The 60,948-nt window shown below is 39.7% G+C and overlaps 4 protein-coding genes across 4 annotated transcripts; 2 read left to right on the top strand and 2 right to left on the bottom strand.

The window, feature by feature from the left end:
• Positions 1 to 2,488: 2,488 nt before the first annotated feature.
• LOC107824327 (DEAD-box ATP-dependent RNA helicase 35) lies at positions 2,489 to 5,357 on the top strand. Its single transcript, XM_075251482.1, is given in 3 exon segments — positions 2,489 to 2,503; positions 2,834 to 3,728; positions 4,348 to 5,357. Coding segments are annotated over 3 exon segments (1,779 nt in total). The 5' UTR covers positions 2,489 to 2,500; the 3' UTR covers positions 5,229 to 5,357.
• A 685-nt stretch (positions 5,358 to 6,042) lies between these two features.
• On the top strand, positions 6,043 to 6,903 carry LOC107824333 (major strawberry allergen Fra a 1-2). Its single transcript, XM_016651084.2, has 2 exons — positions 6,043 to 6,349; positions 6,465 to 6,903. The coding sequence occupies exons 1-2, from the start codon at positions 6,169 to 6,171 to the stop codon at positions 6,761 to 6,763; spliced, it is 480 nt and encodes a 159-aa protein (XP_016506570.1). The 5' UTR covers positions 6,043 to 6,168; the 3' UTR covers positions 6,764 to 6,903.
• Positions 6,904 to 21,452: 14,549 nt separating this feature from the next.
• Positions 21,453 to 23,874, bottom strand: LOC107831762 (uncharacterized). The gene is made up of 2 exons (XM_016659557.2): positions 23,402 to 23,874; positions 21,453 to 23,271 (listed from the first exon to the last, which is right to left on the bottom strand). The coding sequence occupies exons 1-2, from the start codon at positions 23,726 to 23,728 to the stop codon at positions 23,140 to 23,142; spliced, it is 459 nt and encodes a 152-aa protein (XP_016515043.1). The 5' UTR covers positions 23,729 to 23,874; the 3' UTR covers positions 21,453 to 23,139.
• Positions 23,875 to 25,338: 1,464 nt separating this feature from the next.
• Positions 25,339 to 29,106, bottom strand: LOC107831761 (uncharacterized). Its single transcript, XM_075251481.1, has 7 exons — positions 28,942 to 29,106; positions 28,749 to 28,839; positions 28,540 to 28,664; positions 28,319 to 28,415; positions 27,541 to 27,650; positions 25,874 to 25,943; positions 25,339 to 25,541 (listed from the first exon to the last, which is right to left on the bottom strand). Exons 2-7 carry the CDS (start codon positions 28,816 to 28,818, stop codon positions 25,486 to 25,488), a joined length of 528 nt encoding a protein of 175 aa, XP_075107582.1. The 5' UTR covers positions 28,819 to 28,839; positions 28,942 to 29,106; the 3' UTR covers positions 25,339 to 25,485.
• Between the last annotated feature and the right edge of the window lie 31,842 nt (positions 29,107 to 60,948).

Below are 60,948 nucleotides of genomic sequence, written 5' to 3'. Positions count from 1 at the left end.
TGAGATTGCATTTTGTGTATTTTTCATACCCGATATGGGTGCGTGTTTCCCCCCTTAGGCCGCGTGAGAGGCGTTAGGTGTGTAAGTGGGGAGGCACGTGCCCAAAGTGTGCTCTAAAATCGGCACATGCTATGAATTGTGTAGTCAGTTTGGGTTGTGCGCTAGAGGTCCAGACAATTGAATCATGGGCCCATGTGGCCTAAGATGTTTGCCTCGTTGGGGGCTATCTATACGAGGCCCGTGTAGATTGATTTGGGCCTGCTTCATTTGGCCTATATTTTCCGTAGCCCTAGTGCCGCCATGTTCTGCAGCCCTGCCGCCGCCCTTAAAATCATCAATGCTACTAAAGACGGAAAACTTACCTGAATCTGGTGGCTGCTTTCCGCTCCCTGATTTGTTCTTTGTTACCTCCAGTAGTACCTGGGCTTTGAAACCTTCCGTTCTCCCTTGCCGTTTTTCTTTCCGTGGGAATTCCACCACTTTTCAGTCATCATCTTCGTTGGTTCTGTGTCCTGCCGACGATGTTTCTATTGTGTCCTTCGCTCCTATCTGCCGTTGATTTGGGCATTTCTTGAGTAGGTGACCCAGTCGCCCATACCCATCGCACAGGATGCCATCCCCTTCATACTCAATTGGTTTTTTTATGTTCCCCAATAAGTACCATCGTTTGAAGTGGTACCTCGATGGGTACCTGGATGCAGATTCGTGCATACCTGCCTCTTAAGGTAGCATAGGAGCACATATCGATTTTCAGTAGTCTACCAACCCTTTTTCTCACCCTTTCCAGGATCTCTCTATCATAAAACTCCGTGGGTAATTGGGGCAGTCAGATCCAGATGGCGGTGGCGTGTATTTTTTATTCCGCCGGAATAAAGTTCGGTTCTCAATTTCTGACGGAGAGGAAGAGTCCCATGACGAACCATGGGCCTCCGTGCAATGCAATCATCATGTTCTCTTCCTTTTTAAATTTCATCACAAAGAAATCTCAGCCCAAATCTATTAGTGTTTGCTTTTCACTAGGATTCCATATGTGCTTTAATTTATTTTTAATAGGTGATGGGGAATTTTTTTCCCAAAGATCTTGATGATTAATGAGAAACGCCATGGATGGTAGAGTCTGTTTTTTTTGTTTTTGGTTGAGAATGATGGGCCCAGTTGTGTCGTATGGGGTGAATTTTAGAGTTGCCTCTAGTTGGTGGTACTGATAATTGTATGTGCTTGACTTTGTCAAGTTCTTATCCGCTAGTATCTCCTTAAAGGAGGTAACCTTTTCTTTTGGAGTTGATTCAACTTCCATCGGAGTTAAATTGGTATCCGATGGGACGGAGTTTTTAGTACCAGTGATGATAGTTGGTCCTTGCGAGGGGTGGGGATAAGGCCATTTGGGGAAGGGGGGGGGGGTTGGTGAGGGATTTTTATTTGTTTGGTGTGGTGGGAAAAGAAATATAATGTCTTCACTATTCAGTTCTAATGATAGGATGAAATACGAGAAATTAAATACATAGTTAGTCGGTTTGCCTTGTTGCGCCCCCATCCATTAAATTACTGGCCAGATAAACTAAACAAGAAAAAATGTGGATAAATCTTTTTATTTTAGGGAGGGTCAATTTTGTAGGTGGTCATTTAACTTTGTAGTATGATCGCGGTAAAATTATCAAAAAAAAAATTCTAGCCACAAAATCACTTAATTTTTATTTTATTTTATAGAATATCATTCAAATTAAAAATCTTATGCATAAATGTTAGACCATCTAAACTTTTGTAAGTTATTGCAAATGTTAAACCATAGTATAATATTTTATGAGAAAATTGAAAACTATATGATCCATTTTTAGAACGAGTCTAAAGTTTTTCGATAAAGGCTATATTTGCACAACTTCTTAAAATAAGGACAAAATTAAAAGAGTAGCCTAAAAAAGGACATTTGCGTAAATCAGCCATAAATACCGTAAAAATATCACGGGCTAGCCAATTTTCGGACTGATAATTGAAAAATAACCAGGTTTGCAAAGTCACTGAAAAATAGCCACTATTTTGCTGAAACACGGAAAGTTTCAGCATTATATGCTGGATTATGGAGCTCATGCATATAAACTTCCAGCATATTATTTTGAAACTCTAGCACACGAAAGTTCTAGCATAATATGCAGGATATTCCAGCACATTATGTTGGAATCTCATATGTAAAAAAATCGAATTATGCTGGAATTTTTTCGGATTTTAAGGATATTTTTATTCAAATTTTATCTTTACATGAAAAAATGACTAAATTTTGATTATTTTTGAAACTGTGGCTATTTTTAAATTACCAGTTGTAAATCTCACTATTTTTTTATTTTTTCCAACAAATACCATATCCAAAATCCGACCCATGAGATTTAAAAACCCAACCGAATAGGAGTCGCGGGGAATTAGCTCTCTGGACTCTTCTAGGAGTATTACAAAAAATCAGTTTCTCTGCATCTTCATAGGGTACAGCTCATTGGCAGACCACGTAAATATGGCATGCACATTCCTCATTTCTCTTTCGGTTCAAATTTTCCCTTTCACCATTCTGTGATAATTTAAAATTGGAAATTTTATTGCAATTGATTCGATTCTCCGAAGCGTTTTATTGGGTTTTAGCAGATTGTACTATTGATTCAACATTTACTTTTGGTTATGACTTATGATTCGCTGTAGTTGGTTTTGCTTTGCTGTTAATGATAGCTTTATAAACTGTGCTTGGGTCCTTCATTTTTTCACAATGTCACTGATGATTACCGTGTTAGAGTGTTAAATAAGATTCAAGTGCTACTTCAGATGTGTTAACACATCCTTGTTGTTGTTGCAGGAGATGGAGGATGAGGATGATTATGTTGAATATGTACCTATTGTAAAGCGTCGAGCAATTGAGGCGCAAAAGATCCTTCAGCGCAAGAGAAAATCTTCAGTTTTGGAAGAGGAAGCGGAAAAATTGAAGCTTGTTGAGGCTAAGCCGAGTTTGCTTGTGAAGGCCACTCAGCTGAAGAAAGAGCAACCTGAGATTAGTCCAACTGAATAAGTAGTCCTGCAAGAGAAGGAGATGATTGAGCATTTATCTGATCGAAAGACTTTGATGTCCGTTCATGCACTAGCTAAGGGGATTACTTATACGGAGCCTTTGTTCACTGGTTGGAAGCTGCCATTCGCCATCAGAAGAATGTCAAAGAAAGCATGTGATGTAATCCGAAAGCAGTGGCATATTATTGTGGATGGCGAAGATGTTCCTCCACCAATAAAGAATTTCAAGGACATGAGGTTCCCTGAGCCCATTTTGAAGAAACTTAAAGCGAGAGGGATTGTTCAGCCCACACCAATTCAAGTGCAGGGCCTTCCTATTATTTTATCAGGTCGCGATATGATAGGTATAGCTTTTACAGGCTCTGGTAAAACATTGGTTTTTGTCTTGCCACTTATTATGGTGGCTTTGCAGGAAGAAGTTATGATGCCTATTGCTCCCGGGGAAGGACCATTTGGCTGGATTATCTGTCCGTCTAGAGAGCTGGCTAGACAGACATATGAAGTTATCGAACAATTTTTAGAACCACTGAGGGAGTATGGTTACCCTGAATTGAGGCCTTTGCTGTGTATTGGTGGAGTTGATATGAAGTCCCAAATTGATGTTGTAAAGAAGGGAGTTCACATTGTGGTTGCTACACCTGGAAGACTCAAAGATATGTTAGCAAAGAAGAAAATGAATCAGGTATGTACCTAATCTTGCAGATCGGTTATTGAGGTAGTATTTTTTTATATCTTTCTAGTAGTCGTCCTTGTTTTTCTATGCGTTGGAGTCTAATGTGTTCATCTGGCTGGGATCTCGTTGATCTCAAATATATAAATACTAGATGAACAGATGAAGAGTAATCAAAACCTTTTTCCCTAGCTTGTATAGTATAGAGAGTTTGTGTTACACTGAGCATCTCATTTTCTTATACTTAACCTCTGATCAATCAATTATTTGGCGTTGCCTGCTCTCACCATCAGTTGTCATCTGTTGCTTCTTTCCTGGTTGTTTGCTATTCCGCATAATATTTGGTGCTGTCCCATATCTACACCGTGCCTTTGAGAGTTCAGACACTTATATAGATGGAAAACTGTTTGTGGGAGCATTTTGCTCACAGCATAGGTATCTTCTTTTTCAGCCAAAGTCAATTTTAAACAGTGGGAATTACTGACTGACTACTAAATGCTAATTTGAGTCCATGCGCTCAGAGATTGTATATGTCAGTATATAACTTGATTAATCTCTCCATTGATTGTTGATTTGCTTCTTTTTCTTTACTTTCTTATAATGTATGTCTGCGAAGTTTGCGGTGCCTACCGTAGTGTTGGTTTTTTGCAGATACTTGACACTAGATGAAGCAGACAGATTGGTCGATCTTGGTTTTGAAGATGATATTAGGGAGGTGTTTGATCATTTCAAAGCTCAAAGACAAACCCTTTTATTTTCTGCTACAATGCCCACGAAGATCCAGAATTTTGCAAGAAGTGCATTAGTTAAACCAATAACTGTGAATGTGGGGAGGGCTGGAGCAGCCAACCTTGATGTGATTCAGGAAGTGGAATATGTAAAGCAGGAAGCCAAGATTGTTTACCTTCTTGAGTGCTTACAAAAAACTCCACCTCCAGTTCTGGTTTTCTGTGAGAATAAGGCTGATGTGGATGATATCCATGAATATCTTCTCTTAAAAAGAGTTGAAGCTGTGGCTATTCATGGAGGCAAGGATCAAGAAGAGAGAAAATATGCAATTGCATCATTTAAATCTGGCAAGAAAGATGTTCTGGTTGCAACTGATGTTGCTTCTAAGGGGTTAGATTTTCCTGATATTCAGCATGTAATAAACTACGATATGCCTGCTGAAATTGAAAACTACGTGCATAGGATTGGACGAACGGGAAGATGTGGAAAAACAGGAATTGCCACAACCTTTATCAACAAGAATCAGAGCGAGACGACACTTCTTGATCTAAAACACTTGTTACAAGAAGCAAAACAAAGGATCCCTCCTGTCCTTGCGGAGCTCAATGATCCCATGGACGACGTTGAGGCAATCACGAATGCGAGTGGAGTAAAGGGTTGTGCATATTGTGGTGGGCTTGGTCATCGTATCCGTGACTGCCCCAAGCTAGAGCACCAAAAGAGCGTGCAGATTGCCAATTCAAGGAGAGACTACTTCGGGTCTGGAGGTTACCGTGGAGAAATTTAGTTCCCGTTCTTATTTGCACTCTGCAAAATGTATCCGCTTTTCCTTCTAGCTTGATGTTGATGATAGTCACTAATTGGTTTCTCAATGTAAAATGTAAAATTCATGGTTAATCTAAAAGTCATTGTTTCTTGAACGATCTTGGATGTTTAACTTGAATCCAGATGTATTTTAACGCTATACAGATGTGAACGTCTATTTTAGATTCTCTAGTGTGTTTTTTTCTTTCATAAATTCGGCTTGGATCGATGGAAAAAAATACAACATTATCTTCGGTCTAGGTCATATAAACAGAGTTAAAGATTGAAAATATTTCTCGGTTGTCCTTGTCTCTTGACACACTCATATACACATACGAAATTGATGATTATTCTACTAGAAAGAAACAATTATGAATTGATTCCTTTATCCACTCAATGACCAAATCCTGATCTATCAAGCGACTCGGTAGTACAATAAAATACAAACTATTTTCTGTTTTCACTTGATAAAAGTGTAGTGGGGATTAGGTGTACCCTATGAAAAGAGAAAAAGAAAGAAAGAAAGAAAGAAAGAAAGAAAGAAAGAAAGAAAGAAGAGAAATCTTGAAGACAGGCCAAAAACAAAAATCCTTAAAAATTGGATGGACCATTTCCTAGTTCATGTATACAAAATTAAGAAATCAAATAAAGATCTAAATTCATTTTGAACAAGTAAATCCAACCAAGAGCATATAAACAGAGGACAAACAGATCCTTCAGCTATAGCAATTATACAAACTCTGGAAACCAATGTAGACAAGCAAAAGCATATATTTGGCCTGCCATGAAAATGACCACAAGATTATATAATTCCAGGACTCGAACCTATATAAACTCTGATATATTCCATTCTTTTTGCATCAAACAAGAAGATCTCCCCTACAAAAATTCCGACTCATTTATTTTCTTCTAAGAACCAAAAAATGGCAGTCACCACCTTCACTGAGGAACACACTTCCCCACTCCCCCCCAAAAGAATATTCAAAGCCTCCATTATTGATTCTCATAAGTTGATCCCTAAGTTGATGCCACAAGCTATTAAAAGCATTGAAGTTCAAGGCGATGGCGGTGCTGGAAGTATTAAGACCATCAATTTTCCTGAAGGTACAATCATCAAATTATTCTTTATTTTTGTGCAAAAGTCTGCTTAGTTGAATAACATTCCTGAAGAAAATGAGAACTATGATCTTATTTTTTCTTCTTCTTTTGGTTCGTATAGGGGGCAAGTTTAAATCCATAAAGTATCGTGTTGATGAGCTTAACGAGGAGACATACACGTATAAATACACATTGGTTGGAGGTGATGGATTGGTAGACAACCTTGAGAAAATAAGTTATGATGTGAAGTTTGAGCAGTCAGCAGATGGTGGTTCCATATCTAAGGTGACTAGCACATACTATACTGTGGGAGATTTCAAGCTCAATGAAGAGGAGATCAAGGCAGGCAAGGAGAAGGTCTCGGCTATGTTCAAAGTTGTAGAAGCTTATCTCCTTCAAAATCCTGAAGCCTATGCTTAAGAGTTGCTATGTTATGGGATGGTTTTTTCTCTATGGATTCTAAGTTTGTTCTTCATGGTTGTGACTGCAATAAGTATCTTCTGATCTTCAATAATGTTGTTGGCAGTTCTCATGGTTAAAGTACTGAGAATCTTAAATATTTTCCTACTCCATCTTCATTTGTCATTTGCTCAAAAAAGTTGAAAAAGATGAGTAATGGTTGCTGATTACTTGAAGCGAAAATCCTTACACTGGCAATGTAGCAAGTAGCAACAATAATAGCTCCTTCATTGAAACTTATTGCTATATTCTCTGTAACGTACAAGAGCATAGTCCTTAAACGCGTAAAAGAAAAAGGGGCCTGGGAAAGTGACTAGTGACAGTGACAATTTCTCTTCTAACATAATGCTTCTAGTCAAAGTACATATAATTTCAGATGATTGAAGAATTTGCTAAGACATAATATAAATAAGTAGATAAAAGCTTTCTCTCTATAATAGTTTAATGTGATGACTCGCCATGTCATCATGCCACATAAGTACCATTTGGCATATATTAATGCCATGTGGAAGCTTACATAGGAGGAATGCTTGCATTTGTGAGAAGATTCTAGAGAAGTATGGACATTTCCTTTGGAAGATCCTAGATGTTTATGGATTTGCTAGGAAAGTCCTTGGAATCTTCTAGGCTTGTAGAGAATTCTAGAGAAAGCCCTTATCTTGTTAATATTTGCACACTAGCCCCTAGGAGACTAGTATATAAAGGAGGCCATTCATTTGTAATTCATCAAGCAAACAATTCAATTTCTCTCTAATACAAAGCTTCCATTAACAATTCTCTTGTGATCTTTCTACCATTCTCTTAGCGATCTTGAGTGTAGTAAGGCTGACTTGGCATAACAAGAACGTGAGCAAATTGTCAAGTGCCGCACGTGTACTTAGTTAATTACTAAGGACGTGACATCGTGGTATCAGAGCAAAGGTTGCGACTAAGGGAATGGCGAACGACGGAGAAATTAACGCTGCCAACACTCGAGCCAACGTCATCCAGGATGCTGCTGGCAAGAGCGGCCGTAACAAAAAGAGAAATGCCACCAACAAGGGCAAGGAGGTGCCACCCGAGGTTGTGTCAAACGAAGGGTGTCACGCCCCGAACCTAGGAGCGAGACAAGCACCCGGTGCCTCACCTAACCTGGCGTACCAAATTGCGACTAAGGGACTCTGAACATATAATGTCATACTTTGGCCATGGGGCCACCTTGCAAGACAATTTGCGAAGCAAAATATAAAACTGAATGGAAACTAGCGCTAACTAAACATCAATATAAAGCTAGGCCGACAAGGCCGTCATAGCTACTACAGCTGACAAACCATCAAATATACATACCAGGCCTACAAACCCAACATACTGCACTAACCAACAGGATATGTCTACAAGCCTCTACTGATAGATATATTGTGATCGGAACAGGGCCCCGACCTACCCATATTATATATATAAATACATACATAAGATGCACACAAAAACCTAGACCCGATAACTCCGAAGGATGTGGAGCTTACCGATCAGGCTAAACTCTGGAAACACCTACTGAGGAGGTCTACTCGTCTGTCTATCTGAACCTGCATGCATGAAATGCAGCGTCCCCGGAAAAAGGGACGTCAGTACGAAATAATGTACCGAGTATGTAAGGCAATAACATAACTGAAAATCGAAACTGAACTGATAATATAATAACTGGAAGTAACTGGGAGTCAAAGATGATCTGGAGATATACTTACCTGCTGATAGTGACTAAACTCCTTCAATATAGTAAGTAAAATAAATGTCCGGCCCTATAAGGCTCGGTACGTGTAAATGCTCAGCCGTAGTAGGCTCGCTCATAGGCGCTCGGCCATACTGGGCTCTGTATCTCGGCCATCCTGGGCTCGCTCATAGGCGCTCGGTCACAGTAGGCTCGGTATATATAACTTACCATCTGATCAGAGGTTGCCCAATAGGGGCCTGCCCACCGATTATAGCTCGATGGTGGTGAAAATAGTGTAATACTGTATATATATATAGACCCTCTGCTCTCTTGACTGAATAAAGACAAAACTAAACTGAATATGAAGTCTCGATAAGGAATAATATTGTAACTTATGAGACTAGAATAATGTGAATAAATTCATGAATACGAACTTCTCTTTATGTCTCATTATTAACACATGTAGCTACGAGATCATGCCAAAATGAAGGAAGGGCTTAGCCTTAACATATCTTATCATAATCTTTCCAATCACCAAGTTGAACTCACCTCTTCGCACCTTAATCTACAAGAATGATAATAATACTATCGTTAAATTACGAAAGGTACAACTATCGCACAACGAACGACAAACTTATTTTGTATTAAAACGGGCAGCATCTCCCCTATAATCCTTACTTCCTCCAAATTCAAGATAACACCAACAATACAAGAACAGAACAATGACAACATATATACATTATTTTCCAGCCCTATATACACCATCAAATACTACAAAACAACCCAACACACCCCAATCTCTTCATACACAAAACGACCACCGTAGTAGTGTCAAACGACCTGAAAATGTTATGACGAACGACCAGCCAACCACCCTACATTTATATGGTGTTTCTACACCCCCTTCCTCCTCCAAAACTCCACAAAACAGTAGTAAAACACGCAGCCCAACAGCAACACAAAACAATCCACAAAACAATCCGCTACAAGTGAATAACTCGAACTCACAGCTTCCGATCACCGTCCCGTGAGTTCTCACAAGTATAGAACGACTTACCATGAATTTATAGAAGAAAAACTGGATGAAAGAGAGCAGTAAACTCACCTTATTTGTTGGATAACTCAGCTCCTATCTTGGTTCTTCAAACTCTATGTTTTAGCTCCAATTAGAACTTGAAAGGGAGAGAAAATCAATTAGGGTTTGTGGGAAATTTTTGGGAGGATTCTTTGCAGAGCTTATGTCTGGTTATTATGCTCTATTTTAAGTCTAATATATGAAGAAAATAGGCCTTTAAAAGGCCTCTTTGGACGACCCGAAATGGCCCATTTTTGGGCTTTCATTTAAGCAAGTAGGTGACACACCTACTTGTCACCTAGCAGCTTGCGCAGTATCGCAAAAATGCCCATATCTCACTACTCCGATGTCATATTGACAAACGGTTTAATGCATTGGAAAATAGACTCATATATCTTTAATTTGATGGGTGGAACACCCCATAACTCTAAGTATATTGGGAGAAAATTGCAGTTACATTTGACCCAAAGTTTTAGTAAAACTTATGAGTGTAACTTGTGATGACTTTCATCGACTTTTGTTCCACAACTCGCTTGACATTAAAACATAACACACGGATGTCATACGACTAATATAAATCATAACATAATCTCCTTATCATGTTAATCACCCTAGTCTCACCCCAAAGGTACATGTTATAACATTCCCAACTTGTCGACTTTCGACGAAACATTGTTTTATTCAATTGCTTTAGCTTCTGAACTGTCCAACCCTCTTTGTACTTGTTGTTCATGATCTTCAATATTTGTAACCTCATAGGTAACATGATTAACTTACTTTATATACTTTTAAATATTATCTCATTTTTGGTCCTACATTAGTTTGCTTACGACGCATTTTTACGTACAAAAATATAGGGTGTAACATCACTCCCCCTTGGGAATATTCGTCCTCGAATGTTTACTCTTAGAGACTTTGAAAAATTTTGCCAGAGTATCCTTCGTACACTAGGTTAAAACCAACCTGCACGCAGCCAGAAAACATACTATGCATGCCACACATGGCCAATCTTTATAAATAGCAGCAATTTGCCTCACCGACCGTAAATCATAAATATTGAAAGTGAAAAATAAAAGCTTACCTGATGACCTACTAGCCTGAATAGAGCTGTGTTGTAGCATCCCATCTCGAGCCATATCTTCAGTTTGAAATAGGTGGGGGTATTTAGACTTCATTTCTCCCTCCGATTCCCATGTCATCTCTTCTACATTCTTGCTCCTCCATAAAACCTTCACGGAAGCTACCTCCTTATTTCGTAGCTTGCGGATTTGTCGGTCTAGGATGGCAACTGGAATTTCCTCGTATGACAAGTCCTCTGTAATCTGTACATCATCCGTGGGCACCACTCGGGTAGGATCGCCAATGCACTTCCGTAGCATAGATACGTGAAAAATCGGATGGACAGACTCCAATTCTGAGGGCAACTCTAACTCATAAGCTACTTGGCCCACTCTCCGAATGATCCTATAAGGCCCAATATACCGTGGGCTAAGCTTGCTTTTCTTGCCAAACCTCATCACGCCCTTCATAGGTGATACCTTTAAGAATACCCAGTCGTTAATCCTGAACTCTAAGTCTCGTCGCCGCACGTCAGAATATGACTTCTGACGACTCTGAGCTGTCAACAGTCACTCCCGGATAAGCTTTACTTTCTCTATGGCCTGTTGAACCAGGTCTGGCCCATATAACCCAGATTCCCCAACATCAAACCACCCTATAGGAGATCTGCACTTACGCCCATACAAAGCCTCGTACGGAGCCATCTGAATACTGGAGTGGTAACTGTTATTATATGCAAACTCGATAAGAGGTAGATGTTCATCCCAACTTCTTTTAAAATCCAACACACATACTCGTAACATATCCTCGAGCGTCTGAATTGTGCGCTCGGCTTGTCCATCAGTCTATGGATGAAAAGCTGTGCTGAGATTCACCTGAGTCCCTAGACCTCTCTGAAATGACCTCCAAAAATGTGCTGTAAACTGAGCCCCACGGTCAGATATAATAGAAACTGGTACTCCGTGTAGCCGTACTATCTCCTTAATATATAACTTTGCATAATCTTCTGCTGTATATGTAGATCTGACCGGTAGGAAGTGAGCTGATTTCGTGAGCCTATCGACTATCACCCATATGGAATCGAACTTACGATTAGAACGAGGTAAACCCGTGATAAAGTCCATGTTTATCGCCTCCCATTTCCATGTCGGGATCTCTATAGTCTGCATTAGCCCTCCAGGCTTCTGGTGCTCTACCTTCACTTGCTGGCAACTAGTACATTGGGCGACAAACTCAGCAATGTTCTTTTTCATATCGTTCCACCAGTACACATCCTTAATGTCATGATACATCTTCGTCGACCCAGGATGGATGGAATACCATGAATAATGTGCCTCTGACATAATCCTGTCTCGTAGCCCTGCTACATCTGGAACACACAAACGACCCCTATATCTGAGAACCCCATCTCCCTTTAGCTCTAACAGTGGCTTCTTCTGCTGCGGAACTCGCTCTCTCAGCTCGACCAACTCTGGGTCCTCGTACTGCCTTTCCTTGACTTCCGCTATGAGGGATGATTTTGTAGTGTTTTGGAGTACAACTCCACCATCCTCAGAATCTACTAACCGAATCCCCAACGAAGACAATTGATGAATCTCTCTAGCTAATTGTCTTTTCTCAGGATCTACATGTGCTAAGCTACCCATAGATCGGCGACTTAATGCATTTGCTACAACATTAGCTTTCCCTGGATGGTAGAGAATGTTAACATCGTAATCTTTTAATAACTCAAGCCATCGCCTCTGTCGCAAATTCAACTCTTTCTGCTTGAAGATATATTGTAGGCTTTTATGATCGGTAAATACATCAACATGAACACCATATAAATAATGCCGCCATATCTTAAGTGCATGGACAACCACAGCTAACTCGAGGTCGTGGGTCGGATAATTCCTCTCGTGCTTCCTCAACTGCCTTGAAGCATACGCAATTACCTTCCCATGTTGCATCAGGACACATCCTAACCCGACACCTGATGCATCACAATACACGGCATAACCCTCTAGACCCTCTGGAAGTGTTAGAACTGGAGCCGAGGTCAACCTGTTCTTAAGCTCTTGGAAACTCCGCTCATAAGCCTCTGTCCATTGAAACTTAGTTTCTTTCTGTGTCAACTTCGTCAATGGTGCCGAAAGGGAAGAAAAACCCTCTACGAACCTCCGATAGTATCCTGCTAAGCCTAGAAAGCTACGAACCTCTGTCGGAGTGGTAGGTCTAGGCCAATATTTCACGGCCTCAATCTTCTGAGTGTCCACCTTTATCCCTTCATCTGATACAATATGCCCCAAGAATGCTACAGACTTCAACCAGAACTCACATTTAGAAAACTTAGCATACAACTTACGATCACGGAGGGTTTGGAGTACCGCTCGCAGGTGGTCCGCATGCTCATCCTATGAACGGGAATAAACCAGAATATCATCAATAAATACTATCACGAACAGATCTAAAAATGGCCGGAATAGGCTATTCATCAAGTCCATAAATACAGCGGGTGCATTAGTCAACCCGAAGGATATGACAAGGAACTCGAAGTGGCCATATCGGATCCTGAAGGCTGTCTTCGGAATATCTTTTTCCCGAACTCTGACCTGGTGGTACCCCGACCTCAAATCTATCTTTGAAAAGCATCTAGCCCCCTGCAACTGATCAAACAAGTCATCGATCCTTGGAAGTGGATACTTATTCTTAATAGTTACCTTGTTCAGCTGCCTATAATCGATACACATCCTCAGCGAGCCGTCTTTCTTCCGCACAAATAGTACTGGTGCACCCCAAGGTGAGGTACTGGGCCTGATGTAACCTTTCTCCAACAAATCTTTTAACTGCTCCTTCAACTCCTTCAATTCGCCAGGTGCCATTCTATACGGAGGGACGGATATTGGTTGAGTTCTTGGAAGCAAATCGATGCTAAAATCAATCTCTCGCTCTGGAGGAATACCTGGAAGCTCATCTGGAAACACATCCGCATACTCTTTGACTACGGGAATAGACTGAAGTGTAGGTATCTCAGCATCTGCATCTCTAACTCGCACAATATGATAAATTCACCCTTTTGCGATCATTTTCCTCGTCTTCAGATAGGAAATAAACCTACCTCTGGGTATTGGTGTATTACCTACCCATTCAAGGACTGGCTCACCCGGAAATTGAAATCTGGCTGCCTTTGCTCGGCAATCAACTGTGGCATAGCAAGCTGCCAACCAGTCCATGCCCATGATAGCATCAAAATCCATCATCTCTAGCTCAACTAGGTCAGCTGAGGTCTGACGACTACAAATTGTCACCGTACAACCTCGGTAAACCCGTCTAGCAATAATCGATTCTCCGACCGGTGTAGATACCGCAAAAGGATCACTTAGTATTTCAGGCACTATACCAAACTTCCTCGCGACAAATGGGGTAATATACGATAAAGTAGATCCTGGGTCTATCAAAGCATAAGCATCGTGAGAGCAAATGGTTAATATACCTGTCACAACGTCTGGTGAAGACTCCTGGTCCTGTCGACCCGCTAAAGCATAGATACGGTTCTGATTACCACTTGAACTGGAACCTCTACCTCTGCCCCGACCTCTACCAGCCGAAGACTGAGACTCGCGCCCTGAAGGATGCACGGACATAGATGATCCTGTTGCTGAACTCGCTGGTTGTGCCATTCCCCCCGAATCTCTATTTGGGCAATCTCGCATCATATGCCCCAGACGCCCACATATATAACAAGCATCAGAACCTGCTCGGCATTGGCCCAAGTGTCCTCTACCACAGATGTCACACCGTGGAGGAAATGACCATGTCTGCGCAGATCCTCGCTGTCGCTGCAAACCCGATGCCCGTGAGCTCTCACCTGGTCCTGACTGAGTATAGCAGTCATACCTGTAACCCTGTAACCGAGGTGGCGGAGGCCTAGGTGGCCGTCCGAAGTACTGGGTCCTATAACTACCCTGAGATTGCTCCTGAGACCTGGGAAATCTCATCCTCTTACGTTGCCCTTGCTCAGCCCTCTCTGTACCCTGCTGCCGACGCCTACCCCTTTCTATATTCTGGGCGAATGCCTGAATCCGGGAGATATCCATACTATCCTGCAATGCAGCGGTGGCACATGCCTCGGTTAACTCTGGGGCTAACCCTGCTATAAACCTGTGAATCCTGTCCTGCATAGTAGCAACTATGGATGGTGCATATCTGGCCAATGAGTCAAAACGGAGACTATACTCTCGAACACTCATATTACCCTGCTTGAGGGTTAGAAACTGATCGACTCGAGCCTGTCGGATCTCCCGTGGTAAGTACTGGTCAAGGAAGGCATCTAAAAAATTCTCCCAAATAGCTGGAGGTGCATCACGTCCCCTGGACCTCTCCCATCCCTCATACCAAAGGATGGCTATATCTCGGAGTCGAAAAGCTGCTAGCTCAACTGCCTCTTTCTCCGTGGCATGCATAACACGAAAGATCCTGTGAAGCTGATCTATGAAATCCTGCGGGTCCTCCCTCTGATCTGTCCCCGTGAACTCTGGGGGACTCAAAGCAATAAACTCTCGGACCCTTGAACTCCCAGACCCCTCAGAAGTTCCTGCAGTAGCTGATGCCCTAGCCTGTTGCTGGGTAGCTACCAACTGTGTCAACAAATGCACCGCACTCCTCAAGTCCTGATATGATGGAAGTGGAGGGGGAACTGGATGTGCGATTTCCCTAGGAATCTCCGTAGTTGGTGGAGGAGCCGGTAATGGCTGAGTAGGGGTCTCGCCTTGAGCCTCAGACTGGGCCCCATCTACTGGGGGTACCCTGCTGGTCCCCTCACCTGCTGCTGTATCTCTCCTCTGGCTAGCCGTAGTCTTCCTAGTCACCGTCATCTGTGCATGCAAACACCAACACATAAGTTTAATTCAAATTTCCTATAACTCAGTTCTATAGCACGATTTAGATTTCAAAGAAGGGTAACCAACTCCTAAATGCCCTGTAGTTCCCTGCTTATATAATGTGGTGCACAACACATCTATAAACAAGACCCTACTAGACACGGCTTGTAGACTTCCTAGGACAGAACTGCTCTGATACCAAGTTTGTCATGCCCCGAACCTAGGAGCGAGACAAGCACCCGGTGCCTCACCTAACCTGGCGTACCAAATTGCGACTAAGGGACTCTGAACATATAATGTCATACTTTGGCCATGGGGCCACCTTGCAAGACAATTTGCGAAGCAAAATATAAAACTGAATGGAAACTAGCGCTAACTAAACATCAATATAAAGCTAGGCCGACAAGGCCATCATAGCTACTACAGCTGACAAACCATCAAATATACATACCAGGCCTACAAACCCAACATACTGCACTAACCAACAGGATATGTCTACAAGCCTCTACTGATAGATATATTGTGATCGGAACAGGGCCCCGACCTACCCATATTATATATATATAAATACATACATAAGATGCACACAAAAACCTAGACCTGATAACTCCGAAGGATGTGGAGCTTACCGATCAGGCTAAACTCTGGAAACACCTACTGAGGAGGTCTACTCGTCTGTCTATCTGAACCTGCATACATGAAATGCAGCGTCTCCGAAAAAGGGACGTCAGTACGAAATAATGTACCGAGTATGTAAGGCAATAACATAACTGAAAATCGAAACTGAACTGATAATATAATAACTGGAAGTAACTGGGAGTCAAAGATGATCTGGAGATATACTTACCTGCTGATAGTGACTAAACTCCTTCAATATAGTAAGTAAAATAAATGTCCAGCCCTATAAGGCTCGGTACGTGTAAATGCTCGGCCGTAGTAGGCTCGCTCATAGGCGCTCGGCCACAGTAGGCTCGGTATATATAACTTACTATCTGATCAGAGGTTGCCCAATAGGGGCCTGCCCACCGATTATAGCTCGATGGTGGTGAAAACCCCTATAATCCTTACTTCCTCCAAATTCAAGATAACACCAACAATACAAGAACAGAACAATGACAACATATATACATCATTTTCCAGCCCTATATACACCATCAAATACTACAAAACAGCCCAACACACCCCAATCTCTTCATACACAAAACGACCACCGTAGTAGTGTCAAACGACCCGAAAATGTTATGACGAACGACCAGCCAACCACCCTACATTTATATGGTGTTTCTACACCCCCTTCCTCCTCCAAAACTCCACAAAACAGTAGTAAAACACGCAGCCCAACAGCAACACAAAACAGTCCACAGAACAGTCCGCTACAAGTGAATAACTCGAACTCACGGCTTCCGATCACCGTCCCGTGAGTTCTCACAAGTATAGAACGACTTACCATGAATTTATAGAAGAAAAACTGGATGTAAGAGAGCAGTAAACTGACCTTATTTGTTGGATAACTCAGCTCCTATCTTGGTTCTTCAAACTCTAGGTTTTACCTCCAATTAAAACTTGAAAGGGAGAGAAAATCAATTAGGGTTTGTGGGAAATTTTTGGGAGGATTATTTGCAGAGCTTATATCTGGTTATTATGCTCTATTTTAAGTCTAATATATGAAGAAAATAGGCCTTTAAAAGGCCTCTTTGGACGACCCGAAATGGCCCATTTTTGGGCTTTCATTTAAGCAAGTAGGTGACACACCTACTTGTCACCTAGCAGCTTGCGCAGTATCGCAAAAATGCCCATATCTCACTACTCCGATGTCGTATTGACAAACGGTTTAATTCATTGGAAAATAGACTCATAGATATTTAATTTGATGGGTGTAACACCCCATAACTCTAAGTATATTGGGAGAAAATTGCAGTTACATTTGACCCAAAGTTTCAGTAAAACTTATGAGTGTAACTTGTGATGACTTTCATCGACTTTTGTTCCACAACTCGCTTGACATTAAAACATAACACACGGATGTCATACGACTAATATAAATCATAACATAATCTCCTTATCAGGTTAATCACCCTAGTCTCACCCCAAAGGTACATGTTATAACATTCCCAACTTGTCGACTTTCGACGAAACATTGTTTTATTCAATTGCTTTAGCTTCTGAACTGTCCAATCCTCTTTGTACTTGTTGTTCATGATCTTCAATATTTGTAACCTCATAGGTAACATGATTAACTTACTTTATATACTTTTAAATATTATCTCATTTTTGGTCCTACATTAGTTTGCTTACGACACATTTTTACGTACGAAAATATAGGGTGTAACAAAGGGCTTACATCCCAAGAACCATCTGCCACTGAGGCGAGCGAGGATGAAGTGGAGGTCCTGCCTGAGGACGTCTCGCTCGGTAAAGAGTGGGTGATGAAGATGAACGCGGGGATGGACGCCGTGGAGATCTTTGGCCAACGCTTGGGGAAGGTGGAAGGCACCCTTAGTGTTCTTGAGGGGCACACTCTTGAAGAGATTGAGAGCATCCGAAATGACTTGGAGGGACGTACACAGACCGAGATGGAACTAAGGCAAACTATCACTGCCTTAGAGTGCAGACTCATGGAGGCTTTGAGTACTATCGATGCTATGAAGGCAAAGATAGAGTCACTCGAGGAGCATGTTAGTGCTGGCGTGACCGAGGCAGCTAGCAATGTTGTGGTGACGAGGGAGGCCAAGATCGAGGCTCCCAAACCCCCGGTGTTCAAAGGTGTTCGTGATGCGCAAGAAGTGGAAAACTTCCTTTGGCACTTGGAGAAATACTTCAAGCACGGCAAAGTGAAGGACGACGAGGCCATGATCAACACTGCGGTGTTGTACCTCTCAGAGACTGCCATGCTATGGTGGAGAAGGAAGATGGCCGACGTGGATAAAGGTATATGTACTATTAGCACGTGGGATCAGTTCAAAGCCGAGTTCAAGCGACAATTCTTTCCAAACAATGTCTTGTACGAGGCAAGGCGCAAACTTAGGGAGTTGAAGCAAACATGGAGCATACGTGTCTATGTCAAGGAATTCACTACCCTTATGCTTCAAATCCCCAACCTGACCAATGATGACTTGTTGTTCCACTTCATGGACGGGTTGCAAAATTGGGCTAAGCAGGAGTTACAACGCCGGCAAGTCGCAAATATAGACCAAGCCATAGTGGAGGCCGAATCATTGATGGATTTCAGGCATGACAAACACGACAAAGGGAAAGTCAAAGAATCAAAGTTTAACAATGTCAAAGGTGGGGGAGACCGTGGCAAAGGCAAGGAGATACAACAACAATACTACAAAACTCAAGATTCCAAAAAGCTGAGTGGCCGTCAGGGGTACGCCGAGAAGAAAGCGCAGGCCGAGAAGAAGGGATGTTACATATGAGGAGGGCCTCACAGCTTCAGGAATTGTCCCGACCTAAAGAGCCTTAGCGCCATGGTCCGTGAACGGAAGGAGCAGCCGCAAGGAGAGAGTTCGGGAACCGCACAGTTAGGTATGATCGGATTATGCGGTGCTGTCACAAAGCAATCTATCCAACCTACCGAGAATGGAAACCAGTACGTGGATCTCACCATCAACAACAAGCCTGCTCGTGCAATGGTGGATACTGGAGCAACTCATAATTTCGTGACTGAGGCTGCCGCAAAAAGACTAGAATTGAAGCTTGCTCCAACCAACTCCCGCGTCAAGACCGTGAATGCCGAGGTACAAAATGCTCGTGGGGTAGCTAATGGAGTTGGTGTCAAATTGGGAACTTGGAAAGGTATGACAAACTTTACCGTAACCGCTATGGATATCTTTGACATCATATTGGGACAAGAGTTCTTTAGACATTGTCATACTTTGATCGATCCCTACCTCCAACATCTCTTGGTTATGGAGCGAGAAGGAGCTTGCATGGTACCTACAGTGTCTATGCCACACGGACAGAGCCAAGCACAACTCTCAGCTATGCAGGTTATAAAGGGGATCAAGAAGGGGGAGCCGACGTTCGTGGCAACCATCGCAAGTCTGGAGGAAGACAAGAATTTTCAAGAGACACTACCACCTTGCATAGAGAAGTTGCTTGAGGAAAACAAAGATGTCATGCCCGAGGAGTTGCCTAAACACTTGCCGCCTAGGCGAGAGGTGGATCACAAGATTGAGTTGAAGCCAGGGGCTAAGCCACCCGCATTTGCCCCATATCGTATGGCACCGCCCGAGCTAGAGGAGCTTAGGAAACAATTGAAAGAGTTGCTAGATGCTGGTCACATTCGCCCATCAAAGGCACCTTTCGGCGCACCAGTATTGTTCCAGAAGAAGAAGGATGGATCACTACGCTTGTGCATAGACTACCGAGCACTTAATAAGGTCACGGTGAAGAATAAGTACCCAATCCCGCTCATTGCTGACTTATTCGATAGACTTGGGCAAGCCAAGTATTTTACCAAGGTGGATCTTCGCAAGGGCTACTACCAGGTTCGCATTGCAGAGGGGGATGAGACAAAGACAACATGTGTGACGAGATGTGGAGCCTTTGAATGGTTGGTGATGCCTTTCGGCTTAACCAATGCACCTGCCATATTTTGCACCCTTATGAATAAGATTTTCCATCCCTACCTTGATCAGTTCGTGGTAGTCTACCTAGACGACATAGTCATCTACAACAACACCTTGGAAGAGCACATGAAGCACTTAAGGAAGGTTTTCCAAGTCTTGCGGGAGAACGGGCTATACATCAAGAGGGAGAAATGCGAGTTTGCACAATCAAAGGTGCACTTCTTAGGCCATGTTATTAGCAATGGCGAGCTACGCATGGACGAGGCTAAGGTACGTGCTATCCAGGAGTGGGAGGCACCTATAAAGGTAACTGAGTTGAGATCCTTCCTTGGCCTTGTTAACTACTATCGTCGGTTCATCTGTGGCTACTCAGCAAAGGCCGCACCATTGACTGAGTTGCTAAAGAAGAACAAGCCATGGGTTTGGACGGAGCATTGTCAAAGGGCGTTTGAAGACCTCAAGGCAGCTGTAATAGAGGAGCCAATCTTGGCATTACCTGACTTTGCCAAGACATTTGAGGTGCATACAGATGCCTCAGATTTTGCCATTGGGGGTGTCTTGATGCAGGATAAGCATCCCATAGCATTTGAGAGTCGCAAGTTAAATGAGACGGAGTGGCGTTACACAGTGCAAGAGAAAGAGATGACTGCTATTATGCATTGCCTTCGTACATGGCGACATTATTTGCTTGGGTCGAGGTTCGTGGTCAAGACTGACAATGTAGCTACTAGCTACTTTCAGACGCAGAAGAAGCTCACCCCAAAACAGGCTCGGTGGCAGGATTTCTTGGCCGAATTTGATTATGTACTAGAATATAAGCCGGGCAAAGGTAACGTTGTAGCCAATGCCTTGAGCCGGAAAGCCGAGCTTGTTGCAATCACTTCAACAAGATGGGACATTCGTGAGGCTATAAAAGAAGGCATGCAACACGATCCAGCAGCCAAACAACTTATCGAGTTAGCCAACCAGGGCAATACGAGAAGTTTTTGGGTCGAAGACGGCCTACTACTTACCACAGGTCGGCGGGTCTACGTGCCTAAGTTTGGAGACATTAGACGGTGGATTATAAGGGAGAGTCATGACACAATGTGGACTGGTCATCCAGGACAACGTCGCACTAGGGCCTTGGTTGAGTCAGTCTACTATTGGCCACGCATGCGAGATGACATAGAGTGTTATGTGCAGACTTGTCTTGTCTGTCAACAGGACAAGGTTGAGCAACAAAAACCCGGAGGACTTTTGGAGCCACTACCAGTTGCAGAGCGTCCATGGGAGAGCGTGACTATGGACTTTATCACTTGCCTACCGAAGTCTGACGGTTATGGTACTATTATGGTGGTCGTGGATAGATTTTTCAAATATGCCACCTTCGTGCCCGCCACACGAGGTTGCACCGTCAAGGAAGCCGCCAAGCTATTCTTTAAGAATGTGGTGAAGTATTGGGGCTTACCAAGGCATATTATCAGTGATCGAGACCCCCGTTTTACTGGGAACTTTTGGAGAGAATTATTCGATATACTTGGCACGGAACTACACTTTTCCACTAGTTTCCACCCACAGACAGATGGACAAACGGAACGGGTCAATGCCTTACTAGAATGCTACTTGAGGCATTATGTAAGCGCGCATCAGAAAGATTGGTCAAGGCTCCTAGATATCGCCCAATTCTCTTATAACTTGCAGCGGAGTGAGTCCACGGGACAGACACCATTTGAGCTAGCCACAGGCCAACAGCCACAAACTCCACATTCATTACCAGCCGCGTTCGAGGGAAAGAGTTTGGGGGCTTATCATATGGCTAAAGGATGGGAGGAGCAGCTTGACACTGCTAAGTCCTACTTGGATAAGGCAGCTAAGAAGATGAAGAAGTTTGCAAATCGTAAGCGGCGTCCCACAGACTATAGAGTTGGGGACATGGTCATGGTGAAGTTTAATCCAAGACAGTTTAAGGCACTACGAGGCATGCATCAGAATCTGATTCGCAAGTATGAGGGGCCATTTAAGATAGTCGCCAAGGTAGGCAAGATCTCATACAAGCTTGACATGCCATCATATCTTAAGATCTACCCTGTCTTCCATGCCAGCATGTTTAAGCCCTATCATGAAGACAATGATGATCCAAGTAGGGGCCAATCAAGTCGAGCGCCTATTACTATCACCGCCTCGCACGACCGGGAGATTGAGGCTATTATTGATTACCAGGCCAGGCGAAAACAAGGGCAAAAAGCCACCGCAATGTTCCTCGTCCATTGGAAGGGGCAATCACCGGAGGAGGCCACATGGGAACGTTATGAAGATTTATGGCAATTCAAAGATAAGATCCGAGAGTTTATGCAGCAACATTGCGCCGCGGTCGTCGCAACATTAGGTGGGGGAGAGTGTGATGACTCGCCATGTCATCATGCCACATAAGTGCCATTTGGCATATATTAATGCCATGTGGAAGCTTACATAGGAGGAATGCTTGCATTTGTGAGAAGATTCTAGAGAAGTATGGACATTTCCTTTGGAAGATCCTAGATGTTTATGGATTTGCTAGGAAAGTCCTTGGAATCTTCTAGGCTTGTAGAGAATTCTAGAGAAAGCCCTTATCTTGTAAATATTAAGGACTTGTGTAACAATTAATATTTGCACACTAGCCCCTAGGAGACTAGTATATAAAGGAGGCCATTCATTTGTAATTCATCAAGCAAACAATTCAAGTTCTCTCTAATACAAAGCTTCCATTAACAATTCTCTTGTGTTCTTTCTACCATTCTCTTAGCGATCTTGAGTGTAGTAAGGCTGACTTGGCATAACAAGAACGTGAGCAAATTGTCAAGTGCCGCACGTGTACTTAGTTAATTACTAAGGACGTGACATTAAGCTGTAAAACTAGATGGTCACATGATTCAACATGATATCATAGCAGATAAGAAATCATAGGTTCAAATCTCACAGCCACCAAAGAAGCAAAGAAAAATATTTCCACGCGTTTGGTACCTGAAAAAGAATCAGTGCTACACGTAGGGGAAATTGCTGACCATAACAAAGTAAAAATCTACTTTAAATTATGATCGCCAAATCTTCAAAGAGAGGTAGAATCATCTGTCTGAGAAGTCCCATACACATACAGTAGCATCCTGGAAAACAGCCTCAGAAGCTCTCAGTTCTCTGAAGACAACTGCTGGATTTGAGTCTTCACCTAGAATTTGCGGGAGTCCATGTCGTTGACGCTGTATATTAAAGAAGAACATACCATAAGCCAATGATGTGTAATTCAATAGAAGCAATCAACTTTAATAGCAGCAATAAGATTATCATATTTTCCTTTCTTACATCAATCACTTCAGAATCGTTTAATACCTTTGTGTATCCGAAGGTATGTTCCTCAAGGCATCGAAAATGGTTTACAGCCTGAAATTCATTTTGAATTGCATGTACTAACTTTCTTCTTTCTTCCACACCCTCATAGAAAGCTACCTTGAGTAATTCTGTTTCATCTTCAAGAATTCTCAATCTCTTATCAAGTAGTTTAACTTGTTCGGCCTGCACAATCTCCTTATTCCTATAACCTTCTTCTGCAGAAGAATTCGTTGAAGAACTTTCAGCCAAGTGAAGTGAGTATGCGTTGTTGTATAACGCGAGAGATTTTCCCTTGTTGCCTGACATGCTAGCTGCTCCTAAAAGCATACTGATACATATATTCTTCCGGTCTGAAATTATTCAAATTATTAACAAAATCTTGAATGCAAAAATTTCTGGTGTATTATATGAGAAAACGTAGAGGTCTGACTCTTAATTGATAATAGCAGGGTGGAAAACCGGTAAACGAGAAGTATTTGTCTTGAAGCTGAAAGAGGCATATTTTGGATGCATATAAGCAGAAGGTATTAATGCCAGTGCTTTCCTAGGACGGCAGTAGTTCTAGTAATAATTGGTATAACGGAAAACGTTTCCGTATCCAAGAAATATTTTTCAAGAAAATATTTTCTTGAAAAATAAGTAGTAATCTTATTCATTTTTCGCTGTTTGGTACACAAATTAAGGAAAATAACTTCTTAAGAGTATTCATAAATAATTAGGTACAATAAACATGAAGTCATAAACTTTCGAACCCATAAATTTCATAAACTTTCGAACCGCTAAACTTTCGAAACCGTAAAATTTCGAACCCGTAAACTTTATAATTTCTAAACTCGTAAACTTCCAAACACATAAACCTTCGAACTCATAACTTTGAAACTTGTAAAATTTCGAACCTGTAAACCGAAAGATAAAAAAACTAAAACTGAAAATATATAAAAAAAATATTTTTTCCCGGGGAGGGGGCAGGGGCGGCGGGGGTGGGAGGAGGTGCAGAAAAACGAAAAAACAAAAAATTAAAATTACAAAAAAAAAAGTAAAAAAAAACTTTTTTTTGTGCGGGGTGGGGGGCAGTGGGGTGGGGATGGGTGGTGCAGGAAAAAAAAACAGAAAATTAAAATTTTTTAAAAAAAAGTAATTTTTTGTGCGGGGTGGGTGGAGGCGGTGAGGGGGTGAGGTGAGGGGTGGGGTGGGTGGTGCAGAAAAATGAAAAAACAGAAATTTGAAATTGCAAAAAAAAAATGGTAAAAAAAAATATTTTTTTTTTGTGGGAGAGGGTGGGGTGGAGGAGTAATAGTTGAAGAAAAAAAAGCCTTTTTGAAGAGAGGGGTGGGGTTAGGTGGGTGGGTGTGAGAGTGTGGGGTGGGTTGAGAAGGAGTTTTGAAAAATATTTTTCCTTCTCTTAACAAGGAAAACATTTTCCTCCAATTAAGGAAAATGAGTTCATAAAGAAAATATTTTCTAAAATATTTAATCCAACAAAACATGAAAAAATTAAAAAATATTTTCCTTCCTACCAAACACACCCATAGTAATAACTCATTCTATTTTTGGCACTTTTCAGAATGATTTGAAACCAAATATTTTAGACTGTCAACTAACCTTCAACTGGTTCAAATTAATCACCAATCCTTTCATTGGACCGTTTCGGCTAATGTACGAGATCAAGGGGGCGGAACCCCTTGCGACAGCCTCGCTAGCCAGTTAGCAAGCCGAGATTGAGCGTGTTCGAATACAGTATGCAATTCACTGAACGAGCCCAATATGCACCACGTTGGTTAAAGCACGCAAAACTCTGCTCGACTCGACTTGGAAAATACACAGTTTGTGAGAGATGAAAATTATAGCATATTCAAGATCTTCTGAATAAGCTGAAAGCTGTTTATCTTAATTACACAGTGGTTTCTCTGTTTCTGTCCCTGCCCCACAAACAGACAGAAAAGGGGGGCAAAAGAAGGAAAAAGAAAGGGATTTAACAAAAAACAGCAGGAGAATGCAGGTGCGCGAATTCAACAAAATAGAATAACACGGCTGCCTTGTACGCAGAGACAACAGAATTGTAGTAACTGAAATCGCAGTTGTAACTAGTCAATTGGTACTTCTACTTCCATCTTCAAACCAGGGTGGTCCAGGATCTGAAAACATCAGCAAAACACAAGTACAAAGCTATAAGGTATTGAGTACTGAAAAGAAAAAGATGAATTTAACAATACAATAAACCAATTAATAAATTGGAATCAAATGATAGCAGCTTCAAAACATGTGTGTTTTACTTTAATGAGAAGAAACAGCATGCAGAAGCATACTCGTTGAGAATATGGCCTTAGCGTGTACTAATTCAGAGAAATATATGATGCTATAATTTAGAGAGATAATAGTTTGATTTGTATGAAAGAGAGAGAGAGATTGGTTGATTTGTATGAAAGAGAGAATGACTTTAAAATCTTTTAAAATTGGGAAGAAAATCGTGATTGAAGTCGTTCAACAGCAACAGTGAATCCCTTGTATAACCAGCCTCATGCAAGACCTGGCTCAACACTTCCTGCAATCCAGATCAAACACACACGAGGAACTCGTCAAATTCATCATTCAAAAACTATCTGAAATGACAAGTGATAAACTCTGGACGCAGAAGCAAGAAAGCTACAAAATTCACATGAGATTTAGAAAGTAAGTATTTATTCAAGGATAACAGAGTGAGCAATGTTAAAGGATACAAAGATTGTACTCAAAACTTCTAGACTGTGCATGTGAATACAGCATTGTAACAGCAAAAAGGTCCAGCAAATCATAAGGAACTAAACCAACCATTGATGCAAAAAAAATCATGGTACCCAAACACATTCAAATTGTGAATCTTAAAATATGAACAATTTTTTTAGCAAATAATACTCAGAATGGCCCTTCTTAACAACCACCCTCCCAACTTGCTCATCTCAGGCATAACATTTTACTTGCAGACTTGAACTATAAAACCTTCTCTATCATATATTGCCCAGCCTTCTTCAATTTTCTCTTCACTTCAACCCTAGGTAAAGTAATAATATAAAGGAAAAGAGCAAGATCTCTATTCTCTACAACATAGACGCCACTAAAGAAGAAAGCAGGGTAACTTTTATAAAGGAGAATCTGTCCGCTGTCACAAGCTAGATCAGAAGCACTGGATAAAGTAGCAGTTCATGATTCTACAAACTACAATTTAGAGCCTTATGTTAGAAAACTGCACTTTAGACCCTTACATTAAAACATGTGTAGCATAGATCGCAAGCTAGTTAAGTGAGAAAAGGTTTCAAATTGGGAAGTTACAACAACAACAACAACCACAACCCAGTATAATCCCACTAGTGGGGTCTGGGGAGGGTAGTGTGTACGCAGACCTTACCCCTACCCTGGGGTAGAGAGGCTATTTCCGATAGACACTCGGCTCCCTCCCTCCAAGAACTCCCCACCTTACTCTTGGGGTGACTCAAACTCACAACCTCTTGGTTGGGAGTGGAGGGTGCTCACCACTAGAATTTAGGCAAATTGGGAGTAAAAATAGGGAAACAACTACTATTAGCTTTTAAGATAAGAGAGGGGCAAAAGAGATTTTATAGTTTTTTTGATAAGGAAAGAAATCTCAGATTGATATTTTCAGTTTACACTTTAGACATGTTTATATACTTCCAGCTTTACTCTTTTGACAGAGTAATTTAGTTATAGACTAAATAAAATCGAGCACAAGCAATGATCACAGTGAAGAACCAAGACATAAAAGCATAAAGCACTTACAATTTCAAGAAATAGAATGACTAAAATCTGTAAAAACTACTCAGGGCACTTCAAACACATGAATGAAGATTACCCCTACATGCCATAAATGAAGTTGATGAAGTCTAGCATATTATCCAATCTTCTCTTTTAGGAGCCAGCAATCTTTGCAGGAATACTCATCTTGATGAAGATGTATAATCTCTATCATTGTGGTGTGAGATAATCATTTTGACACTTTTATCTTTATAGAATCCTTCTATCTTGGATAGGAGACTAAGTCATACATCTTGTACAACTCGAGCACTTTCTCAATGTTATTTTTGTGAATAAATCTCTATACTAATATGAGAGAGTAGAAAGGAGAAAAGATGTCAACTGTCAAGTACCTCTCTTTGCTTGTCTGAAATGAATGATCCAGTTAAATCCCGAAGCACTTCCATTATGTCATCAAAGGTCACCTTCCCATTGCAATCAGAATCATATACCTTGAAGATAACTAAGCAAAAAAGTACGTTGAAGAGTCAGTAAGTGCTAAGAAGGGCAAAAGAAAGTATGAAAGTTATATTAGGTAAATAATAAATCTCTTGTTTCAATTTTCAAATACATTTCAGCAGTAAAAGATAGGATCTGCATAATTGTTGCTATAAAAGGACTTCTTCAGTGACTGGTACTACATATTAAAACCTTTACATCCCTCTAGTATAAATCCCCAATCCTAGACAGACTAAAAATAATCATGTAATGGCACAGATGGATCTTCTCTTTAAACCACAGTAGCAGATCGGTCGGCACAATTTATAAAGGGAAAGTAGGCGAAGGATCTTACAAAAATTTCAGATATGCATAATACTACAAAAATCTAGCAAGGATAGTAGCATGTCTAGCTACATATCTGCATCCAGCTAATTGACTTGCAATACCTAAGATGTCACTTAAGCTAAACAAAGTAGTTTAATAACAACTACACCTCATTCTCAATCAAGTTAGGGTCGGCTATGTGAATCCTCACTGACAGTTACTCCATTTAAACACATCTCACGCCAATATAATGAAAATACAAGGTCTAAACAAACAAACCCAAAAACATTTTAAACACGGTCCTTCTATCAAACACGTTTTTCCTTAAGTTGCATAAAAACAACACATGTAAGACTTATGACGTACGTTCAATTTTCTGTGCCATGCTCGCTTTAGCACTGAAAGTTGATAAAAATGCCACGAAGTCCTTGAAATTCAAGCCATCCACCATCTTAAGCAATCTCTGGAAGATGCATTTCACATTATCAAACACAGAGAACATACCAACAAGACAGACAAGAAGATACCAATATCCTATTACATACAAATATACTAGTTAAGACCAACATAAAAATTTAAAAGCAAACCTGAGAGAGTGGATTCATCGCGAATTCAGGCACAGACATAAACTCATCAGCTGATATAAAGCCCTTTGAATTCCGATCAAGTTGGCAGAACCTCTGATATAGTGACACTATTTCCTGCTGTGTAACTGCGGTTAATTTTTTCCAATTAGTAAGCTGCGCAAGAAAAGGAATAAAAAGAAGACTAAATAGATGAGTAAGAAAAAATTTACATAGATGGTTGCAATGGTCTTGGACATCCTCAATATCATACTGAGTCAACATTGAAGAAGCATTACCCATGCTCAAATCTCAGTGGCAAAACTACAAATCCAATCAAATTAACAGAAACCCATTAAACAAAATCAGATTTTTCATCAAAATTCAGAACCCCAAAGCAATTGTAAAGAATGAAATGGGTATTACCTCAACTTCCAAGATATTTTTTTTCCGAACGAAAAATGGAGAGAAGGGACAAAAATTTTATAGTGGCGAGGGTCAAAGCTAGCTCTAGAACAGTATGCGATAGGATTGAGCAAACTATGTCATCACTAATAGCGACCTAGATTGGTTTTGGTTTTACTAAGTGACGAGGAATTTGATGTCCCATTGTCTATCGAACTTATCACCCCCAAGTCCCCACGAGGAGAAAAAGATTCCTGATCCTGTGTTTCGCAGCAATTAATATTTGGATTTTTTTATTCCTATATACTATTTGAAATCTTATTAAAAATGTTAATATTTTGATATTTATCCAACCTAAATATATTTTAGTTACAAAATATATACAATCCGCCTTAAAAGGCTTTCAATCCATTATTTGTGTCTTCAATCAAGGGATTTAGTTACACCATTTTCCTTTTTTCTCTCCTCTCTCCCCTCTTATAACAAACAAGATCAGTGAGCACGACTGAGAAATTTAAACATGCGTAAATTTCACCGAAAGTAATAGTAAAAAACCAGAGGGGTCATTGAAAATATCTCAGTATTAATAGTCAGATCGTGAATTACCTCTTCGGGTCTTCCTTCAAGATTATTCACCAAATCTATCATAAACGGGTTTTGTCTAGCCTTTCGCAAGTCCATTGTCTCCTTCCTCGATTTATTTCTATCATGCCTCGACATTTTATCTTCTTCCATAGGAGCAAGTACAAGTTTGGGGGGTCGATATACATTGTTGCCATCCTGTAGCTCAAGACAAGAAACATTCAACCATCTCTTTTACTTTAGGAAATCATATGGGAGAATGAGTGAGTAAAATCATAATTTCAACTGCTAATGATCGAGTCAACTCTTTAAACACGAACACATTATTTCTACCCAGTTAAATACAACTACAATAAAATACAACTTAAATACAAAATTTATACAAAATGTATACAATATGTCTTTTGTATATTTTGTATCTGATTTATACATAGTAAAAACAAATTCCATACAACTAATTATATATTATACAACTTATCTATAATTTTCATACATTATTTCTACTCAATTATATACAACTTTTATATAAACTTTATACAATATGTCTTTTGTATATTTTGTATCTGATTTATACATAGTAAAAGCAAATTTTATACAACTAATTATATATTATACAACTTATCTATAATTTATCTACAACTTTCATACATTATTTCTACCCCAGTTATATACAATTAGAATATCATACAACTAAAATACAATTTTTATACAATATTGTTCAACTTTCATACAATATTTAAATAAAAAAATATATATAAACAACAGAATATAATTTTTCTATAATTTTACTACAACTTTACTACAATTTCGTAAGTATAATATATGTCATGTCTTCTTCTTCTTCTTCTTCGAGTTTCAATCTGAAATTCAGCCAAAATCAAGTTTAATCTTCACCAAAACACCCTTAAAATTGAGATATAAACTCCAAACAATATTCCCAATTATTTGCAGCAATACCCAATTCAAACAAATAATGGTCTTTGAAAATCCAAATTCGAATTCAAAGCTTCAAAGCATTTTAATGGCTGTCAATGATGGAATTGCTGCTCTCTTACTGGAATTAGGGCCGATCTTCGAAAGTGTTTTCCTCTTCATTGAAAGTTAAGCAAGCAACAAATGTTAATGGAGGTATGTGGTAGAGTATTTAGAGCTTGAATCTATAAAAACAGAGAGGAATTTTTGAAGAAGAGTGAAAAAATGTAACGACTCGGCCGTTTGTTTCGAGAGTTATAGCCCCGTTTTCTCCATTTCTGCCTCCTTTTGTGCTTTTCAGCTATATTATGATATATCGAGTTAGTTGGTTCGGGTCCGGAGTGGTTTCAGAGTGGATTGAGATACTTAGTCTCTTATTTAGAAGCTTAAGTTGGAAAAGTCAATTGGACATTGACTTATGTGTAAACGGTCTCAGATTTAAATTTTGATGATTCCGTTAGCTCCGTTAGGTGATTTTGGACTTACAAGCACATCCAGAATGCGATTTGGAGGTCCGTAGTGGAAGTAGGCTTGAATTGGTGAAAGTTGGAAATTTGGCGATTTCGGTCGGCAGTGAAAAATTTGATATCGGGGTCGGAATGGAATTATGGAAGTTGGAGTAGGTTCTTGGTGTCATTTGTGACGTGTGTGTAAAATTTGAAGTCATTCGGACATGGTTTAGCGGGTTTCGGCATCATTGGTGGAATTCGGAAGTTTAGAAGTCCTTACGCTTGAATCCGAGTGTAATTTGGTGTTTTGATGTCGTTTTGAGTGTTCCGAAGGTTCGACTAAATTCGTATTTGAGTGTTCCGAAGGTTCGACTTGTTAGTGTGATTTGTTGAGATCTCGAGGGGCTCGGGGTGATTTCGGGTGGTTAACGGATTATTTGAAGTTGGAAAATGCAGCTGAAGCTGCTGGTACTGGTATTTCCGCACATGCGGATGGGGAGCCGCAGGTGCGAGGTCACAAGTGCGCGCGGGAGTTCGCAGGTGCAGACAGAGTTAAAGTAGGCTGGGTCCACAGGTGTGTAGGGGAGGTCGCATCTGCGGGTCCACAGATGCGGATAGGTGCCCGTCGAAACGGAAGTGAGGAGGTCAGACAGTGTCCGCAAGTGCAAGGTCTTTCCCGCACCTGCGTGATCGCAAATGCGGATATGGGGCGTAAGTGCGAAGTTGGGGTTTTTAATGATTTTCTGCAGGTGCGGAGGTTCTTGCACAGATATGGCACTGCAGGTGCGCATTATTGTCACGACCCAAAATCCCACCACAAGCGTCGTGATGGAACCTAGTCTCTAAGACTAGGTAAGCCAATTTTCATTACATTTCGAAGCCATTTTTTTTATAAACGAAACCAACAACGAAAATAATTATAACAACCTCTCAAGACTGGTAGTACTGAGTCATGAACTCTAACATAATACATGAAATGATCTCAATGATCGAATACTCAATACTGTTTGATTAAAAATTAACAGTACAATGAAATGAACAGACTCCAAGGGACTGCGACGACCAAGCAGCTCTACCTTGAATCCTTGCGATCACACTCTAACTCTGTCCAGGTCTGATACCTCCAATACCTGGCTCTGCACAAAAATGTGCAGAAGTGTAGTATGAGTACACCACGGTCAGTACCCAGTAAGTATCAAGACTAACCTCAGTGGAGTAGAGACGAGGTACAGTCAAGATACTCACTAGTCAAATAACCTGTATAATATAGCAGTATACAATAGTACTGAAAAATAACTAGCAATGATAACAACAAACTCAACCAGTGATATAACAACAAGGCAATAAGAACATCACAATTATTACTCATGCGAATAAGGAACACAAGTACAATCAACAAGTCAAGTCCTTCAAATATAAATCCTTCACATATTATTCTTTAAGATTAATATCTTTCAAATATAATTCTTTCCAATAAATATATTTTCAAGTAAAAGTCACCATGTGGCATCTCATTTCACAATCATAAATATTTCGGGTCTCAGCCCACTTTCATATTTTTCACGGCATCTCGTGCCCATATTTCTATCACCATCACACCCACAACTCACGTGTCAATAATAAAATTATTATATTTTTTTCCGGCACCTCATGCCCATATTATTTTCATAATTGTACGGAAAACTCACGTACCAAAATATCAATGTATATAAGATCCGCATGATCAATTTATTTTTAATAAAGTAAGGTTAAAAAAAATCTTTAAATCAAGTAAGAAATTAACAAAATGATAAGTTTATTTTAGAAATCGTTTGAGTGAGGAAAAATGATATTTTCATTAAAATAAAGCATCAGCTAAACTACTGATTTGGATATAGAATTTATTAAATTAAACATATTAGAAATTTTTCTTTTATTTAAAACAACTCAAAATAACTCAATCATAAAAAATAAGTACAACCCAAAAATACAAATCCTCAAAGTCTCGTACGAAAAAGTCAAGGTCAACGCAATGCATCAAGAAATACAAAACACTTAATATTAAGTCAAATAATCCATCACGAAAAACACAAGAATTTACAAATTACGAAAAAATAAAATAACCAAAGGCAAGTGCATCCATAGAAAAATATCAACAAAAGGGCACTCTCAAAGTACCGCCTCGTAGTCCCAAAAGTAAATATGCAAGACAGGGGAAATCTTCCGAGGTACCGCCTTGTAGTCCCAAAAATAAATGTGCAAGACAGGGAAAATTTCCCGAGGTACCGCCTCGTAGTCCCAAAAGTAAATGTGCAAGACATGGGGAATCTCCCGAGGTACCGCCTCGTAGTCCCAAAAGTAAATGTGCAAGATATGGGAATCTCCCGAGGTACCGCCTCGTAATCCCAAAAGTAAATATGCAGGGCAGAAGGATCTCCCGGAATACCGTTCCGTAGTCCCAAAGTAAATATGATTTCAACAACTGCACATCAAGTACTCACATATCACAAATGGCTCAAAGTGCTCAAATATTACAACATGCCACAGAAATCAGCAATACATCATTTTCCACAATAAGGAGCCCATGGCTCGACCATAATGTGCACAAAATCTTAACAAAATATATTTCACATAAATTCAAGGTGGCAATCACACCAAATCATCATATAAAAATAATTTCAACAGACAAGGATCTAGGCATGACAAATAGAGGATTTAATAAGTGCCAAAAATTTTCAATTTAATACATAAGGGCATCTAAGAATTTTTAATCAATGAAATTCGCACATATAAACCAAGTACGTACTTGTCACCTCGCATACATGATTTTCAATTATACAATTTGCACATAAGACTCAATGCCTAAGGGGAAATTCCCCCACTCGAGGTTAAGCAAGACACTTACCTTTTTGAAGTTAGGCCGATATTCCAAAATCGCCTTCTTGCTTGAATTGACCTCCGGACGACTCCAATCTTTCTTGAGCCTTCCTTATATTACTACGAGGTTCCGAAAATTCTAGCAACTTCAATCTATTTAGAAGCATAACAAAAGTGAACCATAATTAGGAAGAGTTTTCATGGTTTCAGCTCATTTGAGTATTTTATCAAACATTAGGTGTGCAAATTTGGTTACAAGGTTCTTCTACAAGATTTCCTTCACTCCTTAACCTAATCTTTACTTATTTTAGCCCAATAATCTTCCCACAAATCTTATTGGTACATACATGTATAAATAATACTCTCATACCCAAGAATCATACTCCTAATCAATCATCTTCTACCCAAATTCGAAATTGAAAACTAGGGTATGGAACCTTACCTCTTAGATGAAGAACTTGTGAGATTTCCTTGTTGGATTTCAAAGTTTGGACAAGATCTTGATGAACAAAACACTTCATCTACTTCCTCTCTCTAGAACACTCTCACTTCTCTCTAAAAAATCTCAGATAATTACCCCAAAATAAACCCCAAAGCCTATTTATCAAAATGGGGTCGGGTTATGAAAATTAACTCTCCGAAAGCAGGTCTGCGGTCGCATAATGGACCGCAGAATGGGTATGCGGGTCGCAAAATGCACCGCAAAATCGATGCCCAGAAATGGCCTTCAGTGGACAGGTTTGCGACCATTTTGTGGTCGCATAACTACTTCTGTGATCGCATAATGGTTCTGCGATCGCAGAATTGGTCGCATAATCGCATTTTTTCAGCCTTTGATAATTTGGTCATAACTTCTTGTAGGAGTGTCCAAATGACGAACGGTTTGAAGAATTGGAAACTAGACACATAGACCTTTCTTTTTATAATAACACACCATATAAATCTTCATATCAAGATAGGTATACTCGTTTGAAGTTAGGTCTTGTGCGAACTCACTTGAAACTTTAGTCTATTATGAAATTTCCAACTTCAACATTCGATGCCGAAACCTATCGAATCAAGTCCGATTGACCTCAAATTTTGCACATAAGTCATAAGTGACATAACGGACCTATTCCAATTTCCAGAATTGGATTCCGACCTCGTTATCAAAAATTCAACCTTCGATCGAACTTTCCAAAAATCATCTATTTTCCAACTTCGCCAAAATGCGTCGAATTGTCCTACGGACTTCCAAATCCAAATTCGAACACGCGCCTATGTCCAAAATCACCATACAAAGCTATTGACATCATCAAAATTCTATTTCGAGGTCGTTTGCTCAAAAGTCAACTCTTTCCATTTAAGCTTCAAAGTGAGAATTTCTCTTTCAATTAAATTATAAATCTTCGAAAATCAAACTCGACCACACCCGCGAGTCATAATACATATTATGAAGTTGCCCGGGACCTTAAGTCGTTGGAGCGGGGAATTAATTCTTTAAATGACAAGTCGAGTCGTTACAATTATTTAGCCGCAGGTGCGAAAGACCTGCGCAGAAATTATAAATATAACACTTCGCGAATTTTGGTTCATTTCTACCATTTTCAAGTCGGATTTTGGAGATTTTGGAGTGATTTTGACGGGATATTCAAGGGTTTTCAGTGAGGTAAGTTGCTTGGACTCTAATACTCCTATCTATGGTATTTTCCCATTATATTATCATCTAATTAGTGGAATTTAGGGGTGAAAATAGGGGGTTAGGGCTTGGGATTTTGGAGAGTTTAATTTCAGGATTTGAGGGATCAAATGATGTCGGATTTTAATAAAATTCGTATGTATGGACTCGTGAGTGAATGGGCTTTCAAGTTTTATAATTTTTGTCGGATTTCGAGACATGGGCCTAGGGGCCGGGTTTGAGCCAATTTCGGATTTTTGGTCTAAATTGGTAGTTTTTCTTGTGGAATTCATTCCTTTAGCATAAATTGATAGTATTGTACTGATTATGAATAGATTTGGAGTATTTGGAGGCCGAATCGAGGGGAAAGAGCATCGCAGAGTAGGGATTTGATCGGTTCGAGGTAGGTAACGATTGTAAATCTGGTCCTGAGGGTATGAAATCCCGGAATTTTGTATCATTTTACTATTTGGAGGTGGCGCACATGCTAGGTGACGGGCGTGTGGGCGTGCACCGTTGGGGATTGTGAGTTGGTGTGTCCCGTATCAACTGTAAAGTTGAATATTTTGTTGAAACTATATGATTCTTATGTGTTTTAGAAAGAATATCTGTAAATCAGGCTGGATGCCATGTTTAGGCCTTATGCCAGTGTGTGGACCCTTAGAGGCCATTTCTTGCTATCCTCTCATTGTTTTTGATTGAAAATCTATACTCAGTCATGTTTATACATATTTACAGCATAACTCGGTCTCTATTACTCTATTTTGACGTATCATATAAATGTTGTTTGGGCTGAATACTTTATTTTCTGAGAGCCCGAGAGACTGAAGAGGTTTATGACTGAGTGAGGCCAAGGGCCTGATTTGTGAGGATATTTATGGGATCGGGCTGCACGTCGCATCATGTTTGATATAGGATGAGTGCCTCATTGATTTATGCCATGATTGGATTGATATAATGCTTGGGCTGAAGGAGCCCCTCCGAAATCTGCACACACCCCCAGTGAGCGCAAGTAGGGGTGTACAAACCAAACCGATAACCCGCACCAATCCAAAAAGGTTAAGTCAACTCGAAAAAAAAACCCGACTAGTGGTTTGGTTTGACTTGGTTTGGTATTGAAAAATAAAACCCGACCATAATAGGGTTGGTTTGGTATTAACTAAAAAAAGTCAAACCGAAACCAAACCAACCCGACATTACATGTATACATATTTTATATATTAGATAGATAAAAATATTTATTAGAATGTAAGTTATAAATATTTCTTAATTTTTTTTATAATTTCTGTATTTAGCATAATATTTTAAGTTGGTTTTATAGCCCATGTAAATATTTATTTTTGTCTGGCCCATAAAAGAATAATTGATCCCAAACCAAAACCTAGTCCTAAAGCAGAACTAGACTAGTCTTAATTCCTAAAGCTGTTCTAAAACACTTAAACAATTAAAATTATTTTGTCTCTTCTCCAATAGCAAGAAACCCTATCGTTTCCATTCCCCCCCCTCTCCCCCCCTCCCCCCAAAATTAGCTCAAACCAAATTTGCTCAAACTCTATCAACTCTCTTTTACTCTCATCGGTAAGGCTCTTCCCTTTCTCATTTTATATGTTTTCTTTTAGCTGCATACATACACCTTGCTTTTCCCCAATTAACTAAGATTTATTTTTTCCGATTAGCGAGTTTTGTTTTGCAAATTTGTTGTATTCCTCCCTATTGTCGAATTCATTTGTTTATTTTATTTCTCTTATATGATTAACATGAGTAATTTAATATTACTTAAAAAGATATTAAAACTTTTTTACTTATATTTTGAATCATTTGGTTAAATAATATGGACTATGTAAAATTAAGAGTGATGTATTTCTTACATTGTTATGCGATTTTGTCCCATTCCTCAACGTGTGAGCTGATGTAAATTCAAGGTCATTGTAGATAGTCCAAAGGACATTCAAGTCTACACGTCCTTTAAGAATGTAGATTCCTCCAGTGGTTGTTACATCAATAAATCTGAAAACTATCATCAACGAGAAGCAAAACATAAATGAAATTGTCTTTGCATCTGTCATTTGCTGTCAGAATGCGAAGGTAAAGTCCATGAGTTAAGTAGAAACTGAATAGGTTCTATTTGCAGGAACTCTTTCTAAGAATGGAAATTGTAACTTCTGGAGCATATGCAGATGTGATTGTCAATAATCCTTCGCTAGTGGCAGCTCAACAACAAAGTAAAGACACTCCTCATCGACGCACTCCTCCTAAGAAGCAAAAAAGAACAACTCCATCAGAAAATTCTCAATCTGGGAATAGTGGCAGAGAGACGTCCGAGATTTGGAATCAGTTCTCCAAATTTATTGCTAAAGGAGGTAAATTTAAGGAAAAATGCAATTATTATCCTAAAACATTTACTGCAGGTAGCAAGAATGGGACTACTTTGTTATGGTCACATTTAAATCCTACATGTCACAAATCTCCTTTTAGAGTCATTGATAAGAGACAATCAACATTAAAATCTATTAAAGAAGGGTGGCTAATAGGTGGTTCGGGTGCTATTGAAAGGGTAGTGTATAATGTGGATGACATTAGGAGGGCGATTGCCGAATTTGTAATTCTTGATAAGCAACCTTTTAGAGTTGTTGAGGGAGAAGGATTTAAGAAATTAATGGCTAAAGCCTTACCTAATTTTGAATTACCTTCTCGTGTAACTGTTGCTAGACATTGTTTGAGGATTTATCATGATGAGAAGGAAAAACTTAAAAATCTTATTAAGAACCAACGTGTATGTCTCACTAGTGATACATGGACATCACTCCAAAACTTAACTTATATGGTTGTCACTGTACATTGGATAGATGATCAATGGAATCTACAAAAGAAAATTTTGAACTTTGTTCCAACACCGGATCACAAAGGTGAGACTATTGCAAAGGGAATTGAAGCATGTTTATTTGGTTGGGGCATTAAGAACTTGTTTACAGTGACCTTGGATAATGCAAGGGCTAATGATGCTGCCATTAAGCATTTGAAGTTGCGTATTGATGATTGGAAATGGGTAATACTTGGAAATGAGTTTTTGCACGATAGATGCAATGCTCATATTTTGAACTTGATTGTAAAAGATGGGTTAGATGAATAAATTGAGCCTATTTCTCGTGTAAGAAATACAGTGAAATATGTTAGGTCTTCTCCTTCAAGGTTTGCATCTTTCAAGTCATTTGTTGAGAAAGCTAAGATAGATACTCATTGTCTTGTGAGTCTTGATGTTGAAACAAGATGGAACTCTACATATACAATGTTAGATAAAACTCTAAAATTTGAAAAAGCCTTTATAAAAATGTATGTGAATGACCATAAGTATCAAAAGTATTGTCGAGAAATAAGTGCTTTAAGAGGAAATCCATCCGCAGACGACTGGAAGAATGTGAAAGCTTTTATCAAGTTTCTTAACATTTTCTATCAGACAACTTTAAAATTTTCAGGCAGTTTATATTCTACTTCCAACTCTTTCTTCCATGAATTTTTCAATCTTCGAAATGCTATTATAATGTATACCAAAAGCGATGATCGTATTTTGAATGATATGGCAGGAAGAATGAAAAGTAAGCTTGAAAAATATTGGGGTAAGTTTGAGGATATGAATATGTTATTGCTTGTTGCTGTTGTGTTGGATCCTAGATACAAGATGAAGTATGTGAACTTCATTCTTACCGATGTATTTGGTTCTTTGTTGGGATGATTGAGGTTTGAAGATGTGGTAAGTATTTTAATTCGCTTGTATAATAACTACAATGATTCTTTTTCTGAGGTTTCTAATAGCAATATTGGAGGCGATACTAGTATGAGTGAAGTTGGTGATTTGTTGCAATCTAAGTGGGAGAAACTTTTGGAAGATGAGGGAAATATTAAAAAAAAGTCCGATCTTGAGATATATTTGATGGATGATGTGGTGAAGATCAAGGATTTTAATATCTTGGCATGGTGAAAAGTTTCATCTAGTAAATATCCAATTGTTTCAAAGATTGCAAGGGATGTACTTTCTATTCCTATTTCTACTGTTGCATCGGAGTTGGCTTTTAGTACAGGTTGTTGAATTCTGGATTCTTATCGAAGTTCTTTATCACCACAAACAGTAGAAGCACTTATTTGCACTCAACAATGGATACGATCACCTTCCAAGGAATATAAGTTTGAAGACATATTAGAGGAAGTCCAGAAAATTGAGCAAGTTGAAGAAGAAAATAATTTATATTCAATTGTTAATGAGTATAGTTATTTTTTTAATATTATTTAATATTAAGTATGTTAATTATTTCTTGCCACTTGTGGAGTTTGCTTATAATAATAGCTACGAGTCGAGCATTTAGATGGCTCCATATGAGGCATTATACGGAAGGCGATGCCGATCGCCAGTTGGTTGGTTTGAACCGGGAGAGGCTCGGTTGTTGGGTACCGATTTGGTACAGGATGCCTTGGATAAGGTCAAGATTATTCAGGATCGACTTCGCACAGCTCAGTCTAGGCAAAAGAGTTATGCCGACCGTAAATTTCGTGATACTGCATTCATGGTTGGAGAAAGAATATTGCTCCGGGTTTCACCTAGGAAAGGCGTAATGAGGTTCGAAAAGAAGGGCAAGTTGAGCCCTAGGTATATCGGACCCTTTAAAATTCTTGAAAGGGTCGGTGAAGTAGCCTATAGGCTTGCATTACCACCTACTTTATCAGCGGTTCATCCGGTGTTCTATGTGTCTATGCTCGAAATATCATGGTGATCCATCCCATGTGTTAGATTTCAGCTCTGTCCAGTTGGACAAGGATTTGACTTATGAGGAGGAGCCGGTGGCAATTCTAGCCTGGCAAGTTCGCCAGTTGAGATCAAAGAGTTACCCTTCAGTTCGAGTGCAGTGGAGAGGTCAGCCTATTGAGGCGGCTACTTGGGAGTCCGAGTCCGATATGCGGAGTAGATATCCCCACCTTTTCACCAGCCCAGGTACTCTTCTATGTCCGTTCGAGGACGAACGGTTATTTTAGAAGTGGAGAATGTGATGACCCAAAAGGTCATCTTATATTTTAGAACTCAAATCTGCGCTCTTAAGCCTTGAAAAAATCTTATTTTTACCCTCCTCGATTTCTGTGCACAGTCCGGTCAGGTTTCCGGAAAGCTTTTATGTTAAAAATTAATGAAAATAATAATTTTTGCTTTAAAAGTAAATTTTTGTTGACTTTGATCAACATTTTTGGTAAACGATCCCGGATCCGTGCTTTGACGGTCCCCATAGGTCCATATCGAATTATGCGACCTGGGCGTATACCCAAAATTGAATTCGGAGGTCCCTAGTTTGAGTTATGAATTTTTGATAAAAATTAAAAGTCTGGAAATTATTTGTTTTTAAGAATTGATTGATATTTGGCATTATTAGTATCGGGTTCGTATTTTGGTTCCGCAGTCTGGTACATGTTCATTATGATATTTAAGACTTGTCTGTGAAATATGGTGAGAAACGGAGTTGATTTGACGTGGTTCGGACGTCCGATTGAGAAGATATGAATTTTAAAGTGTTCTTGAAAATTCCATTTGATTTGGTGCTAAATTCATAGTTCTAGGTGTTATTTTGGCGATTTGATCGCCCGAGCAAGTTTGTATGATATTTTTAGACTTGTGTGCATGTTTGGTTTGGAGCCCCGAGGGCTCGGGTGTGTTTCGGGTAGGCTACAAAGTGATTTTGGAACTTAGAAATTTGCTGGTGTAACTGGCGTCTGTAGCAGGTCTCTGATCTCGCAATTGCGAGGTCAGACTTCGCAAATGCGAACCAAACAGGTATGGCAATTGCGAGGTTTTATCGCAATTGCGAAGAAAGCCTACGCCAGCAATTCTCGCAATTGCGAGTTTATCTTTGCAATTGTGAGGGGGTCTGGGGAAGGGCATGTTCGCAAATGCAAACTTCTACCCGCAATTGTCGCAAATGCGACATACTCTTCGCATTTGCGAAGCTCAGGTCGTAAATGCGACATCCACAGCTGATAACTTTAGACTTAGACGGGATTTTTCATTTCATTCTTCAATTTTTCGAACCCTAAACCTCAAGAGGCAATTTTTCAAAGACCAAATCTTCCCCAAATCATAGGTAAGTGATTCCTAACTCTTTTCTTTCAATCTTTTACATCTTATAACAAGATTTCAACCTAAAATCTAGAATTTTTATGGTGAAATTAGGATTTTTGGGTAGAACTTAGGAATTTTAAAATTTGAGGATTTAGACCTCAATTTGAGGTCGGATTCCAAAACTAATTACATATTCGGTATCAGGGGTGAATAGGTAAAAGAATTTTGGTCCGATCCTCGGGTTTTGACCAAGCGGGCCGGGGTCAGTTTTTTAACTTTTTGGAGGAAACATTTGGGGAGTTTTATTTATGCAATATAATTGATTTCTTATGCAATATTTGATATTATTGAGTCATTTTTGAATGGATAAGAGTGGTTTGGAGGTGAATTCCAAAGGAAAAGCTGTGATTAAGAATTAAGTGGCCTTCAGAGCGAGGTAAGTGTTGTGTCTAACTTTGGCTTGAGGGAATAGGTATTGTGTGAGTATTTGCTACGTGTTTTGTTGTTGAATACGATGTATAGTTGAGGTGACGAGCATCTATGCGTTGTTGTCGAGTCATAGCATGCGAGTGAAATTCCATTCTTGCAAATTTGTAGTCTTAAATCTTGTTATCCATGCTTATTGTTGTTGTTGAAATGTTGGGAGACTTGTATCTGGTTCCACCAAGGTTGATAAAATTGTGAATATTGATTCGAGGTTGAGATGTTAAATTGTGAAAGTAATCATTGATGAAATATTGATTTTCTTGTGAAACTTCTCTCTATCCGTTGTTATTGATTCTGTGAATTGTGAGGAAGAGTGTAAAATACGAAGGGTGATGCCGTGCATGATTTATTTATATGATGAGGAAGAGTGTAAAACACGAAGGGTGATGCTGTGCATGCATTAATCATATTGTAAGGAAGAATGTAAAGCACGAAGGGTGATGTCGTGTATATTATGAGAGGTTCAAAGCACGAAGGGTGATGCCATGCCGTTCTATTTATTTATTTGGTGAGGTTGAGAGTAAAAACACGAAGGGTGATACCGTACAGTTTTTCTTGTTGTTTTAATTGCTCAATTCGTTTAAGGATTTTCGGTTTAATTCTGTCTTTTCATTATTCTCACTCTTTATGTTGTATTCCCCTACTGTATGTTCCCTTCCCATTATTTCTGCGTTATTTCTTTATTTACTGTTGTTGCCACTAGCATGATTATACTGTTCAGGTTATATGTGGGTATCTTGTCCTAGTCTTGTCACTACTTTGCCGAAGTTAGGCTCGACACTTACTAGTATATGGGGTCAGTTGTATTGATGCTGCACTCTGCACTTTCTATGCAGACTTTGATACCGGCTCGGGTTGATCGAAATTTTGCTATTGGTCCGCTGTCCGGAGACTTAAGGTAGATCTGTCGTCGCTCATAGACCTTGGAGTCCCCGTCTACCTTTTATGTCACTGTTATTTTCTTTCATTCAGATAGTTGTATTTCTTTCAGACTATTACTTGTAGTAAATTCTAGAATGCTCGTGAATCGTGACTCCAGATCCGGGTGGTAGTAATTAATACAGTTTTATAAAATTCCGCACCTCTTATATTTCATCTTAGTTAATCATTGTTATTTACTGAATGAAAATAAGGAATTGGTTTAATGCTTTTCTAACGTTGGCTTGCCTAGCAAGTGAAATGTTAGGCGCCATCACGGTCCTGTCGGTGGGAAATTTCGGTTCGTGACAACGGCTAATAGTAATTCCCTCCAAGTTGTGCAAATGCTTGGTTATACATTGTGCAAAATTTATCATTATCAATCAAGTTGCTGATACCTTCATAGGAAAAATAAATTAGGTACAGTTACCTTTTCTTTATTCATATTCTCTCTAGATATTCCTTCTTCATCCGTGATTTTTATTTTCATTATACGTCATATAGTTAGATTTAAACACTTATTAAATAATGCAACATTTTCATTGACAAATTACTCAATATTGTGGCACGAAGAGTAAAGATCAAAAGTATACCTCAATTGTATCAAGTTCTAGCAAGGATGCTACTTGTTTGGCCGAAGCAAGTAACAGAGTTGTAACTGTTAAACATGTACCTCCAATGGATCTGACTGTTCGTCTATACCTTTTTAACTTGCTCATTTTGAACAGCATAGTCTCTGACCATCATTTGTTTAGTTCAACTTCCTATTAAAAGAAGAATACATCATCAGATGCCCAAGACAATCACTTGGGTAAAACAGGGAAATGAATTCCTAATAAGGAAAACAATCTAATGCGTCAATATTATATTTGAGTGTTCTGAAAATATGATTCAACATCAAAAGGAAAGTTGGTACGCAAGAATAATGCATCACAATATTTAAGGTCAGCATCATAGAGTTTAATAGAAATTACATTTTAATGTTGATGTTTCTGTTACATGTGTGACTGTTTCATAATCTCTCTCAAGGCGTGACTTATTTGAAGCATTCACGAAACTTATCTATCCCCATATGAGAAAATAGTTAAAATATTAAAATTTAAATTTAATAAAATAAAATAATGTCAAACATCTTGTCATAATTTACCCACTTTTAATGAGTTTTAACATCCTGTATAATATTTATTGACAAAACAAATGTTAAATGTGAAATAACTCAATTAAATTAGTAAATGTGAATTGTTTATGATTGTAATGAATGTTAACAGTTATAGGGAAGGTCAAAAGAAAGGCCCTTTTAACAATTCTAATGAATTTAATATTTTGAGCATCCAAACCTACTGCAACCTTGTCCAAGTAAATTTGAGACCACCTATGTCAAACCGAAAATGACAACACTTAAGGAGAAAACAAAATAGCAAGAAAGAGAATAATAAAAAGGAAAAAGAAAACCATGAGAAGTCCAGATATAACAATAAATCAGTCTAACCACAGGAAAATCTCATTTGAAATAAGATGATTGAATTTTCAACTAAACCTCAAAAGATTGACCAACACTTCAATCAACTCCGCCCTATTTGTATATATTTCACAAGTTCTAATTTCAATATCTAGAGAATTCGTGATATCCTCTAATTGTTCCAAAAGTAAATAGCAATAAAATTGAGTAAAAAGAGTTAAGATAATTTAAAAATCGAAGAGAAGGAATCTGCAAAGTCGTGAATTGTTCCATGGATTTTCTCCGGAGCAGAAAATCTCATGTCCTTGAAGCCTTTGAGTGCTTTCAAGCAGTCGCTGATTTTTGACTTCGAACCGGTATCTTAAGATCACCACCAGTGGCTCCGATTGGCCGATGTCTTATATTTTGGGGATAGCACAGTTATGAAGGATGCCACAAAATCTTGTCTCACTGACATTTTTTTTTCCGGCAGGGCACAAAGAAAAAAAAGACTAAATTGGCTATGGTGTATTATGAGAAAGAAGAGGAACAGAGAAGGCGTAATTAAGATGAATAGCAGAGAAAGGTTTATCGGAAACAACCTCTCTATCCCAGGTAGGGTTAAGGTCTACCTACAAACTACTCTTCCTAAACCCCACTAGTTGGATTACACTGGATTGTTGTTGTTGTAGTAGAGGAAGGTTTAATGAGAAGGGCTAATGAAAGGAGCGCGACTTTTGAGTCTTAACCGAAGGGAAAAAATTATTTTAAACAAAGAGAAGAAATGTCACGATCCAAAATCCCGTCACAAGCGTCGTGATGGCACCTAGTCTCTAAGACTAGGTAAGCCGATTTCAATTACATTTTGAGCCCATTTTTTTCATTCATTTAAAAAAAAAATAAGTAATCAAAACTAACAGCGGAACAAATAAGAATATACAACCTCCCAAGACTGGTAGTACTGAGTCACAAACTCTAACTGAATACATAGGATGATCACGAAGACCGAATATACAATACTGTTTGATTCAAAATTAACAGTACAATGAAATGAAAAGACTCCAAGGGACTGCGACGACCAAGCAGCTCTACCTTGAATCCTTACTATCCCGCTTAAGCTCTACCCAAGTCTGATATCTCCAATACCTAATTCTGCATAAAAATGTGCAGAAGTGTAGTATAAGTACACCACGGTCGGTACCCAGTAAGTATCAAGACTAACCTCAGTAGAGTAGAGACGAGGTACAGTCAAGACACTCACTAGTCTAATAACCTGTGCAATATAGTATACAAAATAATAGGAAATAAATAACGATAAGGGCAACATAAAACAACCAGTGATGTGCACAGTAAGACAATAAAATCACCATTAATATCGCACAACAATTGATAAATACAATTACACCCAGTTAAATCAAGTTCTTCAATTAAATATATTTCATACATAATTCTTATGAATAAATTCTTCTAATATAATTTCTCCAAATAAATATATTTCAAATACAATTCTTTCATATAATTCTTTTTGAATAAAAATCCTTCCAAATAAATATTTTGAATATAATTCTTCAATTAAAAGGGTAACCGTGTGACACCTCATTTCATAGTCATAAAAATACGGGTCTCAGCCCATTTTCATATTTCCATGACACTTCATGCCTATAATCAAATCATATTATTTTTCCGGCACCTCGTGCCCTCATTTCATATCACAACTGCATAGACAATTCACGTGCCAAATATTATTGTTATTTAATCACTGCACCTCGTACCCACATTTCATATCACAACTGCATGGATAATTTACGTGCCAATATCCTCATTATTTACTCACGGTAATCTGCCTGGCATTAGCCGCATGTTTCCAATTCCAACATAAATCAGATTATTATCAATTTACCAACAACAAGACAAATTGCACAAGGCATAAAAATAAACACAAGAAAATCACAACATCACATGAAAATCACCGACACCACAACTCCACATCATCACATATCGTCCCTGACAATCCGCCCAGACAATATTCCAACAAATATAATAACAGTGAAATGTCACCCTTATCTCCTCAAAATAATAACTCACACAACACAACAATTTACACGGCAAATTATCATGGCAACATAACAAAATCAAATCACATTACAATTTTTCCAATGGCCACAACAAATTCCATGGATAAAATAAAATCATTTAATTTCACAACCAATAGCCCAATGCCCAATAGCCCAAAATCATTTAATTATATATATATATATATATATATATATATATATATATATATATATATAAAACCTCAAAAACGATCAACCGAGATAGAAAAATAATCAACATAGGTCATGCCTTCACTAAATTCAGATTTAGATAATTATATTAACACATCTTCTTAAGTTCATTTAATTAATCATTTGCATAGGGAAAATTCATATTGAAATTAATTTCCAAGAAATATTAAACTAACAATTCTCACGAAATTTCATAAATATTTCAAGTAACAATAACATCAAATTGTCATATAAAAATAAATTCAACAACAAGGATTTAGGCATGACAAACAGATGATTTAATAATTATTCACAATTACCCAGTTTACTACACAATAATGCCTAAGACTTTAATCCAATAAAATTTACACATATAAGCACGAGTACGTACTCATCACCTCACGTACACGGCTTTTCATATTTCACAAATGGCACATAAGACTCGATGCCTAAGGGGTAATTCCCCCACTCGAGGTTAAGCAAGACACTTACCTTTTTGAAGTTAGGCCGATATTCCAAAATAGCCTTCTTGCTTGAATTGACCTCCGTACAGCTCAAATCTATCCAAATTAATTGTATAACATCATTAAAATTCATCAAAAATAATTCCGGATAATAATACGTCGACTTAAAAATTTATTTCAAAAAGTCAATGCGGGACCCGCCCCTCGGAACCCGACATAATTTTCATGAAATCTGAATACCCATTTCGATACGAGTTCAGCCATACCAATTTTATCGAATTCCAATAACATCTCGACCTCCAAATCTTAAATTTTTGTTTTTGGAACATTTTACAAAAATCTTGATTTTTCTCCATTAAATCTGAATTAAATGATGGATTCAAAGGCATAATCATGAAAATTAATAAAAAATAGATAATAATTACTCACCAAACACCTACGCAAGAATCTCTCCAAAAATCGCCTTCTACCGAGCTCCAAATTTGATTTTGAGTTATGAACTCAAACCCCCGTTTTGGGACTTTTAATTCTGCCCAGATAGGCCTTCTTCACGTTCGCGGCCATTGTTTTACGTTCGTGAAGGCCAAAACCCAACTGCCTCAAATCCTTCATCGCGTTCGCGACCTACTCATCGCGTTAGCGAAGGCCAACTGTTTCTGCCCCTTCATTTCCTCTTCGCGTTCGCGACCTCCTCTAGAGCTCGGATTGAGGCGATTTTTAGGAGATTTTCAGAAAAAAAAATGGTGTAAGTGTTCTTAACTCAATATTGGTTAAATTACCCGAATCCATGGTTATTTTTAACATTTAATTGGTGAATTAAGTTGGAAACTTGTGAAAACTATCTTGGTTTAATTTGGAGGTTTGAGGGTCGAGTTGATGCCGGATTTGAGTAAAATTTATATGGTTGGACTCGAGGTTGAATGTGCATTAATATTTTGTAACTTTCATCGGATTCAGAGACGTGGGCCCCACGAGTAATTTTTGGGGCATAATTTCGGATTTTGTGAAAATATTAGTATTTTGATATGAAATTAATTCCTATAAATTTTGTGGGCTGAATCAAATTAATTGTGACTAGATTCGAGCCGTTTGGAAGTTGATACACGCAGAGTGGAATTGCTGGAGCATTGTTTAGCTTGCTCGACATTGGAGGCCGAGGGCCTGATTGTGAGGATATTTTTGGGATTAGGCTGCACGCCGCTATAGGCCATGTTGGCTTTATATATATTATACTATTGCACGTGAGTTGGCCGTGCGGATCTATACATTATACTATTGCACGTGAGTTGGCCGTGCGAATCCAGATATTATTATAGCACGTGAGTTGTCCGTGCAGCACGTGAGTTGTCCGTGCAGCACGTGAGTTGTCCGTGCGGGTCCAAGTATGATATTACAGCACGTGAGTTTTTCGAGCAACACGTGAGTTGTCCGTGCTTATAGCGCTTGGGCTGTAGGAGCCCCTCATGAGTATGTACACCCCCAGTGAGTGCAGTCGACTATAAACAGGGATCGGGCTGCACGCCGCAGCAGGTATTGTATAGCACTGAGTGATTGAGTGTGCTGAGCACAGTGAGCGAGAATGCGAGATAATGAGATTGAGTACTCTGAGAGTGCGAGTACATGAGTGCAATATCTGAGATACATTGCATTGACATGCACACATGACATATATGCATAGAGATGTGTTTTCTGCATGCTGTACGGTATCACATTATTCATGATTTCTCTCACATGTTGACATATGGGCATAGTGATGCATTTGTTTTACACTGGTTATTTGGGAAAGAAAATGAGATATTTTATTTATCATTGAAAGGATTTTTGAAAAATTACTGTTTCCAAACTTATTCATATTTTTGGTAATCTTCGGTATACGATTCGGGTTTTCATTGATGTACTTGAAAGGCAGAACTATTTTTAGAAGTCTTGATTTAGCTGAGCCTTTATTCTTGAGTTACTTCTGGTATTACTTGTTTAATATTGTTATGAACTATTGATGGTTATGTAAGTTGGACTCTGACCTAGGTAGAAGCTCGTCACTACCTTCAACCTCGGCTAGGTTTGTTACTTACTTAGTACATAGGGTCGGTTATACTGATACTACACTTCTGCACATTGCGTGCAGATATTGATTGTCGTTGTTGCTATGCTCGATGGTTGCGGGATCTGAAGATGTACCTGTCTTCCTATTGTAGCTGCCTCTTGTTCAGGGTAGCCTTAGATTTATAAAAGCTTTGTTTATGTATTATTAAAACAGACTATGTATTATTTCATTTCCTCTTTTTTTACTCTATTCTTAGAAGCTCATGATTTGTACTACCAGTTCTTTGGGATTGTGTAAGAACCGGATCTTTATTCACTTAAATTGCTTTAATAATTATTAGTGAAATTGGTTAGTTGGAAATTGGCTTACCTAACGGGATGGGTTAGGTGACATCACGACTAGTTGGATTTTGTGTCGTGACAAGGTGGTATCAGAGTTCTAGGTTCATAGGTTCTACAAGTCATGAGCAAGTGTCTAGTAGAGTCTTGCGGATCGGTATGATGACATCCATTCTTATCTTCGAGAGGCTACAAGGCATTTAGGATATATACTTCCCATTTTTCTTTCCATATTGTGCAAGATTGATTCGGCTTGAGACATAAACTTTTTGAATTCCTTTCACGTATTCGTATGCGCACATGAGCGCTCGATATTAGCTGCGCATCGCCGGCTTATGATTCCATGAACGAAGTTCGAGATGAGTATTCTATATTTTGGTGATGGGCCAGTTCGGAGGACTTGAGGCCAGGTTTAGACCGTAACTTAAGCTCGGTAGCTTCAGTTGTAACTTGTACATTTGGACTCATATGTCCGGTACTGTCCCTATGAGTGGAAATTGGTGGCTCGATGAGCGGTGAAATGGCTTTGTGATGAGTATGATGTAACTGCGGTATGTGTTAAGACAATGTGAATGTGGCGAGAAGTGTTTCCTTGTAATGTAAAGGAAGGTCATTGGGTGCTTGATTTTCGTTTTGATGTGGCGTACAGTCTCGAGTATGAATATTTCAAAGGATCTTTCACATTGTTTAAATTTTGGGTCAAATTAAACTCTCGTGTCTGGTTAATGAGTTTGGAATCAGATAGACTAAGTGATTGCATAGTAATTGTGACTGTGAAATGGTATAACAAGATACCAGTTTGAGTCTAAGCAGGTGGGTTATCCCTTGCGGAGTAATCTACGTAGGAGTATTCCTTATGATGTGAGTAGAGAGTTTCTTTTCTGCCGACGGGGTGTATGGGTGGAGATTTGAATCTGAATCTGGTTGAGAAAGTTGACTTGTGTGTTAAGAGGATGAATACGAGCATAGCGGATGATTGAGGTATTTTTATGGTTGGCGTTGTATGAACTTGGGAAGAAGTTTCGTTGGACTGACTGTGGCATTATGGCAGTAAGAGCGTATTGGTATTGTGAGTTATGGAATGTTTTAATCTATGGCTTTGAGCCAAGTGGGGGAGTTTGCTATTGACAATTTAATTTCATGGTTAGGTGTTAAATTTTAATTTTGGTCTAAGGCATACTTGTGGGTTAGCTATGACTTGCAGAAGTTGAGATCGAGGATGACTCGAATAAGGAAATTCCTGGTTAAGGATTATATTACACGTATGAGTATATGAAATTCATGGGATGAGTGAGTTATTATTGGTGAATGATGTAGTGCGCACGGAGTATGAATTTGATATGTGGTGTTAAAGTAGAGTTACTTCTTTGAGTGTTGTGGTGCTAATGGGGCATGTGTCTTTTGGCCCATTTGGGCAGTGCAATTAGATTTTAGCAAAGTGGGTGACTCCCGAGAAAATTCCAGTGGGTTTCAGAAATATATATAACAATTGAGAATGTTTCCGGACTTGTGTGTGGATAAAATCTGAGAATTTGCGTTTGATGGTGCCTGGACTTGCAGAAATATAGATTCTACATGTTTGTATAAGGAAGGTATGAATAACAATTTCAAATTCACATAAGGTATTCTCAGAGTGAGTGCTATAGTTGTGGTATTTTTGAAGGTGCTTAAGAAGAATACAATTGCTTGTGGGTCGTAGAGCGTTGTGGTTCTATACTAGGTTTGTGGGGTGAGCTGTGGCTAAAGATTGTGGCGTTTTAGCAAGGAGAAGTATTAATCTGAAGACAGATTTGGAAGAAACTCGGAGAAAATAAGACAAACGGGTAGTAGGTTGGATCAGTATGGTAATGGATATGATCGGTTCTTTGGGTGCTTATGATGTGGGGGTTTTCTACAAGTGCTTTCTATCAATACACCTGGGCTTGGCGACCTGCGTGACTTTGTTGATTTAGAGAGATTCAACTTTGATGGCCTGATTATGTTCAAATGGATTCCTAAGCATTCTCGAGGTTTTCTACCAGGGTTTGAGATGGGTATTTTCCTACCGGCCTGAGGAGCATGTTGAGTGTTGTGATTTTATACCGGATAGGATCAAATGTAAGGCTTCTGGATGATCAGATATGTATTTTACTTGTGACTCAGAATGATTATGAGGTTCTCGTATTTTTTTTTTCAAATGATGGCATTATAGATGCAGTGTGTTGTGTGGGATTAAGGTTGGCGTGTGCAAGGTCATGGCTTAGCTTTGAAAGGGAGGTCATAAATTCTTAGAGGGCATGAACAGTGTTTGATGTTTAGATGAATGCTATAACTATTTGGTGTTGCGTGAGTGGAGTTTGATTTGATGTCCGATTCGTAGTTCTAGGTGTTATTTTGGCGATTTGGTTGATATACTGCGGATATTCAAATTTTTCCAAGTGGCACGGAAGAACTTTCAAAGTATTTCTCGTGGGATGATCGTGAATGAGAGAGGTGTTAGGCATTCGGGCGGTGGAGATGGAATCAAATATGGTGATTCGCGTGTTCTATGGATTTGGAGATTGGGAGTTCTCAGGAGCAGATTGTTTCATGGTTGTGGACTGTGAAGTTGTGGCCGGAGCTAGCCAGATGATAAAATGTGTTATGATTCAGTCATTATGGATTTTCGGAGGGATTTTTATCTATTTATGGGTAACCTGAGTTGATTTGGGGGTCCATAGGTAGGCCCAATTAAGATGTGTATTCTACACCGAGCCGGAATGGTTGGTTCCATACTACTATTATTGAGGGATATGTCATTCGGTTGATGTTGAACTATTCTTGTTCTCCAATGATCTGTGTGTTACTCCTTTATGCTACGAGGAGTTGTGATTTATTGGTTATGTGCACAGATGGTGCGGTTCTACTTGAGCTTTATAGCAGAATTTGAGTGTGATGAGTATTTGGGTATTGCATGATCGATAGCATTATGGTTATGTCCTTTCAGGTTTTGTGTGGTATATTTGGTTGAGGTCCCGAGGGGCTCGAGTGAGTTTTGGATGGTTAACGGATCATTTGTGGCCTTGGTTAGATTGCTGATATCTATTGCTGCATTTTTCAGATTTTCTCTTTCGTGTTCGCGAGAGGGCCCTCGCGTTCGCGAAGAGGAATTTCAGGCAGGCAGGATGTACTCTTTGCGTTCGCGAGGGGGTCTCGCGTTCGCGAAGAGGAGCTGGGTTGTGCATCGCGTTCGCGTTTGGGGTATCACGTTCGCGAAGGGGGAAAAATAATGGGCATGGGTTTTTGCCTTCGCGTTCGCGAAGGGGAGCTCACGTTCGCGAAGAAGGTCTCCGTAAAGCATCGCGTTCGCGAGCAGTGTCTCGCATTCGCGAAGAGAAAATGTTGGGAAGCACATTTTGTGCATCGTGAACGCGAGGGAGCTGTCGTGTTCGCGAAGAAGAGAGGTCTGGACAGAAAGTTTAAGTTCAGAAATGGGACTTCGTCCCATTTTCCATTTATATCGATTTGGAGCTCGGATTGAGGCGATTTTTGGGAGATTTTCAGAGGAAACAACGAGGTAAGTGTTCTTAACTCAATATTGGTTAAATTACCCGAATCCATGGTTGTTGTTAACATTTAATTGGTGAATTAAGTTGAAAAATTGTGAAAACCCTCTTGGTTTAATATGGAGATTTGAGGGTCGAGCTGATGTCGAATTTGAGTAAAATATATATGGTTGGAATCGTGGTGGAATGGGCGTTAATATTTTGTAACTTTCGTCAGATTTCGTTACATGGGCCCCACAGGTGATTTTTGGGGCGTAATTTTGGATTTTGTGGAAATATTAGTATTTTGATATGGAATTAATTCCTATAAATTTTCTGGGTTGAATCAAATTAATTGTGACTTGATTCGAGCCATTCGGAAGTTGATACACGCAGAGTGGAATTGCTGGAGCATTGTTTAGCTTGCTCGACATTGGATTCGGCTTGTTCGAGGTAAGTAACTCTTCTAATCTTGGAGTTGAGGGTATGAACCCTGAATATATGTATTTCGTAAATTGTTGGGAGGTGACGCACATGCTAGGTGACGGGCGTGTGGGCGTGCACTATAGAAATTGTGACATAATTGTTTTTGTGGTGTTTTGTAGTTAAATGATCTTGGCATTTTCCATGCGATTTTATGAGTTAAAGAAATTGAGCTGAAAAGCATATTAAAAATCATGTTGAGGCTATGTGCTAGTATTATTGGGACCCACAGAGGTCATATTGTTGTGAAATATTTATTTTAAAATAAAAATTTATACTCAGTCATATTCATTTCATTGCATATCATATCTCAGTCTCTGTTGTTATTTATTGATACATCATATCATCATTTTTGGGCTATTCTCATGACATTGTGAGCCCATGAAAGAGAGACTGGAGAGATTGATGACTGAGGGAGGCCGAGGGCCTGATTGTGAGGATATTTTTGGGATCGGGCTGCACGCCGCAGCAGGCCATGTTGGCTTTATATATATTATTACTATTATATAGATTAGGGCTGCCCGCCTGCACTAGGCCTTATTGGCTTCTTATATTATATTATTGCACGTGAGTTGGCCATACAGATCTATATATTATACTATTGCACGTGATTTGGCCGTGCGGATCTATATATTATACTATTGCACGTGAGTTGGCCGTGCGGATCTATATATTATACTATTGCACGTGAGTTGGCCGTGCAACACGTGAGTTGGCCGTGCAGATCCAGATATTATTATAGCACGTGAGTTGTCCGTGTAACACGTGAGTTGTCCGTGCATATCCAGATATGATATTATAGCATGTGAGTTGTCCGTGCTTATAGCGCTTGGGCTGTAAGAGCCCCTCATGAGTTTGTACACCCCCAGTGAGCGCAGTTGACTATAAACAGGGATCGGGCTGCACGCCGCAGCAGGTATTGTATAGCGCTGAGTGATTGAGTGTGCTGAGCACAGTAAGAGGGAATACGAGATAATGAGATTGAGTACTCTGAGAGTGCGAGTACATGAGTGCAATCTCTGAGATATATTGCATTGACATACACACATGACATATTGCACGTGATTTGGCCGTGCGGATCTATATATTATACTATTGCACGTGAGTTGGCCGTGCGGATCTATATATTATACTATTGCACGTGAGTTGGCCGTGCAACACGTGAGTTGGCCGTGCAGATCCAGATATTATTATAGCACGTGAGTTGTCCGTGTAACACGTGAGTTGTCCGTGCATATCCAGATATGATATTATAGCATGTGAGTTGTCCGTGCTTATAGCGCTTGGGCTGTAAGAGCCCCTCATGAGTTTGTACACCCCCAGTGAGCGCAGTTGACTATAAACAGGGATCGGGCTGCACGCCGCAGCAGGTATTGTATAGCGCTGAGTGATTGAGTGTGCTGAGCACAGTAAGAGGGAATACGAGATAATGAGATTGAGTACTCTGAGAGTGCGAGTACATGAGTGCAATCTCTGAGATATATTGCATTGACATACACACATGACATATATGCATAGAGATGTATTTTCCTCATGTTGTACGGTATCACATTATTCATGATTTCTCTCACATGCTGACAGATGGGCATAGTGATGCATTTGTTTTACACTAGTTATCTGGGAAAGAAAATGAGATATTTTATTTATCATTGAAAGGATTTTTGAAAAATTACTGTTTCCAAACTTATTCATATTTTTGGTAATCTTCGGTATACGATTCAGGTTTTCATTAATGTACTTGAAAGGCAGAACTGTTTTCAGAAGTCATGATGTAGCTGAGCCTTTATTCTTGAGTTACTTCTGGTATTACTTGTTTAATATTGTTATGAACTATTGTTGGTTATGGAAGTTGGACTCTGACCTTGGTAGAAGCTCGTCACTACTTTCAACCTACAGCTAGGTTTGTTACTTACTCACTACATGGGGTCGGTTGTACTGATACTACACTTCTGCACATTGCGTGCAGATATTGGTTGTCGTTGTTGCTGTGCTCGATGATTGCGGGATCTGAATATGTACCTGCGTTCCTGTTGTCGCTGCCTGTTGTTCATGGTAGCCTTATATTTATAAAAGCTCTGTTTATGTATTATTAAAACAGACTATGTATTATTTCATTTCCACTTTGTTTACTCTATTCTTAGAAGCTCATGATTTGTACTACCAGTTCTTGGGGATTGTGTAACATCAGGATCTTTATTCAATAAAATTACTTTAATAATTATTAGTGAAATTGGTTAGTTGGAAATTGGCTTACCTAACGGGATGGGTTAGGTGCCATCACGACTAGTTGGATTTTGTGTCGTGACAAAAACCCAACTGCCTCAAATCCTTCATCGCGTTCGCGACCTCCCCGTCGCGTTCGCGAAGGCCAACTGTTTCTGCCCCATCATTTCCTCTTCGCGTTCGCGACCTGCTTATCACGTTCGTGACCTGCTCATCGCGTTCACGATGACCAGCTCCTTCACGTTCGCGTCCGCGAAGGCCAAACGACCTCAAGCCCCACTCTTCCTTTCTTCTTTGTGTTTGCGTTGCCTTGGCCACGTTCGTGGAGGCTTGCCCAGCTCCTTCTTTGCGTTCGCGTCCCTTGCTTCGTATTTGCGAAGGCCAAACCAACAGCCCCTCAAATTCCTCTTCGCGAACGCGGGAATTCCTTCGCGTTCGCGAAGAAGGAAACCAGACTTTAGCAACAGCAGTCCAAACAACTCCAATTTGGTCTGAAACCACCCCGAAATACATCCGAGCCCCTCGGGACCCTGTCCAATCATACCAACCTTTCCCATAACATAACACGGACTTGCTCGAAGCCTCAAATCACATTAAACAATATCGAAATAATGAATCACACCCTAATTCAAACTTAATAAACTTTGAAACTTCAACTTCTACCATCGATGCCGATACCTATCAAATCACGTCCGATTGACCTCAAATTTTGCACACAAGTCACATTCGACATTACGGACCTACTCCAACTTCCAGAATCAGATTCCGACCCCGATATCAAAAAGTCAACCCTCGGATCAAACTTTCCAAAATTTTGAGTTTCGCCATTTCAAGCTTAATTCCACTATGGACCTCCAAATAATTTTCCGGACATGCTCCTAAGTCCAAAATCATCATACGGAGCTAACAGAACCGACAGAATTCCATTCCGGAGTCGTCATCATACAGTTCCGACTACGGTCAAAGTCCTACGACGTAAGCTTTATTTTTAGGGACCAAGTGTACCAAATCACTCTGAATCATCCGGTAACTGAATTCAACCACACACGGAAGTCAATATGCGTAATACGAAGCTGCTCCGGTCCTTATGCCGCCTAACGGGACTTAAATTCTTGTAACGATAAATCGGGTCGTTACATTCTCCACCTCTTAAACAAATGTTCATCCTCGAACATGCTAAGAATCTTTCTGAGGACTTTAAATTACTGAGTATATTCTTGCACACATACTTGTGGGTGATTCTACATTCTCGCAATTTAACACGGGTCCGACAACACCATCTCCATTGAGATTATTTCGTTTCTCCATTCTTATAAGCTTTAGAGAAAAATCCCTAACCCTCCAATCATTTCCAAAATGCCTGATTTTTACTTCGACGCACGGTATTAGTCTCAACTGGCTATAGCAACTCGTGCCTATGCACACATCAACTATCTTGATAGTGTTGAAGTACTTCAAAATTTTTCTGGGGTGTTTCATTCTTCCCCGCTTAGGATCATTCGCCCTCAAACACATAACACAATTTTGTCTCTTCTTTGCACGTCACAATCTCCCAAATTTTTCTAACTCCCAATTTTTTTTAGAAATTTCGGCAGTCTCCCCTCTATTTGGGCCTAACCACCTGCCAGAGTAACACCAAAAGAACTCCTACCTGCCAGAGTAACACCAAAACAACTCCTAACAACATATCCACAATGTATATATCAATAACACAATCTCAGCATTACAAACACTGCATTATCACAATGATATCAGGACATGAAGCACATCATATGTATGCTCATCACCACATCTCTGGTCTTAAAAGTCGTTCATAATTAATTCCAGCATCATCAATTAATCTCATATTAACCCCCACCTCATTTCGAATTTTCACAACACTGACAACAAAATGTGAGGCATGAAGACCTCATGATTACTTACTCGGATTAATGAGTCACATTTAATGCCACCTGGGCACTCCCTATTAATATTAATGTACAAATTAAATTTCACAAGGGAGAATTTTAAACTCATAAATATTTCACCACAAGGACCTCGTCCTTATATAACTTCCATCGCAGCTTGCAGCCGGTTTAAATATTTCACATTATATAAAAATGTGAAGATCTCGTCCTCAACTCCGAATTACAAGTATTTTGCACATTGTGCCAACTGAAATTTCAATTTCCTTTCTTTCTTCTTTTCAATAAATTTCGTAAACAATTTTCACAACATATAATCAACCCTCACACCGGTAGGGCATATAATTCATAAATATTAGAATCACTTATTCCGAAACACATTAAACCCACCATAATGAATAATAAAAATTACTTTTGGACTTGTAGCCCCCCAATGGTGTACAAAAATAAAATGACAGACACGGGTTCACATCTTTAAATCTCCCAACAGGGATAAACATATAAGTGAATCATAAATTTACGAAGCTCTCCCATAAGTGGAGCATAATAGGAGGACTCACCTCAATATTCAGAACCGAATCAAATTAAGGAAAAATATCCTTTTATAATAAATCATGATCGTACCTCTAACGACACCATCTGGTGCGTTGACCTCAACCAATATCATAGTGATTATATCAACGGGTCGGACCTCCACTTCTTAGGCGCCCACTACCCGCTTGTCCTCTACCTCTAGTTGACTGTGCACGTGGAGTATCAACTGGAATAAAGCTTGTAGCTGGAGTGTTCTGATGAAATCCACCCCTCCCAAGTCTGGGACAATCTCTCATGATATGCCTAGTATCACCACACTCATAACAACGCCTCTGAGGTCACGGCTGCTCGTACTGAGTCTATGCCGGATAACTGGAATAGCCACTGTAAGAATCTCGTGTCGGTGGTGCACTATAAACTGGAGCACCCCGAGTAATCTGATGTGCGGACTGAGCTGACCGACTGCTCGAGCCTCCGCTATAATGGGTTCTAGCTGAAGAGTAAAATCCACTGAATCCTCCAGATCTTCGAGACCTTTTGGCCTCCTTAGACTCCCTTTCCTCGCCTAAAACACCCTCAATCTTCCTTGCAATCTCCACTACTTGTTGAAATGGAGCATCAGTTTGCAACTCTCTAGCCATGCATATTTTAATATCATAATCGAGCCCCTCAATGAATCTGCGGACCCATTCTCTGATTGTAGGAACTAAGATAGGTGCATGACGGGCTAACTCACTGAACCTGTTAGTATATTCTGACACTGTCATAGTGCCCTGATGCAACCGTTCAAACTTCGTGCACCACGCATCTCGGAGAGTCTGGGGAACAAACTCTTTCAAGAACATTTCCGAAAATTGAGTCCAAGTTGGTGGTGTTGCATCGGCTGGTCTACCTTCTTCATAGATTTTTCACCACCGATACGCTGCGCCTGACAGTTGAAATGTAGTAAAGGCAACTCCGCTCACTTCCACAATACCCATGGTGCGGAGAATACAGTGACAATTTTCCAGAAATCCTTGGGCATCCTCTGTAGTTGTGACACTGAAAGTTGGTGGATCATATTTCTTAAACCTTTCAAGTCTCTTTTGTTCTTTTTCTGATGCTTCGGGCCTGACCTCAGGCCGAACCAGAATAACAGGTTGTACCGGTACTACACCCGGAACCTAACCAATGTGAACCTGCTACTCTGGAGTTGTGGTAGGAGTCTGAGAGACTCCCCCAATCTGCGAAATATTTTGTGCAACAGAGATCAATCACGTCTGAGTTAATGTACCAAACATACTCAGGAACTGTGCTAAGGTCTCCTGAAGTCCGGGGGTAACAACGGGTGCTTCTGGTACTTGTCCCCTAATTGGAACTAATATTGGCTCCTCAACTGTTGTTCTGACAGGTGCTCTAGTCGCAACACGTGCCCTTCCTCGACCTCTACCTCGGCCCCATCCTCTTGTTGCCCTAGAAGTATGTGCGGATGCCTGCTGTCATAACCCAAACAAACCCCTGTCGTGATGGTGCCTATCGTGGAACTAGGCAAGCCGACTCATTTCCAAAAAAAACCGATATTTTCATTTCAAAGATAATTTCAATGCTATTTAACATAAAAACCTTTGCAAAGGAGTTCAAATCAAAATAAAAGTGCGGAAAAGAAAAGCCTGGCATTGGAGTGTCACTAGTCATGAGCATCTACTACAATCTGCCTAACAATATCAAGGCTAACTCAACTTGGAAAATAGCTAAATACAACTAGAGGAAGATAAGAGGGATAAGAGCAGGGGTTGCGGTCACCAAGAAGCTACCTTGCTATCCCCGAGAAAATCTGCAACCCAAAATAATCAACAATCGTTACTATGTCCAGCTACACCTGGATCTGCACACAAGGTGCAAGGAATAACGTGAGTACGCCAACTTAGTATGTAACAATAATAAATAAAGACTGAGCAGTAGTGACGAGCAATAAAGCATATAACGTTCATATCAGGAAATCTCAGTAAAATACCACCTGCTTTTAAAATCAGGATTTGAATCAAAATATCTCGTTTAAACCCAATTCCAGTAAAAATCATTTAAAGATATTTTTCAACAGTTTTCAAACAGAGGAAAAATGCAAAGGTGAGCAAAAATGATGAAATCATAAACAGCCCCTCGGGCAAAACATCACTCATATACAGCCCCTCGGGCAAACCTCACAGTCACTCGTGCCACTCGGGCATACCTCACAATCACTCTTTCCACTCAAGCATACCTCACAATCACTCATGCCTCCCAGTCACTCAGAACTTGGCACTCGACACTCGCACTCAATAGGTACATGCGCTCACTGGGGGTGTGTACAGACTCCGGAGGGGCTCCTTCAGCCCAAGCGCTATATCAAGCCAAATCATGGCATAAATCACTCAGGCCCTCGGCCTATATCAAACATGCTGCGGCGTGCAGCCCGATCCCATAAATATGCAACATGCTGCGGCGTGCAGCCCGATCCCATAAATATCCTCACAAATCAGGCCCTCGGCCTCACTCTGTCATAAACCTCTCAAGCCACTCGGGCATTTCGGCAAAAACAGGGTGCTCAGCCCAAGACAATATTTATATGCATCAAAATAGGGTAATAAAACTGAGTTATGCAGTAAACAGGTATAACCATGGCTGAGTATAGATTTTTCAATCGAAAGCAGTGAGAGGATAATAAGAAAAGGCCCCTAAGGGTCCAAACAGTACTGGCACAAGGCCCAAACATGGCATTCAGCCCAATTTACAGAAACTCTTTCCAAAACATACAAGTATCATATAATTTCCACAAAATATGCAACTTTACAGTTGTTACG

Source organism: Nicotiana tabacum, chromosome 4 (assembly GCF_000715075.1).
Source record: "Nicotiana tabacum cultivar K326 chromosome 4, ASM71507v2, whole genome shotgun sequence".
NCBI classification, from domain to species: domain Eukaryota; kingdom Viridiplantae; phylum Streptophyta; class Magnoliopsida; order Solanales; family Solanaceae; genus Nicotiana; species Nicotiana tabacum.
The sequence above is the reverse complement of the archived record's forward strand: the minus strand, read 5'-3'. Positions and strand labels throughout refer to the sequence as shown.

Coding starts and splice junctions, on each gene's coding strand:
- LOC107824333 (XM_016651084.2), top strand. CDS start 6,169: ATGGCAGTCACCACCTTCACTGAGGAACACACTTCCCCACTCCCCCCC. Junction 6,350..6,464: donor GACCATCAATTTTCCTGAAG/GTACAATCATCA, acceptor TGGTTCGTATAG/GGGGCAAGTTTAAATCCATA.
- LOC107831762 (XM_016659557.2), bottom strand. CDS start 23,728: ATGCTTTTAGGAGCAGCTAGCATGTCAGGCAACAAGGGAAAATCTCTC. Junction 23,272..23,401: donor ATACCTTCGGATACACAAAG/GTATTAAACGAT, acceptor TTTAATATACAG/CGTCAACGACATGGACTCCC.
- LOC107831761 (XM_075251481.1), bottom strand. CDS start 28,818: ATGGGTAATGCTTCTTCAATGTTGACTCAGTATGATATTGAGGATGTC. Junction 28,665..28,748: donor AGACCATTGCAACCATCTAT/GTAAATTTTTTC, acceptor AATTAACCGCAG/TTACACAGCAGGAAATAGTG. Junction 28,416..28,539: donor CGATGAATCCACTCTCTCAG/GTTTGCTTTTAA, acceptor TGCATCTTCCAG/AGATTGCTTAAGATGGTGGA.